Raw genomic sequence first — 72,089 nt, 5'->3', positions numbered from 1 at the left:
GTGTGGACCGAGGTAAGTTCGAACTAAGGTACTTTGAACTTCAGCTACGTTATTCACGTAGCTGAAGTTGTGTATCTTAGTTCGAATTAGGGGGTTAGTGTAGACCTGGCCTGAGACTCACAACATTTCAGTGGTAGTGCCCCTAGGTTACAGAGGGAGTCTAAAGCAGAGTCAGGAATAGATCCTTGTATGCCTGGGTATCTTTTGTTCTGTCCACTTAAAACACAGCACTTGTTTTGAAGTCCCTTTGCCTATCAATGAATGTTATCCGTACTATGGAATAGTAATTTAGTTTGATGGAGTGACCTCTCTTTGAATTTTCTGCTGCTTTGTATAAATTTATTATCCATAGTAGCAATGACCAGTTAAATACATAGTTAACGTGTAAGATTTGGGATTTTAAAAACCAGCACAGATCTCTGTGGATTGTAGTATAATACATCAGTATTAACTCAATAATGCCCCCACTGGACTAGTTGCTGATTACTCCTGAATGTTTAGTGTACAATTTCCCCCCACTGTGCTTATGGAAATCCTACACTTCGCCTGGCCATAAGACTCATCTGGGGAGTATAGTTAGTTTTAAGGAGTTCATGCCCAATCCCCCGTGCTTTCAGGCCAGATCCCTGCTATAGAGGGTCAGTTAGCATTTCCCATTAGAAATTCTTTTCCTTCCATAAGAGTTTGATTCAGTTCCTAAATGGCTGGAATTTTTTTTTCCTCTCCTCCCTCAGACTAAATCATTCAATAGGCTCTAAAAATACAGCATAATCTCACTGATGTGACTGAGCCAAGCTTGTAGTGAAACTTGGATCTGTCTCAGGTTTTCATGCAATATTTTTCTCCCATAAAACTATTTTTATGCCTTCAAATTACAAAGCTGGTGTTCTTACAGAACAGACCTTGACCCTCATGAGACATTTTAAGTATTGGAGAACAGCACTTTTCAAAGAGCTTAAACCATAACAAGTTTATGATCATCATAGACTTCATGCTTGTTTCTGTGGTGCAAACCTTGGCCATTCAAAATTTTCCATGTGATTAGAAATAGAATCTGCTCCAAAGGGGCACAGGTCCCTAATGCTTCAGCTAAAGAAGAATCTCAAGTGCTATGCAGTTCTTGTTTGTGGGAAATGCTCTGATTTTGAAATTTGTTTCCATTCTGAATCAAAGCAAAAACAAAGAATTTCTAAGTTTCCTGTGAAACAAAATCTCAGGGGGCAAGGCGGGGGAGAATTATTTCAGGTAAATCAATGTTTTGTTTCAGCTTTGACTTTTTTAATTTTATATTATAAATTTCAACCTTATCAAGATATTTTTCAGTTTTTTTCTAAACAAAATTAGGAATGTGTCAATTTCAATGAATCCGCATTTCCCAATGGAAAAGCATTCCATTGGAAAATTTTCTCCCAGCTCTGAGCATCTTCATTAGCTGTTAGCAGTATACTGCCTCTGACATGTAGTTGTGCAGTTCTGACTCCATCTAGTTAAAGGTCAGTATTGCACATAGATATTGCAAGGACATTAGACTGTCTACTTTAAAGTAATTGAAATGTTTCATAAGCTTACATCATTACCACTGTGTTGTGATTCTACCTGAGATCGCATACTAAGATGGGTTGGGTATGTACGTGGCCTTCATTTGACCCTGTCTGCAGCTGTATCTCCCCTTCAACCTTTTCCCCCCAGGATTGCTCAATGTTGGATGCTCCTACACATTTCTAGCATCCTTTAGGGCTGCAATAACTTCTCCCATGAGCTGATTTAAAACATTCCTATAGAACCCACTACATTGTTTTCACTTTTTTTTCTCCCCCAGTAGCCCAGGAATAAATTTCACACATATTTATATTATATCAGTGCTAGCAATGCTATACAAGGAGACATAGGATAGAAAAGGAAGACAAATACGTCATTGATTTGAAGCACAAGAGGCATTTAGGCCAACAGAATAAGGTTTTCCCCAGGCTGTTATCTGGCCAAGATAAGAGTCAAGATACCTACACTTTTTGGAAAAAAGTACTATAGGACTTTGAATGCGCAAGTGTGAGGTGAGTTCCTCCTCACATAAAATAGTGGAGAAGACTTGACAGAGCTGCCTATAATGAGACGGGCAGAATTTCTGAGATGACTGAGTGCAAAGTGTAGCTCTGGTCTCACTCCTGTCTACATCACAGTTAGAACAATGCTAGGAATAAAACACCTGTATTTAAACAGAATTATGTCTTGTAAGATTTTCGCTCACTTTCTCTTACAGTATGGAACTGGTCTATGGAAAAGGGCTATAGAATTGATCTACTGTACAGACAAACCTTATATATAACCAGGCTTTGCTACATTCATCTGATGTGGATACAGCTGGCATGGTTCATGTCAATACAGCAGCATTTTTCCCTGCACTAACATGTATATCTTGTTGGTTTGTCAGTACAGCTGTGCATGAACCAGTGCATTCTGGGAAAATCTGGACAGGTATCCCATACTGCCTTGAGTACAAATCCGGGTTATAGAAGTCCTTTGTAAAAATCCCTGCACCTGCTTGAGTCCTATCTACACTAAAGCTTTGATCCTTGTTACCATGAATAGAGCTTCTTCCTTTGGAAATCGTGAGGCTTTTTGCCATTGTACATGCAGTCTTAGAGGTGGGACATGAATCCAAACTCTGATTTCAAATAACTTTTCTAGATTGCAAGGGGTAAGTCCACAGAATTTAATTCCTCCTGGGTTAGAATGTAACGAGCACACCAGGATTAAAATACTCAATCTGGCTAAAAAGTGCCATGGGATAGTTAATGTAACCTAAATCCAACCTTGAGGCAAGTAACACTCCACAACTTTGGAAAGGTCCAATTCATGGTTTGAACTCTGTGGCTCCCACTTCTCTCTGCTTTCAACTTTCCCTCTTCCCTAGAGACCTGTAGTCATAGATGCTGAAACTAGGAGGAGTGCAGCACCCCTTGACTTGAAGGGGTTTCCATTATATACAGGGTTTACAGTTTGGTTCAATGGTTCTCAGCACCTCCACTATAAAAATTGTTCCAGCTCCCCTCTAGTTCTAGGCACAAAAGCTGAAATAAAACATTGATTTACCTGAAATGTTCCTGTGCTGGCTGCTGAGTGATTTATTTGCTCCCCACCTTATCTCACCTGGATAGTTTTCACTTAGAATTTCACTACACAGCAAGGAAAACATATCTGGTCCTTTCCCTCCCACTCAAAGGAAACTTGTACATTTCCTGTAGAAGCTCTGTCCTTTCTTCCAGAAGAGTATTCCAAATTGCATAATCTTTTGGTACAGTGCATACCCCAACAGAAGAGAGAGCTACTCAGGAAGCTAAACTTCAGTGTAAGGATTAAAGGAAGAGCACTTTTGAAAATGCCAGACCTTCATGTCAGCACCTTCTGAGTGCCCGTGACAGATGTCAGCACTTTTGGGGGGCCTTAGAATATTTTCTGACTTCCAAAAAGAATCCAGTCTTTTTAGAAGCCAATAGAGAAGCTAATCCTGACAAGAACTGTTCCATGAAAGGAGCATGCTATGGCCATTATATTGCCAGCAAAGCTGATATTTATCACAGTCAAGTCAAATAAAAATTTCAGGACCAGTTGCTTAAGTATTTCAAAGTTACTTACTGTAATTTTTAACTGTAGAGGAACAGTTGCTTTTATCTCATGTTACCCTAAGGGAATTAAAAATAGATACACCAAAGGAGCACACTTCATTTAACTCTTCAACACATCAGAAGGAAGTTGTGGTCTTGACCCTCACCCCATCTCCTACATAAGCAGAAAAAAATCCAAACAGCTCATGAGTCCCAAAGGTGCAAACAAGACAACACCAAAAATATAGGGCTGGATTCATGCCTTGGTGCCGCCACCTGATTTGGGAGTAAGGTAGGCTACCCTGTTGCAATTCTGCCAACGGACCTGGAGCCAGCCCTCACAGTCCCCCACACTGTTTCTATACCTCTTCTGGCTAGTCTCCAGAGCAGGGGTCTCAAACACGCGGCCCAGGGGCCGCATGCGGCCCACGAAGCTCTTCCTTGCGGCCCACCAAGCTCCCTGTGCCCCCCCCCCCACAGTTACTTCCGGTCACAGCCAAACTCCCCTCACCTCCCCCCCCCCCCAAGGTATTTTATATGGCAGCTAAACTCCCTGCTCCCCAATGTTTGGGGCCGGGTCTCTGCCCGTGCCCTGCCTGCCGCCCCCACGCACTTCCCCCGAGTGTCCCCCGGCCTCACCTCTGCTAACCCCAAACTCCATCCCAGAGCCTGCACCCCCACCCCCTGCCCCAGCCCGGAGCCTGCACTCAGCACCCAAACTCCATCCCAGAGCCTGCATCCCAGACCCCCACCCCCACCCAAACTCCCTCCCAGAGCCTTAGGCAGGTGGGGGTGGAGTTTAGGGGGGCAGGTTCTGGGCACCACCAAAATTTCTACAAACCTGCCACCCCTGGAAGAGGCAGAGCAGTGGTGGAGTGGTGATGCAGCCCAGTGCAGTGGGGGGCTTTAACAGAAGTAAATCTAACTAAGTGCATGTTTTGTCCTTTGAGTGAGGTGCATTACTGAGTGTATATATTTTATTAAAACCGCTTGGAAATGACTTGTTGTAGGAGCAGCAGTGATCTGTATGCTCTGTATAATGCTTAGCACTTTCCAGGAGGGAGGGGGGAGGAGCACGCTTGGGGGAGGGGGAGAAGAGACGGGGCAGGGGCGGGACCTCATGGAAGGGGTGGAGTGGGGGCGGGGCCAGGGTCAGCGAGGAGGGGTGTCAGTGATGCGGCCCTCGGGCCAATGCACTAGTCCTCATGTGGCCATTGCGGTCATTTGAGTTTGAGACCCCTGCTCCAGAGCCAGCGTTCCTGTGAAGTACGGCTAACTTTCAAGCTGCCCTTCTCCAGCAAAAGGCCTGACGGGGGATGGTGGCTGTACAACTGTTTCTCTCCCATCATGAATCAATCATCCTCTGGCACAGCTATACACACAGTTCCAGGGCCTATCGAATCTGATCCAGTGTCAAGCTGAATATCACAACTGACCTTTCTTTATAAAGGACCAAACAAAATCTCAGATTCAAATATGCTCAAAGTTTTGAGAGTCCGAAACTCAGATCCAAAGTCTGCATCTTTTGCCCACCTCTCCTCCTTTCTAGACTGCTTCCCTTGGATGGGATGATAGATCCCCAGGGGGTCTATGACACTGAAAAATACATTCAGCATTATTTTAATTCTATAAGCACAAATAAATGGAGATATTTACAGTACATGGATGATACATGAAAGAACACACTTGTCCTGTAAGTTTTAAAACTTCATGAAAAAGATCTTATTTATATTATAGAAACCCATTTAGAATGCAAGATCAGTGTTTCAGACATTGTCACAATTTTGAACCATTCCATTAATTTCATTGGGGCAATTAAGTCTAAAACAACAGCAGCATTTACACCCTGAAGTAAACTGCCTGGCTAGGCTGATGACAAAAAAAAATTACAGTTCATATTGTTTGCATGAACTGCCATCTGATTGTATATTGGATATATTTTTCATACAAACCGTGTCCCAAAACTAAATGTATGGGGTTAAAAATGTAATCTGAACATGAAATAATAAATCCTGGCTGATTGATTGGAAAGAGGAATTAGGAAATCTAAAATGAGACCAAAGATGCTTTCAGATTAAATGAAAGGAAACAGTATCTATCTAATCTAACTACTCGCCTAGATATGTATAATATTTTCATCCCTGTGGTAGTTCATTCCCTGGCTATTTACTATCATGTGTTTGCTCAGTCATGATTAGTAGAAGGACAGAGCCTCAGATGGTGAAAATTGGCATAGCTGTTTTAAAATGAATAGAGCAACAATCTCAAAGGCTGATATTTCTGTCATTGGCCCAGAATCTCTCCTGAGGCAAATCATTACTCATCCTCAAGGACTCCAGTATAACGAAAAAAAATTGTCTAAGTATAATGAAAATAATTTGTCTAGCAAGTTAATAGAAATAATGAGTCTGGGAGGCAGAATTTTGTCTCCATTTTTCACAGGCTTTAGTAAAATGCATCCAGAGCTAAAGAGCATTATAGTGTCTTTGGCTATAATTCTAGCGGTTGCTCCATACCGGCTGCACCTGCACAGACATCCAGTGGGAACTGCTTGCAAGATAAAGGCCTTTTCCATGTACGTTTCCCTCTAGTATCTGGTTTGCAGGTACAAAGCCTCCTATTACAGTTAGCTACAGATATTCTCTGTTAGCTCAAGTGGTAGAGATCTGTGTTTACATCTAAAGAAACAGTATTCAAATCCCACTTCCCCTGTATAAGTGATCTATATAGTAATAATGTCTGATGACTACAGCATATGGCTGTGTTACACTGCCCTACTTTCAGCACCAGAGCTAGTTTTTTAAAAAACTATTCTACAAACAAATCACAGAAAAATAATTTTCAGGTTTTATCATAAAATAATAGCAACAAGCTTTTCCCACTAATTGAGAAACTTTTTCACATTTTTTGAAAAAATGTTGACACTTTTGACTGGAATATTTTTTAGACTAAAATTTGCCTACTCACTCTACTAGCATCTTTCTTTCTCTTTCCTTTATCTGTCAGAGATGCTTTCCTAAAAAGAACTTTGCCTGGAACTGCACATTGCACCATCTAGTGGCAGTCTCTTATATAACAAATTTAAAAAAAGTTCACACAACCCTAACACTTACTATGTACTTCAGGATGAAGGGTGTGATGATAACTTGCTGGGTATAGCTGTGAAAACAAGCATTTCCCTTAGTAATAAACTTACAATATTTACCTACCTGCCAGGGGTATTGTTTAAGGCTTATAGAGTGCTTTGAGACATCTCTCAAGTGACTCAGCCTCTCATTATGAGAAACATTGCTCATTTTTATTGCAAAATGCACCAGAGAAATTTGGTGTCCCTTCACTTTTATTGTTGACAATTTATTTACATCACAAGGAAATAACCATGAAATTGAGGAGAGAAAGAGAGTTATTTATGCTAAAGGATTTGATCCCACAGTATTTTAATTATCTTGCATGGATATTTTTTGTGCCTCTCACTTTGGGTCTGTGTTTCACCTTGTGTATCACACTTGGGGTGTGACAAATTGAGAGGAATGTGCTTTTGAGACCCTCCTACAATAATGTCCTACATAATAATTAATAATAATACCTTAGGTGCACTAGGCACCAAAACATAAGCAGACAGTATTAAAAGGAATAATTGAGGAAACTTGTGGCCTTACTAGAATAAGGTAAAGGAACTTCTCTTGTCTGGAACATGCTTACTGGAAACAATTTTGTAATGTAAGTATTTCAGCTTCATTTCTCTCTTCTGCTGAATCTCTTGCAGTTGGCGATTCTTGCTGGACATCTATTCACCCGGAATACTGGAGTAAACACAATGTCTGTGAGTGGCTGCAGTTTTGCTGTGACCAATACAAGCTAGACGCCAACTGCATCTCCTTTTCCCACTTTAATATTAATGGCTTGCAGCTATGTAGCATGACCCAGGAGGAGTTCACAGATGCTGCCGGCGTTTGTGGCGAATACCTTTATTTCATCTTACAGAACATCAAGATACATGGTTAGTGTTTCAGAGATTGAATGCAAAACAAAAAAGCCTTAAACTTTTGTGTGAACTTCATGCTAGTGGAAGGTGCTGGACTGATAGCCCTGGGACTAAAGGCCCTTGTTTATTCACAGAAGAGGTGAAGCACCTCTGGTGTCTAGATCCTACAATGATCAGCAGATTAGCAATGCAACAGATAGAGGATAGCATGGGCAACGAGGTTACTGGCTTCCCAACTGTGCCCACTCAATGTCACTCAAGCCTGACGTGACAGGTTCAGCTGTAGGAGTAAGATCATAGTTCAGACTCTATGGCCCCTTCAGTCCTTGGCTTCTCCACTGAGACTGTCCTGGATGCAAAGTGTGGTGTTTTAGCTCAGATAGAACTGGACTGAGACCACCAAACTCATTTCACATAGACCAGCACAATATACTGCTACTATGTTCCTCTCAAAACATCAGAGGTTGCACTGTTTATCTGATGGTGGACATGATGTTTTGTTTGGCACATGCTATCGGTATAATGTGTAATACAAATATGAGAGCCTCATTAATACCCTTGACGTTATTCTCAAATACAATCAATTTTCTTTACTTATTTTCCACCTTATTTTTGCTTCTTAAAAGATTTATTGCTGCTTAAGTGAATTTAGGCTCATAAACTTCTAAACTACTGCCTGTCTGGCCTAACTGAAGGAAAGTGAAATTTCTTCTACAGCTAGCCTTTAGTTTAGATTCCAGGAGATTAATAGGATGGTTCCATAGGGTTCAGTTCGGATGATAACTTAGATGGCTGACTTTTCATTGCCCAGGACAGGGAGACTTAGCAGGTCTACTCCAGTGCCATGCTATTTTTCCCATCTCCAGATGGATTATAAATTGTTGGGTAATTATTTATAGAGTTAGACCCAATCCTGCAATGCATTCCAGCTGCTTTGTGCCTCTCAGTGATTCAAGACTTTCCTAAAACTGGCTTACGTGGCTACTTCAGGATTCTCCTGGTCTAAGAGAATTGTTGAGTGGGATAGAGTTGTCATAGGACTGCTGGCAACTGATGCAGTAGGTATGTCCATGGCAAAAAGGGGCATGGCCTAAGCATCCCTTCACTCTAGCAATACTTGGCTGCTAGAACAGCCCCTGGAGAGCCATGGGTGGCTGACAGTGTAGGCCTTACCCTGCAATTGCTCCTTACTGCTGGGAGCCACTGTGGCTCCAGGCCCAGGAATTGAGAGCAGATAGACTCTCTCTCCTGTGCTTTCCATGTTCCTCACATTCACTTCCCAGAGGAGAAGGGAAAACAGCTTGACTCCAACATGATAGATGATGAGCAGATGGAGGATAGGGCAGACAAGGAATGGGCGAGGAGCAGAGAAGAACAGGGATAGGTTGGAGGCAACAGACATGAGGGGGACAGGGACAGGCTGAGTGGGAGAGGAACAATTGGGGATGAGTTGATGATGGGACATGCTAGGAGTTGATGCTCTGGGGATGAATCAGGGTTGTGCAGTAAATGAGGCTGCTGTCCATAGGAACCCTGTCATACTGGTTGCAGAAGTCAGAATGTGGGTGGTGAATGAGACGGGACTGCAGGGGAAAAAATGGTCTTGTGTTTTTAGGCAGTCAACTGCTGCTCTGGAGTACTGGCTTTTATCCCTGCCTCTGCCACAGAATTCCTATGTGCTGCTGGGCAAGTCACCTGGGAGGAGACTTTCAAAAGCACCTAAAGGATTTAGGAATACGCATCCCATTGAGCACCACAGAAAAGCCCGTGAGGAAATTAACAATTCTGTATTAAGTGCCGGTGTTAAACTAAGCTCCCCGTAAGCTGTGCGGCTGCACAGCAGTCTATTAAGCACCACGCAGGTGCTCAGGGCTGCAGCAGGGAGGGATTCCTCTCCCCCAGCCCCAGACCTAACCCAAACCAGCCCCAGACCTGCCACTGCCGGGGGAGAGACATCTCTCCCACAGTCCCAACCCAGTCTGGCCTGGAGTTGCTACGGAGCGCCTCGTTCAGCCAAAATGCATGTTTCCAAGCTCCGCTCTTGCCAAGGCTTTGGCACAGTGGCAGCAACATGATTCAAACACTCTTTGAAAGCAGCTCTTTGCCATCATGCCCTGCGCGTCAGCTCAGCATGCTCCCCCGGCTCACCCAGACAATAGCCAGAGAGTCACCTAATGAAGAGCGAGCGCTGGGCGCAATCCAGGCCACAGCTGTTTGAGGCCGAGGGAGGGGCACCTCTCCCACAGCCACAGAAGGTCCGGGCCAGGCTGGGCTGGGGCCATGGGAGAGGCTCCCCTCCCACCCAGCCCAGGTGCTGCTGTGGGGAGAGAGAGCTGGAGTTAGTCCTCTCTCCCTGTCACAGCACCAGGGAAGCGTGCACCCCAAGCCCCCTCAGCCCTGGCCCTACCCTAGAACCCACACCCCCAGCCAGAGCCCTCACTCCCCCACACCCTAACCCTCTGCCCCAGCCCTGAGCCCCCTCCCACACTCCAAACCCCTTGGCCCCACCCCCACCTCATGAATTTTGTTATGTGCACCAATATGGAGGTGATGTGTCCATATTGGTGCACGTAACAAAATTCATTCCGCAGGTGGGTGGGAAAAATTAAAGGGAACATTGGTGTTGAATGGTGTGCAGTAAATAAGGCCCATGATGAGAAATACTAAATAGCTCCTTATTCAATGTGCACCATCCATCCTGTGCAGGTTGGGGTCCTGTAGAAGAAAATCATATATGATTATGCAATTAAAGGCCTTATCATAATGCATATGCACAAAGAGGCCAAATTAAGGTTATACAGGCAACCTTAACTTTGGCATTTCCTAAACTGAGTGCCGGATTTTGCAACCTGAAATTTCTTTCACTGTAGGGGTCTTTGGCATAGGCGCCGATTCCATGGGTGCTCCATAGGAGCACCCACAGGGAAAAATTATTGGGTGCTCTGCACCCACTGGCAGCAAAGCTCCCTTCACCCCCACCCGACGTCTTCCACCTCCCCTGAGCGCGCCACATCCCCACTCCTCCACCTACCTCCCAGCACTTCCTGCCTGGCTGCCTCCAAATAGCTGTTTGCAGCATTAGCACACTCCGGGAGGGAGAGGGAGGAGCGGGAACGTGGCGCGCTCAGAGGAGGAGGCGGGGAAGAGTCGGGGCTGGAGCGGGGATTTGGGGAAGGGGTTGGAATGGGGGCAGGGCAGGGGTGGGAAGAGGTGGGGCAGGCCTCATGGACGGTGTGGAGTGGGGGTGGGGCTGGGGATAGAGGGGCACGTTGAGCACCCAGGGGACAGAGGGGAAGTCGGCACCTATTGTCTTTGGTATGTAATACATTTATTAAATGGTGTGAGCTCTCTTGCTGCTGTACAGACATGCCACTGTGCTATGGAGTTTGCTACAAGAGAGAATCTCTGCTTGAAGTAGTCGAGGGAGAAGTGAAGAAATGGGCTTTTAAGGAGAGATCTGATGAAGGAAGAGGGACTAATCCAAGTGTATAGGACAATAAAGAAAATGGCAAAAGTGAGAGCTGGAGAAAGATCTAAAGGGATCAGGTAGACAGGAAGCATGGCACAAGCCAAAAGAGCACAGCAGGGCCATTAAGAGGTAATGAGAGCAGAGAAGCATGCTGAGGTAGGTGATATCTGTTTAGGGCCTTGAAGACAAAGATGAGGAGCTTGAACTTGATACAGGAAGTAAGAGGAAGCAAGTGAAGGAATCTGAAGATGGGAGTGACAAGGTCAGAGAAGTGGGCGGGAAAGCTGATCTTTAGCGGCAGCCTTTGCATAGACAGGAGACTCATCTTCCTTGTTGCAATGTGTATGTTTCTATATTCTCTAGTGTGAGTTTATATCCCTGCATTCTAATATAGTGGGGAAAGGGTCTAGCTGTGCCTTAAGATTCAATGGCAAGTCATTCTGCACAGTGTGTGACTAGAGAATTGAACCCTGGATTGCATGTTTTCCTCCCCATAGGCATTTCCTTTTTTACTGACACTGAAGAAACCAAGCCAACTATCAAAGATTGTAAGTAACCTTGTTTTGTACATGCAAAGCTCTATTCACTAGGAAAGGTGCGGCATGTTCTTTGACTAGCCACACTTCCCGAGGCAGCAGTTCAAGGGATTTTTACAAGTGAGAAAATACTTCAAAAATTGTCTCCACTTGAATGCTTTAAATTAAAGACTCTTGTGGTGGGTAGGGAAAGACTGGTGAGGTTCCCAACATAGGCTCCTTTTCCCCCTTTCCCCTAAGAATCTAGCACTATCACTGAGGTGGTAGCGCAGTGATAGCCTGTGGTTCTAGAACCATATTCAGCTCTTGCAGAGTCCCTGGGTATGACTGGGCTGACTCATGTTCTGCCTGGCTATAGGCAGCGTGGAAAACCCTCTGACACAGGATCACATGTTTCAAGGCAGCACAGAATGCACTGAACAAATGACCAGAGCTGCCAAAATGTCACTCCAGGAAGTGGATAGGGAAGCACACTGGTGCATTGTCCTGCCATCATGTGGTGATGGTGATGTGGCATTGTCTCGTATGTAATTCTAGTAAATGCCATTTGGGCTGGCAGCAGGGTCTGAATCCCAGAGTTTCAGCACTAAAAGAATGAGTCTCTTCTTCAACTAAAGGACTAAAAACTCTCACAAGAGGCTGCAGCAAACTCAGAAACTCCTGGGGATCAGCCTTTCAAAGGGACATCTAATACACACTGAAGAGTGGGTTGCACAATAATGCAAAGTTCTGACCCCAGGCATCATAAAGTGTTTCCCACCTGATTATTTTGTAGCTCTCTGCTATTCCATTCAGTGAAGGGACTTTCCAGGTTTTCTTTGTTTTAGTACCATTGCTACAGAGAGAGCCCCAATACTCACCTTGAAGAACTTGCTATCTGTGTGCAAGGCAGGACAGATCTGCTGATTTGTAGAAGTTGCAGAACTAGTGGTGTTAACAGCCTTTGAGATCCCTCAGTGCCCTCTTCTGACCAGCTCTGTTTATGTCACGGCTATATCATGACAGGCCCCCTTTCTCAAATTGGGTGATATGGCTTGCGTCTCTGCAGTGTTATTGCCAAATCTCACATTCATCTATTGCTGTAGCACTTTGGTCATATGAACTGTCAACCATAGTGTAGTCTGAGTTCTGAGCCAGGAAAGTCCCAGGTTCCACATCACAGATGTATATGCAGTTGATGAAGACAGCCCTAAATTCCCTAAAACCAAATAATCCAGACATACTGTAGATGACATGTAAAATGGTTTCATTCTTTTTTTTTCTTTGTGGTGTTTGTCTCTGTCAAATTGTTCAACTTCAAGTTAATTATTCACTTTGGTTTATCTTTATGATAAAGCTGGGTTGTTGTTTTTTTAACAACAGATCACATCCCAGTTTGACTCAATGTGGCATGACATTTGACTAGGTGAACACATTGCCCTTTTGACCACATTATCACCAGACTCTAATTCCTCCTCCTTCACATGTCACGTTATTTTGTAATTCTGTTCCAGACAATGATAAGGCATGCCTGAGAAGAGGGGGCTCAAAGAGTCAAGAATGTCACAACCACGGGAGAACAAGTAGGTATATATTTGAAATGCAGAAATTGTGCTTGGAAGATTACGAGACGTATAAAACTGTGGTTTCAAATGCTTGTCACAAAGGGGTGAATCACTTAGTGATACCCCAGATGAGCTAAACATAAAGTGGTGGTTGGTGCAGTGTTGCCAACTCTCACAATTGTAGCATGAGTCTCATTACATGGGTGCTTTATTGGAATCAGAAGAATCTCAACTTTCATTTTATTAAAAAAGTAAGCTTCTAGCCTTCAGAGTTGTGGAGAAAAGCTGGAAAATGAAAACTGAGTGTAACCTAGAGGCTCAAAATCCAGAAGGCAAATAAACAAACCCAAATGAATTATTTTAAAAAAAAAACTCATGATTTTGGAAGGCCTGGCTGAAGATTTTTGAATGCTTGAGGTTGGTAATATTGGGTTTGTACTTGTAGCTTCACCATTTGCCTGATTCCTGGGACATTGCTTACTCAGAATCTCCTTAAGCATGACACATGCATGCACACCCGGTAACCAGGTTTGTACTCTTTCTTAGGAAGTTCTTGTCCCTTCCAGAGCATTTGGGGCTCAGGCAAGCCTCAGGCTTAAATTGTAGCACCACAGAGACATCTACCTGTGTGGGGAAGTTTGCTCACCAGCTGCCAATGCTGTAAATATTCCTGGATAAAAGGGAATTTGATTGCAGCTGTTAATCCAGAACCTTTTACCAGCACTAAATTCATGTCAAACCTTTTGAAATTAATCTAAAAATGGGCTTTAAAAATAATCCCCAAATCCAGCTGTCCTTTATTAGGGAGTTCCATTACTATTCTGTGGAAATCCGTACTGATTCCTGGAGGCTAAACCTGTCAAGGATGCAACTTCATCCCAATTTTTTGAAGGACAAAAAGTCAACATTTTACAGGAGTAAAAGGCAGATTCTAAAATTAGTTCCTTTTCAAGGTCAGCCTGCAGCAGGTAATTTGATTCCACTTACAGATAAGCAATGCACTTGATTTTGTAAGCAAAATGGATGCCAGATACAAGTGGTTAAAGATCTTGAGCACCGTCTCACAAACCTGCTGTAGTGATTATTTTTATTGTTATAGTACTGCATCTCTGAAAGTCTGTTAATCTTCTGTCCTTTTCCTGCTGAAGGCCTGCAGAGTTCTCACTTGTGGGAATTTGTAAGAGATCTCCTCCTGTCTCCAGAAGAAAACTGTGGCATTCTCGATTGGGAGGATAGAGAACAAGGCATCTTTCGGGTTGTTAAGTCAGAAGCCCTGGCAAAGATGTGGGGACAAAGAAAGCGAAATGACAGAATGACATATGAAAAGCTGAGCAGAGCTCTCCGGTACGTTAGTAGGTGAAAATGCCACCACATTACTAATGGTGTGTTATATGAGTCTATTTCACACAATTATATTGATTGCATAGCTTTTTAGTGTATTATCCAAAGGTCATGAGACAGAATCATGGCTCTTGGTGGTTACAGATAAGATTACAGGGCCAGATTTGCACCTGGTATAAATCAGTATAACTCCATGGAAGGCAATGGAGATATTCTGACTTACATGAGCTGAGAATTTGGCCCATGGCTTGCAATGTGACACTACCTGCCTTTCTGCTTTGGCAGTAATCCTAGCAATTCATTCTGAATTGTGGTCATCTTAGAAGCAAAAACACACATGCAATGTTTGTTTTAAAAGGAGCAAATTTCACCCTTCAAGACGTCTGGGAAAGCTTTAAACTCTATAATGCAAGTTGATCTGGGGGTGTGAAAATATCCATTTAACAGAAAGAAAGGGTTGCTGTTCGATGGAAAACATCAGATTGACTGCTCTGTTATGTTCCTATCGTGTACTACTTGGGAACAATTCCTTTAAAGTAAATACCACTTCTGTTTTGTTACTGCAGGTATTATTATAAAACTGGAATTTTGGAACGCATAGACAGAAGGCTAGTGTACAAGTTTGGAAAGAACGCCCATGGGTGGCAGGAGAACAAGCTATGAACTAACTGTCCCATGCCTCAGACTGATGAAGCACTCTGCAACAAGAAGTGTCTGACTGCAATAGACATTTGAGAGAAGGACTTTTTCTCCTGCTTCTCTCCTATACGGCAGTCTGGAGTTGACAACTGTTTCTGAGAGACTGGCCAGAGCAACACATTATGGCTCTTCCCCACTATATACTCTGTGACCAGCATTAGCTTGTGCTTAGCTCTTATGAAAATAACACCTGTGATGCAGCTCAAGGTTTTGTTAAGATGAATTGTCTTTATCTGTGGCACCTCTTCCTGTGCCAAGAAGGGCTATCTTTTGTCGTTGCCTATCAGCTCTCAGTATGAAATTCCTGCTGACATTTAAAAGAAGTTGGTGTGTGTGTGTGTGTGTGTGTGTGTGTGTGTGTGTGTGTGTGTGTGTGTGTGTGTGTGTGTGTGTGTGTGTGTGAGAGAGAGAGAGAGAGAGAGAGAGAGAGAGATAAGGTTGTTAAATATTTTGCAGCACATACAGTCTTTTTTTCCTTCCTTTGGCTAGAAGGTCAGTATTTTGGTTCATCTAGAGACAATACCATTGTGGTCAGCGTGTGTTCCAGGGGCCCTATTCTCAGGTCTGCTACACCCCTTTGTGGTGGAAGATCTGGCCAGCTGAGAGTCATCCTCCCCTCACACAAACATATATCCACAGAATTAATCTGTCCAATCAAGCCAGTCATCCATAAGAAAAACAGGGTTTTAAGCACTAATCTGATTTCCTCACTTAACTACTAATTTGACTTCTGCAAATGTATTTTGCAGGTTTTACTGTACATACTATGAACGGTTCACTGCAAGTATTGAATAACTATTTTTATTTGTGTTATGTTAGTTAGTTGTGATTGATCACATGATATTAATTCTGTTCCTTGATTGGGTTGGCATAACTCTTACTGCAAGCACTTTTGGTGCAACTATTTATCTATGAACTAAAAATTGACTTTCCACAAACACTCACATGGGAGTTTGAACTTTTCTTTCTACGAACCTCCAGGAAAGTGAAACTCCAGTGTTTGGGGAAAGCAAGCCTGAAAGGGAGCAAGCATCATTAGAACAGATGCAAATGAATATTTGTTGAAAACTGTATAAAGAATTCACCCAATCTCTACAGAGAATGGCTGAGAACTTCAAAGCAGTCTACAGCATAGAGCCACACATTTCATTTAAGTTAATGTGTAGCTAAATGCCCTTGATTGCTCAGATTTCAACCAATGAGTACATTTGTTAGAGTAGAAGGTGGTATCTGAACAATTCAATGATATTTTTGAAAGCTTCATAGATGTACTATATTTTAACAAAAATATTGCCCTTTCCACCTCAAGGGCTCAGGTATCGCCTCTTAGTACTACCTCAGATGGCACTTTGAGGGTATAAATGAGGTTCTTTTGTTTTCAAATGAGTCGCTCTTCTGCGTGTTTCTCTGTGGAACCTGAATGTAGTAGTGTGTGTTATCATTACTTTCCCCTTCACATGAGTCTATTTCTTTTAAACTCAAAATATAATTTTACTCTTAACAATTGTTTCTTTTTGTTCATAAAGACTTGGGTGGTGGGGCCTATTAGTCAGGATTGGCCAGTTAAGTAAGCAGCAAGCTAAATGCTGCAATGACACTTAGGCTGGTGCTGTGCTCAGGACCCTGGGAAGTCAATGGGGATGCAGAATGGCTTCAGCTGACTGTAGCAGGCATTGGAGATGCACTTCTTAGACTTGACCCCTGCTACAGAACGCAAGATCAAGGGTCACACGAGAAATTCCTCTCACTGCGTTTCCCAGCTTCATCCAGAAATTGTGTATCTCTGTGAATGGATTCCTGTAGTTGCAGCTATTCAAAGTAGCTTTTGTTTTTATTTGGTTAAATGCTATGTAGGTTTTGAGTAGGCAGAAGCCCATCAGAAAGACAGATAGGTATCAAAGTGGTATCAGAAAGTTTGAGTGCTGCCAGTTACTGCTGCTGCCCATCACTTGGCAAGTGAGAGCAACTCTGCAGAAATAGAATATCATCATTGTGTATCATGGCCATGACCAGGGCATTAAACCTAGATTCTAAAAAACCCTCATTTTAGGACCAAAAATATCCAGCTGAAGGTTGACCATTTTTAAAGTCAATCTAAATTTTACAAATATTTCACATAATGAAAATATTATGATCAGGCTTCCTGGCCAATGCTAATACAAGCAGTTTTCTACATCTTCACAAGTGGCATAAATAGCCCAGGCATTTTCTAGTCGGGCACTGTTAAGTCATCACTGGCAGAATCTATTCAGAAGTACTGTATGATCCTCATTTCCATGAGACTAGCACCAGCAAAGAAAAATCAGCAAGATAAGAAGCACTGAAGTGCAGTATGGAGTAAGAAACACAGATGTGAAATTTTACTGTAAATGTGTTTTTAAAATGTGAATTACTGTAAAATATCTATTTTTGGATTGTGTATCTTTTCCAACTATTATAGTTTGTAAACAATGAATGAAATATTTAATATGTATGATATGTGGCTTTGTTAGGGGGTTTTTTGTTGGTTTTTTTGGTAACTCATGTCAATGGTGCACAGAGTGCCCATAAACCTCTATCAACTGAAACAACTGTTTAACAAACCTAGGCAAGACATGCCCGCAATACCGCTGTAGACCAAGGTGCCCTTCAATTGCTTTTGCAATTCAATTTATGATTTGAAGACTATGGCTGAACTACAACCTTAGATTATACTTACAACATATGTAGCAAGAGTCTGAGACAGACATTTGAAATAGTCCATTTATGGTGCCCATTAGGGCACTATGCTTTGCCATTCCACTATAGCACAGACATGTAAGTAAAAGACAGAACAATGTTCTAAGACGGGATAGTCTATTATGTTTTTGTCAAGGTCCAAATTTTCTTGGTCAAGGTTCAGACTCTAGAGAAAATAATAAACAAAATAACAACAATAAGTAAATAAAAAGATTTCGGGGTCCATTCAAAAGCGCTTGGAGGTTGAGATTTGGCCCACAGTCCACCTATTGACTATCCCTGTTCTAAGATTTACCTTAATAATGTTTACTCAAGCTCCATATTCACTGGGGTTGGCTCTCCGTGCACCCCATATAGGCATATACAGTGGTCAGGACTGTTGCTCCATTGGGGATGGTAAGTCTATGTTCACATTCAATAGCAGTACCACGGTATTGCTACTATACAGGAGTGCTGCTTCATGAAATTACCTCACTTGCTGAACAAACGTATGAGCGAGTAAAACACTGTAAAGCTTGTCTACCCTCAAATAGTTTCTAAAATTTCAAGTGAATTAGATTTTTTTTTTTAAATCATACAGAATTGATTCATCAGTGAGTCAGGAACGTACTGCCATTTTAGACACACATTAAGATGATACAGTTAACTGGTATGCTGAATACACATTGTAAAACATTTTATAAGGGGAGTGGCTGTTTGGACAGAGGAGAAACTGCCTGCTAGAAATTTGAAGAGAGAGTCTTACAGAGCCTCAGCTAATATAAATTGTCATATCTCCACTGACATCAATGGGACTATAAAAATTTACAACTGCTGAGGTTCTGCCCCTTAGAGAGCTGCAAGTTAATATTGCTAGTAGTGCTCTCACCTCAAATGTGTTTGACAGAGCTACAGCTCTTCAAACAACTCATGACTGGTACATTCTTTATTATTCACAGTTTTCAGACACACCCAAGGCAACTTTGAACCACAGAGGTGTATTGGGAATAACTCCATTGAATCCAGTGGCATTATACCAATTTGACCAAAATCAGAATCAGGCCCACAGACTACACAACTAAAAATGCAAGTAATTTTGTACTAACATACATACATTGTACATTCATTTCCAGAAGGAATCATTTTCATTACTTTCAAATACATTACACTGTGAAAACTAGTGTTAAACCATAACGTTTTAAGCAGCAGGTTATTGCATAGGTATTTCCTTCCTTTGTACCTCACAATTTACTTTTGTTTTAAAACTGCACACATTGCTAATATTTATTTTTGACAATACTGATTGATATTTAATTACATAGAGAATTATAATAATACAGAAGATTCTTTTAGTAATTTCATCTGCAGAATCAGACCAATGAATAAAGAGGAATTAAAACAAATTCTTATGATAATTAAATGCACTGAATTTAATTTACAAAAGTAAATAAAAATCATTTGGGCCCTAAATTGAGATTGCCCAAATAGATTCATTATGAATAGCCTGTTGCACTAGGTTATTAGATTCAATCACCTTCTATAGCAAATGTAAGCATAATTTTGTATTACCACATCAATCCTGCAGACGTGCCACATTTGGTAATGTCTTGGATGGCTTAATCTCCAGTTGGGTGAATGTAAAATCCATGCACTAATCTTGGTTACAGTTTACAAAGTAGAACTTTCCTTTGTGGACATGTGAGATATAGTTTGCGTGTGTGTGTGTGTTCTAATCACATCCTTTAAAAAAAAAGTGAAATTGTTCCCAAATTAAGTTATGTAAAAAGAACAATTAATACAAATTCTATTAAAGGTTCTTAAACTTGAGTGCAATCAAGTCAATGATACTTGAAAGAAATAACCAGTGCTCATTTAGAGCACAGCACAAATGAAACATTTTATTTGATAACTGCAATCTTGTCCCCTTGCCTTTATGGAATTTTAGGAGGTAAGGTTATCATGTGCTAAGCAAACTATAACTTAGGATAGGCATGAACATCATCTGGAATATAAAAGTGCTAAAATTAAGTCCTTGTAATGAACAATCTAATTTGCACTGCGTCCTGCAGTTCGTGACATTCTCTCGTATGACTATCCAAACCATGACCTGGGTTCTTTTTTTTTTTTTAATGGATCTTAAATTTAAATTCTGCTAAGATGGATAGTTCTAAAACAAGCTAAGATATTCAGCCAAAGCCTGGTTAATCAGAAAAAAACCATCCCTAACATGCAATGCTGAAGCAGACAAAAACGTATTTGTCCAACAGAGCTTGAATACAGGCTCCAAAATCAGGAAGAATATCAGTGAAGTTTTTCACCTGAAATGGCAAGGCAAAGCAGGACAAGAATTTCATTTCTCCATTTCAGATTCTTAGTTCTCATCTCCACTACAAGGCCTGCAATCAATCCGCTGTTTCTACTAAATCAGAAGTGTGATCAACACTTCCCCCGACGAAGCACTGATTCTCAATCTCCGGTTTCTATTAAATCACCTACGCTGATATCCTGAGCCCTAGAAAATTAAACAGGCTCCCCAAATGTGTTTTCCATGGAAGAAGAGGAAGCAGGCAAAGGACAGAGCCATTACTACTATTAGTACTGAATACTGGAGCCTCAGAGATACAGTAGCATCCAGAATCTCTGTAACCCCATCCATGAGAGATTTTGGCCAGTGGACTGCTGTAGGCACAGATTCTGTGCCCACACATTCATGCTGTCCTCTGTGGTGAAGCAGCCACACTGTAGAACATTGGTCAATAGCGTGCAGATGAAGCACACTCCCCCACAGTTCCTTCATAACAAGGACTTAAAAGAGTGCTGTGAAGAAAAAAAAAAGCCACATCTGAGGCCTTCGACAGGTCACAGTAGTTGATGCTAATGCATTAGTGAATGCATCAAAAGACTATTTCCCTCCACATACAAAAAAAAAAAAAAAAAAACTAAGTGTTTTACATCTGTAACTATGGTATGCCACAACCCAGGAAGCACAAGTTCTCTGCTACATTTCTGAGCTAGGGCCTGTCGCACGTGTTAGCATGACATTAGACCAATGTGGAATTCTTCTTTATACACAGGGGGTTAAACCTGTAGAATAGTCACATCATGATTTTCTTTCCATTGTGCTGATCACACTCTGTATAAAAATAAAGAAACAGAGCATCACCTTGTTCTCCAAAAATACAATTTTTGACCTTCACTATTTGTGCAAAAACTGTTGATTGCCTGCAATTCTGTAATACACCAGCAGAGGCTAGCCTTAAGCTAACAGAGTAAGATGCTATTTACAGCTTCTGAATGAAAATGGCTAGCAGTTGTCTCACACAGTCTTTGGTGAAAGAAAACAAATGCCACCTTGGTATAAAACACATGTATCTTATTATTAAAATGGTAACAAAAATGGGACTTACCTTACTTGTTAAGTCCAGTTTTTAGTCTGAGTCTATTAGCATCTCCTCAGTAGTAGTAAAAAGAACAGGAGTACTTGTGGCACCTTAGAGACTAACAAATTTATTAGAGCATAAACTTTCGTGGACTACAGCCCAAAGCTTATGCTCTAATAAATTTGTTAGTCTCTAAGGTGCCACAAGTACTCCTGTTCTTTTTGCGGATACAGACTAACACGGCTGCTACTCTGAAATCGGTAGTAGTAGTTAAATTGCTAGAGCTCATTGTTTAAAAAATTACAGGGAAGCATAAAATACTGGTTGGTATTTTTTCCAGCACATTCAAACTGCTTCCCATGTGATATACAACTCTGCAAAGCTTTGACATGTGGGAAGGGATCAGAAAAGCCAGGCTGCTGGTGAAAGCAACTCTTCCAAGTCAACATTAGCTCAAAGATGCAGCCATTCTGCTTTCTAGCACCATTAACACTATTCTCCTGAATTGTTTGGTAAAGTGAAATTTCATGTCAGCTTTACAAGATGAGTGATTTTATGCAAATCAATTTCCAACAACTCTTTCATTTTCTAAAACTAATAGACTTTCAGGAGGTAACTGATACATTTACATCTGAAAAGCTTAGTATTGTTTTCTCTTTTGGAACAGTGTTTAAAAAAAGACAAGCTACTTAGTTTACAAATAAGACTCTTTGCTAAAATATTGGTTAAATTGTTCATTTCTACCCCAACAGAATTATTTCAGCAATTCTGTGTTCATTGCATTATGTCAAATTATCCAGACAGTGCTGCAAGTTGTGACAGATATGGAAAGTTCCTGTCATATCTAAGAAAAAAAACCATTGAATGCAAAAATTGTGTATTATGAGCCTGGATGATCAAAGGATTATATTGAACAAGATGGTAGACAAAGACTTGTTTTCAGACAATACATATGAAGTGGACTTCCTGGGAAAATACTTAGGGGGAGATAAAGACAAACTCCCCACCCATGGTTATCCAAGCCTAGCTTTTTGAAGCTACATCCTGAGGAGTGGGCCTCTGTCTACTGATCACCTGAGCTGCTCATGGGTGTGCTTATTCTGAACTATTATTGTTATGAATTTGTAACCACAGGAAAACCCGTTCTGGGATTCGAAGGACTGACTCCTACCACAGTCCTTGTTGGAGCTGGGGGGGGTTTATCGCTTGTAAGCTTATTAGCATGTGTGTTAAGATTATTGTTTTTAATATGTTCTCAACTTCAAAATAAATGTGCTTGCTTATAAAGGATTGTGTGGTAATTTATTACTGCTGGCAATTACTGCTATTCATAGCCTTCAAAGAAAAAGCAAAGTGCAGACGCTAGCCTGTTTAGGGAATATCACAGTGTAGCAGTGCTTAATTTGTGCCGGGGCTTGCCCAGGCTGAGCCCTGGACCTCTGGCTTGGCAGTTCATAGCCCTGGCACCTCTGGGCTTGCTGCGTCAGTTGTGAAAGTAAAAAGAACTTGTTTTCTTGTTTCTTAAACATGTGCATAAGAGATACAAGCAGCAGCGGTACAATGCTCCGCTTCCACTCACAGGTCATTCAGCTGCCAGAGGAACCTCTCTGGAGCGTTATGTTGCTGTCACCTCTTTCATTACAAATTACACTGCAGTGTGGTCAGGGAACTGTGCAGCCTGGATAAACCCCTTGTCAGGAGGGAGGGAGAGACATGGATCTCTCTGCCCAGGAGAGGTGAGGAGCCAGGAGCCAACAGTGGGTATCCTCGAGGGACCACAGAGGGGGAATACAGGTGCAGTTGCCCCAAAGAAAGACACAAGTATTGGACACTTTTGTAATCTAGGGATTCAAGATCATTGCTGCTTTAGTGATGCTGCACCAGTTTAACATTTAGTCTGATATGACTGAAATTGATGGACATTATGTGAATAAAATGCTGTATAGTTTACATGCCTGAAGCAGTTAATCAAATCACACTTACATGCCAACGGCCTCAGACCAGGAATTGACTCTACAATATACCTGCTCTACTAACTCCAAAAGAAGTATGTAAAGTTCCAGTGGAATGATAGTGTGCTAAGGCAAGCCACAGATACAGAAATTATCTACCAACTGAAGGACTGAATAGTAGGGGATAGTATTAACAAAAATACCTGGAGGAAAGTAATCAAATGTGGAAATATATGGAAATATGTTCAAGGTAAAATAATGGCGTTTTTATACTCTTAGTATCACACTGCCATAGGACAGATGTTCCTTGCAGAAATCATAACACAGCGGTTTTACAAAACTGGGGGGGAGGGGGAGATAAACTATAGATGGGTGAATTAATTTTGCCTAACTTCAAAAGCAATTGACCATTATGGGTTTGAAAGTGTGACACTGTTGGCAACATGGGCCAGATGTGAGTTTGGGCCTAGTTAACTTTGTTTGGTCAAAAGTTAAATGAAGTGCAATATTAATAATGAATGCTAAAGAAGCTTTGATTTTAAGTGAAAGGGCACCGTAATAGGCTGTGCACACAACCTGCGCTTGGGCCCCTCTCTCAAGTGACATGCTTAGTACTTTTCCCAGGCCTGAAAAAGAGCTCTCTTTATAGTTCAAAAGCTTGTCTCTCTCACCAACAGTAGTTGGTCTTTCATAGGAATAGCTCATCAGTTTGAATCTATTCTTACAATATGTATCTATGTATGTATGGCAGCCTCAAATCCTAAATCTTTCTGAATTTTAATCTACTTATGTCTTAGAGTTTTTTACATTTTTCAAGTATTTAAAAACAAAAGGCCAGATCCTATCCCCATGGGTGACAGGTATAAGAGGCCAGAGGATGTTAAGCCTCCCCAAACAACCAGCCCACCGCCTTTGGAGCATGCCACCACCGAAAGGGCACCCAGGCCGTTGCCCTGCTGGCTGGCTGGTGGGGGGGGCACCTCAGGAGAGGGGGTGAAAAGGTGCTAGCGGTGGGCAGGCGTGGCCTCAGGGGAGGGGGCAAAGGGGCATGAGAGGAGGACAGAGGGATCTGAAGGAGGGGACAAAGAGGCATAAGTGGTGGGCGGGGGGCCTCAGGGGAAGAAGCCAAGCAGGGCTGGGGGTGGAGCATGGGTGGGTCTGTTCGTTTTAGTTCCATAACATAGAATTCTTAGTAAACATCCTTATTAAACTGCAGCTATTTCATATGACTTTTATATTAGAAAAAATACAAAAGGTCATTATTTACAAGAAAAGTTAAATGGAGTAGAATATTGGTTAATCCTGGCCTGATTTTATTCTGCAGTTAATTAAATTGATCTGCAAGTGTAGAAAAGAAATCCTTGCATTTGCATTATGTGCATAGGCATTAGCATTATATTACAAAGCATTATCAGGGATTCTTTGGGTCAGACACGGTCATAGGTCCATCTCTGTTAGATGGCCATGAGTTCTGTAGGGACAATTCACAGGTATTTGCAGGCAGTTGGTAGTAGGGTCAGTGAGCATTAGGATCTGAGAAAAAGGCAACACTGACATTATGTATATTCAACGTTTTTGTATTTTCCTATAGCTTATATTTCTAAATGGTTACCCTTTAAGTCAGTCACCAGACTAAACACAGTTGTGTGAAAAAGTGCACCATTTCCAGCATGATATTTAATATTCTTTAATCCCCACATAGATACAAACAGTCATTCAAACAGATACAAAATGCCCATATATCCTGAACTTCATGTTCTCAGTCTTTACAATACATATATCCTTTTTTTAATTCACATTTCCACATTGATGTTTTCATATGAGGGTGCTCAAAGTTAGGCTCCTAAATCCATATTTAGGCTCTTAAACAAAAACAACTTCCACTGAATTTAACAGTATTTGTGGGTGTCCAGCACTTCTGATCCCTTTTATTTCAATACCTAATTAAGTATTATGGGGCTGAACTTTAGGTTAAACATTTTAGCCTATATTTGTAAAGGGGGTTTTGGAGTGGACACAGTAGCACCAAATGCATCTTGCACAGTACAAGAAACTGAGTTTGCTTCCTTGTGGGACTGAAGTTGACGTGAAGAAGTTAACAAATCAAGGATCTATCAATAAAGAAAAAGATATAAAAAAATCTTGGTTTTAAAATGAAAAGACTTTTTGTAGACTATGCAATGGTCATCTGAACTATACACTATAGACTGAGCTAATCTCAAAACTCACTGTCACTTAAAACCTTCCCTGCAATATGTTTCAACAGAGCATATCACAGCTCTGTACTTAATTGGACCAATTTTCTACCACTGAAACTTAGAGAGCAATATGAGTCTCAAAATCCTGTCATTATAGTTTTAAGGATGTGGAGTACAGACTGATTGGTGTAAGTTATAAAATGGAAGTATCAGCAAAAAGTAGAAGAAGCTCAGAATGATGGTTTAGGAGAAAGGAAGTCATACTTGTGTACTTAGTACAAGAAGTGTACAATGTGAAGCTGTACTCATATGTGAGAGCGTGTATAACCATTTACGAAGGATTGAAAGAATCTCATATTTCTATCTGAAATAGCCTACTATATAAATATTACCCCATGCACATTATTGTTAGTAAGTCTGGTAGTGTCTTAAAATAACTTTTACTGGATCTATTTCGAGTCCTAAAAGATTTGGGGCCCAATTAGGAAGAATGGCATTTGATTTTGCACACATGCCATCAATTAAAGCTTTGCCACTAACATCATAGTGAAGGGTTGGGCTCTACAACATCTAATAATTGATCTGTGGTTGCAATGAGGTATGTGATAGCGAGAGTGTCATAAAATGCATATGTAATTATTTACCCCAGTAGAGGATCTGCCCCTACAGTGGTCTATACAGTTCTGTAAAGAGAAAGGCCATGAAGGAGTGATGAGCAAGACCAGAGTGATATGAACAGCCACCTTTATATATAAAATAAGGCAGACTGATATGGATCTGTGTCTGAGCAATATGAAGAGTCCCCAGACTTACCTATGGTATTTTATCAGAGAGAGGTTCAATACCTGATGGCACGATGCTTGGTCAAAGGCCAGCTGTTCTACCTTAGCAAAATAATCGGCAGCATTCCTGTTTAAGATGAGTTTGTCCATAGCAATTAGAGAATAATCTTTGTGAGGTTAAACCTAGAAAACATAACATAAATTGCAATTACTGTATGTTATGTGACCCAGCAAGAAAAGTATAAAAAGACTCAACTACCTAAAAAAAAAAACAATTATGCCTGGCTACATTTTGGAAGTAAGCTTTATCATGGTAACAAAAATTACATTCTAAAAATGGCATCTTTGCAGAATGATAAAGAAATATACATATAGAATGTTAAGAGAAACTATATTATTAGAGGAAGGCTCTATTGCTTGTAATGAAACAGCTACAGTTATTTGAAGAATTGTGTTAAAATGCAATATGCTATATACATTTGTGTCAGCGTTACCTTTGTTAAATCAAAGGGATTAAACAGAAATTTTTCTGCTGTCTCAGATATCGTGACCTGAAGTAGAAACTCCAAAGATGGATAGTTTTCATTGGCGATAACATTGTAAAGGTCACACACTGTGTAATAAGGATTATAAAGGACTGATATTCCTTCTTCTTTGACACAGAGAATGTCCTCATCAGTCTGAAAGCAATATAACAAAGACATGATGCTAGTTAAAATTTATAATAAAGCAAAATTAGCTAGAAAGTATCATACAAATCAGAACAGCAAACTTTTAGGAACTATCTTATATATGCCACTTTGAAAATCTGAATACTGATAGGGAAATAAATGCATTCTGAGCAGCATAACAGAAACCCAGCCCTTTAAATGAAAAAAACCAATATATACTACAATTCGACAAAAATATTGGCTGATGCTTTTTAAAGATATTTACATTTGCATTTTCATTCATGAAATTTCTAGGGCTTCTTTTCATTTTGTAATCTCTAAATATATGTCTCCATACCCCATTACATGCATACACCCTGTAAGAAAATGTAAGCTACACCCTTTTGTATTGTAACTTCTTGTTAGAGGGAGAGCAGCCATGGAGAACAGGAAGGAAGGGATTTGCTGGAATCAGCTGTGTTTCTATATATATGCAGAAAGTAAAGCAGGGGAAACAGCTATAAGTACCTCCTCCCAAAAAAACAAACAAACAAAAGATCTAGAGGAGAGGGTGTGTCATAACTATAAAGGGAAGGGTAACAGCTGTCCTGTGTACAGTACTATAAAATCCCTCCTGGCCAGAGACTCCAAAATCCTTTTCCCTGTAAAGGGTTAAGAAGCTCAGGTAACCTGGCTGGCATCTGACCCAAAGGACCAATAAGGGGACAAGATACTTTCAAATCTTGGTGGGGGGAAGGCTTTTGTTTGTGCTCTTTGTTTTGGGAGGTTGTTCGCTCTTGGGACTGAGAGGGACCAGACATCAATCCAGGTTCTCCAAATCTTTCTGAACAAGTCTCTCATATTTCAAACTTGTAAGTAAACAGCCAGGCAAGGCGTGTTAGTTTATCTTTGTTTTCTCAACTTGTAAATGTACCTTTTACTAGAGTGTTTATCTCTGTTTGCTGTACTTTGAACCTAAGGCTAGAGGGGGGTCCTCTGAGCTCTTTAAGTTTGATTACCCTGTAAAGTTATTTTCCATCCTGATTTTACAGAGACGATTTTTACCTTTTTCTTTAATTAAAAGCCTTCTTTTTAAGAACCTGATTGATTTTTCCTTGTTTTTAGATCCAAGTGGGTTGGATCTTGATCCACCAGGAGTTGGTGGGAGGAAGGAGGGGGATGGTTAATTTCTCCTTGTTTTAAGATCCAAGGGGTTTGGATCTGTATTCACCAGGGAATTGGTGACGGTCTCTCAAGGCTACCCAGGGAAGGGAATTAGCTTTGGGATGGTGGCAGCGGACCAGAGCTAAGCTGGTAGTTAAGCTTAGAAGTTTTCATGCAGGCCCCCACATTTGTACTCTAAAGTTGAAAGTGGGGAAGCAGCCTTGACAGGGTGTTGATAAGTACTTGAAGCCAACATGGAAGCTGTCATGACAGCCATGTCTCAACTATCAAAGCACAGGGGTAAGTGAGCTGGGATTATATGGGACAGAGCCCTCCATTTTGTGTAAATTGGCTTAGGCCCATTGAAGTTAAGTAAGTCAATGTCTAAGACCATCAATAATGCCACATCTGAAAGCCATGTTGCAGACACTGTGAAGACTGTGTATTGAGGCACTTCAGGGTGCATTACTATTTGCTACCAATAGGAGGGGTTGGAGCTTGCACTAGTTTGGGGAGTTTCTACCTGGGGAACTTGTAGCTCTCACTAAGGCTAGGTCTACACTACGGGGTGGGAGGGTCGACCTAAGATACGCAACTTCAGCTACGTGAATAGCGTAGCTGAAGTGGCGTATTTTAGGTCGACTTACCTGGCTGTGAGGACGGCGGCGAGTCGACCGCTGCCGCACTGCTGTCGACTCCACTTCTGCCTCTTGCCGCAGTGGATTTCCGGAGTCGACGGAAGAGCCATCGGGGATCGATTTTATCGCGTCTTCACTAGACGCGATAAGTCGATCCCCAATAGATCGATTGCTACCCACCGATTCGGCGGGTAGTGAAGATGTGTCCTAAGGGAGAGGCTATTCTGGATTTGTTTCTGACAAACAGGGAGGAACTAGTTGAGAACATGAAGGTGGAAGGCAGTTTGGCTGAAAGTGATCATGAAATGGTAAGGAATGGTAGGAGGGAAAACAACAGAATAAAGACAGTTGACTACAAGAAGGCAGATTTTAGCAAACCAGAAGTTCTTTCTTCAGCTATAGACTGCAGGCAGTGGAGGAAGGAGCAGAGCATAGCAGATTTCAATGAGTTAATTCAAATTAGCTCCCTAGAGACAAACTGTGGTGGTTTCTGCATGTTTGTTAACTGCCTCCAGTAAAAGTTTCTCCCTATTGCCCTGCTCTGGGAATACCAGGCCCAGCAATAGGTAAATTTTTTTCTCACTTTGTGTGAGAGGAAGAGCTTTCTGAGCTGTGGGGGATCCTGAGCCTGGAAGGGGTGTCAGGTAGAAGGGGGAAGGATTCTGAACCAGCAGATGGATTTTCTGAGCTAGAGAGAGTTGGGGAGTTTTTCTTGGGAGGGAGGAATATGAGGTGGTCTGAGCTGGGGTTCTCAGGCGGGAGAGAGTTCAGAGCTGAATGTTTGCCTTCTAGCTGTGGAAAATTTAAAAAAGCAAGAGGAGGGGTTCTCAGTCTGGGAAAATGGGTTGGGAGAGATTGTTACTGAGATGGTGAGAACTGCAGTGTTAAGGAGGATCTGAGCAAAGGGTGGGATGGGTTGGATTGGCAGAAATGAGTGCAGGGTTGAATGGAGCCAATTTGTGAATAGGGATATGGGTGAATTGGTGAGCCAGCTGGATGGGAGGGGAATGGCTGGGAAAGAGCTAGATTGGATGATGAGAGGTTGGGACTAAGAGAGAAATGCAAGAAGTGTCATAGAGAAATAAATACTGTTTTATGTCCCCTTACTCTTTACCCACTTCCCCACAAACATGCTTCTCATGACACCTCCAACCTATGTTTGAAAGGATGGTAAACCTACAGGGGAGGGAAGGGAGCCATAGCCCTCTAATATGCCTGGTTGGTTCTGTCAGTGGGCTTCTACAAGGTGGTAAGCTCTCCCTTCTTAATCCAGCAAAATATTTAAGTGACTAGGGGAGAGGCTATTCTGGATTTGTTTATGACAAACAGGGAGGAACTAGTTGAGAACTTGAAGGTGGAAGGCAGCGTGGGTGAAAGTGATCATGAAATGGTAAGGAATGGTAGGAGGGAAAACAGCAGAATAAAGACAGTGAATAAAGACAGTGGATGACAAGAAAGAAGACTTTAGCAGGGGCGGCTCCAGGCATCAGCGCAGCAAGCGCGTGCATGGGGCGGCAAGCCGTGGGGGGCGGCCTAGGGGTCACTGTGAGGGTAGCAGTCAGCCACCCTTCAGATTCAGCGGCATGTCTGTGGGAGGTCCACTGGTCCCACGGCTTTGGCGGTGGGCACGACAAAGGCGCGGGACCAGCAGATCACCCGCAGACACGCCGCCAAATCTGTCATGCCGTCGAAGGCCACCTGACTGCCATGTTTGGGGCGGCAAAAAACATAGAGCCGCCCCTGGACTTTAGCAAACTCAGAGAATTGGTAGGTAAAATATTGTAATCCCTGAATGGATAGTCCTGTCATTGCCACTCAGCAAATTTGTAGAAAATAAAAATAAGGTGGACCTAAGTTGCCTGTATATGAAAATAGGCACAAGCAGCTCCTAAGGCTAATGCTGAATCAATCTGCAGAGAAAAAAATGTTCTTTTGGAAAAGCTTTCAATCCCATGACATAGCCCTGAGACATTTATCTGAAAGGCTGATTTGTTTTATATATATATAAATCTGATTAAACTGAGTTTTGAAATATTAGAATAAATCCAGGGGAAAGGAGTGGGCAGAAGGCAGGTATGGCAGTCAATGGGTGCATAATAAATGTATATTATAACTTAGCAATTTATCACATAAATATCTATCTCTATCTAAAATGCCCTCAGATACCCCTACGCTAATTACACAGCCTTACCAATAATGGTATATCAAATAGCAATTGGGGTTCTTTTTCCAATGTACTCAAATACCTTTACATTACAATATTTGCTGATATGAACCATTTCAAAATTGCCAAAGGCTCCTGAAAAGGAGAACCCAAAATCACATTTATATGTCATTAGATTCCAGGGATGATCTAAAATGACCAATGCCACACCTTTTATAATAATGTAAAGGGTTATCATAACCAAAGTCAGATGGATATTAACTAAGTACCAAGATACTGTGTATTAGCTGATCTAAGGAATGCTTATGTACAATTTCACAGGTCAAGCTATGTCTGTTAATTCTTTTCTCTCAAGGTAGAGAGCGAAGTTGTACCTACTAGTGAAATGGATCATGCTGTAATTTATGGATTGATAAATCATCTCCTTTATTGCGTAGCAGGCCTCCTTGAGCCAATTGCCACTAGAGTCTTCTATGATCTCCAATGTATATTAGTATTTTTTATTATTGTTGTTGTTTTGCACTAGAAAACTAACTGCATGGGTATCAGTGCAGAGTTTCAGCAAAATAATTTTCAACATACATCCTAAGGGCCTATCTACATTTCACATACACCCACATTATGTTACCCAGTTACAATATGGTTGAAACTTGTCATGTAGCTGAGATCTGTGTTGTAACTGGGATAAAGCTCAAGGCTTTAACTCAGCTTTACAACACTGCCAAATCACGCGCACTGTACAGACTTAGCCATGTTGCTACAGATTCCCCTAAATGTTGCTATTACAAATGGGTTGGGTCTTTACATTGTATATTTTTTATTCTTACCCTTTACTATCATTTTTTACAACGTTGCCTCATTGCTTATTACACAGACTTGATTGCTCTTGATTCTTTGGCTTTCCTGAGCGGCTTTTTATAAATATAAATATCCTTCCTTTGAAACCCACAAGTTCCTTTGGCATGCACAACTCTCTTGGGAATCCTCTCTTGGTCCAAGTGAACCATATCATCAGTGAAAACTACATCTTAAATAAGAAAAGGGCCCCATGGCCCTACTGTCATGATGTTAAGCTTATCTCCTACTGAGTTCCCAGTCCCAGGGTCAAGGCTACCAGCTTCTACTTTAAAACAAAAAAACAAGAGTTGCACCAGTGGAAGTAACAATGTAACTCCTATATGATGAAGATTAGCTAAGCAATATAGTACAGTGAAAGTTACCCTGAATATACAGAATAGTTCTTGAAGCTATAGGAAAAATTGCTTCTAGAATCAAGGCTAATCTCTGCTAACATTCAAGACAGATTCCTATCTGAAATAGGAAGATCACTACAAGACACATTCCAATTACAGAGGGGTATCTGTGTTAGTCTGGATCTGTAAAAAGCAACAAAGAGTCCTGTAGCACCTTAAAGACTAACAGATGTATTGGAGCATAAGCTTTGGTGGGTGAATGCCCACTTCATCAGTCGCACCCACGGAAGCTTATGCTCCAATACATGTTAGTCTTTAAAGTGCCACACGACTCTTTGTTGCTTATTCCAATTACATATTTTTTTGGACTTCAATAGAGAGAATCAACATGCAATAACAGAGCCAACAAGTTATCATTCAAGTGTTCTGTACCATGAGACTTAGAAATGATAAACAGTTGTTGCTGAAAGGTGCTTCTTATCTTTGAACTGCCAAATGAGCCTAAGTAAAATGGTTGGTGGTTTTTTTCAAACTATATATATATGAAAAGTTAATCAAAAAACCAAAGTCAATCTTCTGCTTGAGCTAAAGAAGCAATTGATAGAAGGTGGCTGTCTTATGTCCTATGTGGGTCTGCCACTAGAAGGGGACATGACACACAGTTTGCCACTGGGTTACACAGCTATTTTGAGAATGTTGGTTAGAAGGGTGTCTGGATTCTGCTCCTCAGTTAGGGAGCAGAGTGCGATAGCCAGAGATTTGGCAGTCACTCTGAAAAGCATTGTAGTTCATATTTCAATCTGCCACATTAAAGACCAGAGTCTATTTCCAGCTCTTGAAGTGACCTTGTGCAGCCTCTTAGTTACCTTCTTTGGAAAATAGGGGGATGAGAGTTGCTTCTGGGATAGAGATAACTATGAAGTGTACAGAAATATTAAAAGTACTCAGTAGAAGAGGTGAGATCAGACCCATAATACCTGGGCTTTGTGCCTAGAGCACCTTCACCTAGACCAAAGTGTACTTTGTGGGGGAAGGTGTTTACTTTGTGCATTTGACAGAGTGTGTTGTCAATTTCACCATGACCATCATGTAGTCAGTCAGTCTTTTCTCTGGATGAAAAGGCCTTTATTCATATACATACTTACACAAGGGAACAAAAAACCTCTTAAATTAAAATGCATAAGTAAATAAATAAATTGGAAGATGCTATTTCAAAGGAGCATGTATACTGGAATGTCTTTGAAATCAGTCAATTAAAAAATCAATTTGACAATGTTTAAGATTTTTAGATTTCTATACAAAAGGATGGGGCAATGCACCCCCAGCTTTTACTGATCCGAATGAGTTAAGGGTTGCAGCATATTGTTAGGTTGAGCCATGAATCTGCAATTTTGGCTACTTAAATTGGTGATTCTCTGCAGTAAACGAAAATTGTAGTCCAGGAGGACTTCAGCCTTTAGACTAGAGATTACGCTTACCTTACGTAAACTGCAGGGTGAAGGTACATAGGTCAAATGAATGCATTCTTATGAGTTTTACTGTGTAACAGGGCACTGGAGTATGCAGCGTATGTGTGTGTCCACTGCTCTTGTTAAGGCTTTTGGGTCCTTGAAGCCTGAAAGCTGTAGTTGCAAGTCACATATTGGCTTCCTATCACTTATGCATGAAGTGGAAGATACCATATCACCGACCAACTCTTCTCCCGCCACTAACATGCCACTGTGGTGCTCTGTTCCTCGGGGGAACACCCTACACCCCCATGTTCATCTTTATAGAATGACTGTGTGGTATCCAATGCAAAGTTTGTCATGTTGGGTGTCTTTGGAAGGCTCATGATGCTCTGAGCATGATTGTTATAGTAATTGTTACAGTAATGTTATGGGTTATAATTTCATGTATATAGTTATGAGGCTGAAAATGTATCCTCATGGCTTAAAATAAGCCCAGGCAAAAACTCTTCAAGAGCAGAGAGGCAATTCATACCTCCTCAGGGCAGGTATGGGACAAACCTAGCCCAGCTTCACAGGAACAAAGGACGCCGGCCTAGGCGGCAACAAAAGAATCTGTTAGACTCTCGAGGGAGTCACCCCTCTTCCTTTGGTCAGTTTGGAACTGTGATGAGGTAATGCTCACCTGACTCTGAAGTGGTGGGGGCAAAGCCAAGAGGGAAGAAAGGACATGACAAAAGGGAGAGACGTTTGCCATACTCTCTCTCTCTTCCACCTACATCTACAGACATCACCACCAAGTGACTGAAGCGCTGATCAAAGGAGAGAGCCTTGCTGAAGAGCAACCAGCCAGCCTGTTGTGAGAAGCATCTAAGTTTGTAAGGGCATTGAAAGTGTTAAGATCAGCTTAAAATGCATTTTGCTTTTATTTCATTTGACCAAATCTGACTTTTTATGCTTTGACTTATAATCACTTAAAAATCTATCTTTATAGTTAATGTTTGTTTATTCTATCTGAAGCAGTGAGTTTGGTTTGAAGCATGACAGAAACTCAACTTGGGATAACAAGCCTGGTGCATATCAATTTCTTTGTTAAATTGACGAACTCATAAGCTTGCAGCGTCCAGTGGACATAACTGGGCACTGCAAGACGGAGGTTCCTAGGGTTGTGTCTAGGCCCGGAGATATTGGCCAGTGGCATTCGGTTGCACAATCCAAGGAGCATCTTACATGCCAGAGGCTGTGCGTGAACAGCCCAGGAGTTGGTGTTCTCACAGCAGAGCAGGGTAAGGCTGGCTCCCAGAGTCAAGGATTGGCGTGATCTAGCAGATCACCAGTCCAGATAACACCAGAGGGGAACATCACACCCACCCATTAGAACACTGGGGTCTATGTACTGGGGCTGTTTGGCCGAAAGATTTGGGAGTGGGGTTTATGGAGAAAAACTATCTCACAGAAGGATTGGTGCCATCCTTGGCACAGGACAGCAACAGGCACTGTGCAAGCCTTATTGGCAGAGAGTGGGGACCAGCCCACCAGAAGGGTTAAACTCCACATCCTCACAGAGACTCCCACTAGCTCACAGTAGCACTTCAAGCTGATTAGTGGCTTTGTCCTCTGTTCATTAGGCTAGAGAGCATGACGATGATTACAGCCCAGTGGTAAGGATATTCTGCTGTGAGGAGGCACTCCCAGGTGCCAGTCCTCCTGCTCTACTGAATATTTAATTATTTTTAAAAAGTGGAAGAGCTTCAAAAAGACAGACCCAAATTCAAACCTTTCCTCCACATCAGGCAGAGGATACTGAACCCAGCATTCTCATTTCCTGAGTGAATGCTCTAACCGCTGCACTAAAAATTCCAGAAGGGCACCACCTCCTCTGGTTGTTTTGTGTGGGTTTAGATGTGCTCAGAACACATCTCCTGGATTAGGTTCCAAAGACAAGAGAGGCAGGGGAATGTCTTGTTTGTGAATCCTGCTAGGGCATAGGCAGCTGCATGCATACCTGCCACTGAACTTTAGGAGCCATGGGGACTTTAATGGCAGAAAATTATGTATCTATAGACTTTAGGCACTTAGGGGGTTATGCAGCAGCTGAGTGTGGTTTTTGTGAAGGCCATAGGTGCCTCAAGGTTGAGTTTTGTGGCTTAAGTCCCATTGTGAACTCTACTCCTACGCTCTAGCACAATGCCAAAGTTTGTTTGTTGTAGCCACTATTCTTCCTGGACTTCTTGGGGTATGTCTATGCGGGGGGGGGGGGGGGGGGGGAGGGAAGGAGTAATAAACTCTGAGGCATCAAGTCTCTACAGACTCGGGCTTGCGCTGTGGTGCTGAAAACAGCAGCATAGAGGTTCCCATTCGGGCTGGGGATTAGGCTCTGAAACCTGGCAAGAGGGCTGGGATTCAGAGCCCAGGCAGGATTATCTACATTGCTATTTTTAGTGCTGTAGTATGAGCCCCACAAGCCTCAGACTCTAGACCTGGGCTCTCAGACTTGCTGCCATGGGTTTTGTTTTGGGCAGTGATGTCAGTTGGCGTGCATGCGCTCTCTCCATATACTGCACCGGCTGTGAAGATAGCTGCCTCAGCAGACCTCAGTAGTTCTGCTCAGAAAGACCAGACTCTGTTTGATGGCGAAGGCACTCGGCCAGGCTGATTGCTGACGAAGCACAGTATCAGTGCCTAATAACCTCTACAGGTATACTAATGCATGTATGCCCATAACAATGGACTCAACTCAGTCAGCAGTAGGACTTTCTACTTCCCCCTAGGCTGGACCAAGGTATCCTTCCTATGATTTCTCTTTTATACATTGATACAAACAAGTTATGTATTACACTCCTGATATGGTTAGTTACCAACCCTACACCTTGTACCTGCTGGTTCAAACAAAACATTTTCATCTAACATCCTGTCCTGTCCTCCAATCCTTGTTTTACACGGGGGTTGGTGTGTTCCTGAACTTTCTCCTATGTTTGTGTTTATGTGGGGGTGTACCTGTACTAACCTTCTCGAATGTATACATTAATACCCTATACCTAGTACTTCTTAGGAGTGCTTGTGTTTTTGCAATGCTCAGTGTTTTTGCCAAGTTCATGTACCAGACTGAACTTGTAAGCAAGCATTTGCTTTATGATTGGGCCTGACTTTTGCTGACTTTGGTTCAAGCCTCAGACCTTGCACAGGCCCCGTACTCCAGGCTCTCTCTCTCTCTAGTACTACAGACATTGCCTTAGTGGTTCATTCTGGTCAAGATATGAGACAAGTGAATTGTCTAGATGCACCACAACTAGAAACTTTGATTTCCTGTGGAGATTTAATTGCAAGCTTTCCCTCCTATGCAACCAGAGTGCAACAGACTCCCTTCTACTATGCCCTTCCCAAGCCAGGGTCTCTATCCTTATCTATCTACTATTTACGCAGGTTGCTTTTCTGTGCACAAAAGGAGCATAGAGTTTTGTTTGTATAGGAAGCAGAAAATAATGATTGAGAGAGTAAATAACTACCAGATAAATAGAAAAACAATTATAGGAAGAGTAAACAGGCAAAGAATGAAATGAGTAGTTGTGTAACTACAAAATAGCAATGGAAGAATAGTCAATGGAATTAACCTTTTGAGAGGTCACATGGTATCTGTAGGACACGGAATCCAGGTTTTTCTTAGAAAATGAGCTGCTATTGAAACAAAGGAGATTAAAAGTGAATCTTCCCTGAAATAAAATTGAAAAAAGTATGAGGAAAAACTGAGGGAATCTGGAAAACATGTCAAGAACAATAATTCTCATATTCCAGGCATTAGAAAGGTAGAAGGTAAAAATATTTCTTTTCTTCAGCAAGCGCTCCCACAGGCCACCTCAGGTTAGAATCAAACCTTCCTCCATTTATTATGGAGATATTCACTGCACTATGTAAAAATGGTAGGAAAATGCTAAAGCCAGGGCTATGATATTTAAACTACTAAAATTCAATAATAAACTCTTAATAATGGATTAAGTCTTTTCTTTTGATATATTATTGCAATATAAATGTTAAATAATATAACCTAGAACCGGAGACTCCACTTCTCCCTCACTCCCTTAGAAACAGATCGAGTATGAAATTATAAATTTAATCTCAAAGAGCGAACTTGAACAAGTGGTTCTGGTGAAACTTTATTACATTATCCTTATCTTAATACTTTTGGAAAATCATCAATTTATGTAAAACAGTGAGCTGTATGAATTCAACCAGTGACAGTCAGAGAAAGGTGCAAGCAGAATACTGTGTCTATTAAAGAAAGATTGAGCATTTCTTCCAGCTCCTGTTTTCATCAATGGCAAAACTTCTATTGAGCTAAATAAGAGAAGGATTTCAACTACTTATAGCCTTATAAAAAAAAAAAAGAAAAAGAAAAAAAAAGAAAGCCACATTTGATTAACTGCAAGCAATTTTATTGTAAAATCTAAACTGTAAATGATTAGAAACAAAAATTACTATTTTCCATTAATACCTTCCTTGCATAAAATATACCCAACCCGATATTTTTATAAGTAAGCAAAACCAACTTTAGCCTTCAGTTGTTATTCCACCTGGATATGAATTAACTACTTTCAGATACATTGTACTGCAGGAAACTAGAGTTAAGAAAGAAAGTTACTGTATGTATATGGGTTCCTTTACTTTTAAACTATAATGCTCACATTACACATACTGGGTAATTTATTTTTGACAACATCAAGTGAAGTTCTATCAACTTGAACACCCTATTAGTTCACTTATATTGATAATCACAGTATTTATACAAGTTGTTTTCAGTAGTTTAGCCAGAAGTTAGGGTCCTTACCTCAAAAACCAATTGAAACAATCTTTTCATTTAAGTATTGAGTTTAATTTCCAAAACTAAACAAAAATAACTTTTAGCCTTAAAAAGAGATCTGCATAAAATCATTACCAGCCTAGAGCACTACTGTTAGAAAGTACTAAATTATTAGTCAATCACTTTCGATTGCAGACATAAAATTAGACACTTTATTACTGCATCAAGCCTGAAAGGCATTTATAGCTTGTGCGGACATCTGCTACATTTGTTAATGTCTTTGACAGCTTATTCTCCAGTTAGGGGGATGTAAAATCCATGGACGGACCAACTGTATGTAGCATACAGTTTACAGGTTAGATCGTTCCTTTGCAGACATGCGACGTGTAGATTGTGTATACGTTCTAATCACATCCTAAAAGCAACATGAAATTAATTAGGCTACGAAAAACACATTTAGGGCAAATTCTATTAAAAGAAGTTTCTTAAATTTGAATGCAGTCAAATCAACATTTTAAAGAAATTAACCAGTGCACATTTAGTAAACAGCACAAGTGAAACATTTTGTTTCGTAATTACCATTTTATCCCTTTTCCTTTAGTCAATTTTAGCAGGTAAGGTTATCATGTGCTAAGCTAACCAAAGTATCAAGTACATGCATGAACACCTTCTGAAACATAAAACCACTAAATTCAGTCCTTGTAATGCACCAACTAATTTGGACCAATTAGCATTGCAATTATCTCATTATAGGACTATCAAAACACTGAATTATCTCCAAGTTTAAAAAAGAAACCTCTATTATATTCCATCAAGGTAGAGATTTATGAAACAAGCTAAGGTATTCAGTCAATCAAAGCCTTGTTAACTAGAAAGAAACCATCCCTAACATACCTGTTTGCCAGCTTCAGCATTGTATTTGTCCAGCAGAGCTTGAATACGGGCACCATACTCAGGATGAACATCAGTGAAATTTTTCACCTGAAATAGTAAGGGAAGTCAGGGCATGGACAGACAATTTCATTTCTCAGTTTCACATTCATGCTTGGTTCTTGTCAATTCCTAAGCCTGCAATCAATATGCAATATCTAATAAGAATTATCAACAATTCCCCAAATCAAGCACCAGTTCATATCAATAGACCAGGTAGCAAGGAGTGAATCATAGGTATTAAGTCACCTAGGACAACATCCTGATTTGTTTAATTTGCAGTAAGCATTGCACAGGTGTTTTCCATTGGGGATGAAGAAGCCATTCTTCTTCCTAGCACCATTAATGCTATTCTCCTGGATATTTCAGCAAAGTTAAATTTTGGGGAACTTTTCATCCTCCAAATAAAACCTTTATGGCCTTGATCAAATGAGGGTGGTCGGTTTTTGTTTTTGTTTTGAGTAAGATATCCGTATTTTAAACACCCAGTGCAAAGCACTTATGCAGTCCGTTAGCCCACCCCACAATACAAGAAGCACAAATCACTATACTTCCACATTTGTGTGTTCAAAGTATCAGCTCATCATGCTGCCAGCTTTAGCATTCTCCTTGTTACTTATGTACAAAATCTGGTCATTCTTCGCATAAAATAAAGAACAGATCAACCTTATTCTCCAAAAATACAATTTCTGACCTTCTCTTTTCATCTCCAAACTGTTATATTTGCAAAATTTGTTGATCAACTGCAATACTGTAACACACCAGCAGAAGCTAGACTTAAGCTAACACAGTAAGATGCTACAGTAAAAGTTGTATCATCTGGCACTTTACTAACCAGAAAGCTCTAAAACCAGCACTTCTGGTATCCATTAAAAGTCTGGTTGGCATGGGGCCAGCAGGCTCCCTACCTGGCTCTGTGAAGCTCCCTCAAAGCGGCGACATGTCCCTGCTGCTCGTAGGCAGAGGAATAGCCACTGGGGCTCCGTGTGCTGCCCGCGCCCTGAGCGCTGCCTCCACAGCTCCCATCAGCTGGGAACTGCGGACAATGGGAGCTGCGGGGGCAGCGCCTGCAGGCAGAGGCAGTGCGCACAGCCGCCTGGCCGCTCCTCTGCCTAGGAGCGGAAGGACATGTTGCAGTTGTGGGGAACTTCCCCAGGTGAGCACCGCCCAGATCCAGCACGCCGAAACCCCTCCCATGTCCCTACCTCAAGTCCCCTCCCACAACAAAACTCCCTCCCAGAGCCTGCACCCCACACCTCTTCCCGTGCCCCAATCCTAAGCCCCCTCCTGCACCCAAACTCCCTCCCTCCATAGATAAGTATAACTCTTAGTTAACCAAAATTTTTGACGAATTGGCACCCATTATTCCCCCAACATGACAGATAAAGCTTTTACTGTACTTACAGCTTTCTTCTGGATGAAATGTTGAGCGTCTTTAAGATGGCTAGCAATGTTCTCACACAGTCTTTGGCGTTCATCTTCTTTCAGCACTTTGGTATAGAACACTCTCACCTTAAGATCAAATTCTGTAGTTTAGTTTATTTAAGGCAAGGCCAGTTTTTAAATTGACTATCAAAAGCTATCATTAATAATAGTTAAACAGTTAAAGCTCTGGTCTTTAAACTATTACAAGAAAGCATGAAATACTGGTTGGTATTTTCCCAGCACATTCAAACTGCTTCCCGCCATGATGTACAACTCTTAAGTTTTTAGACGAGGGAAGGAATAAGAAAGAGGCAAAGAGAATGACATACTGCTGATGAAAGTAGCACTTCCAAATCAACATTAGAGTAAAGATGCAGCCATTCTACTTCCTAGAACCATTAACACTATTCTGCTGGACAGTTTAGCAAAATTAAATTTTGAAATTTTACATCTGCTTTACAAGACAAGTCAATATTTACAAATCAATTTTAACTACTCTTCTAGTTTCTAAAATTAATATTGGACTATTTCAGGAAGTAACTGTTACAACTGTATCTTTCAATTACATATTTCTCCTTTATGACACTATATGTAAAAAAAAAATGTACGAATGAGACTTGCAAATGTACTGGCAACAGTGTTTCTAGTGGTATGTCACAAATTCTGTGTTCACTGCTGTTTGTCTAATTACTTTATCTTATATAGCAATGTGATCCAGTTCTGTTGGAACTGATTAACACAATGTGATACAAATGTTATAGTTTAGATATCTGCAGCAACTAATTACATCAAGCTTGGAAAAAAATCAGGGCTAAATTTTGCATCTGGGTATTAGTGTTCAGGTTGGCCCCAAAAATTTACTATTTGCATTACGTAGTGTAAAGAAACATTTTTTTAAGGTTCACTGAAATGACAGTATTCTAAGGAAAATGTGGTACTTAAGAGTTGGGGTGGTGTTACCAAGATACCTAGAGAAAAATGATGAAATATGGAGAAATATGTTCCTGGTAAAATATTGGACTTCATATTCTCTTGGTATCACACTGCAATAAAACAGGTGATCTCACTTTTGCAGGTGCAATTTTGCATGCTTCAGTCTCAAAGGCATGTACATGAAAATTTGAACATGTCATGTCTGGTGAGTTGAACAAAGTGCTGTGGAAGAAGAATTTGAGAGGAACCACAGAACTGTATGTCTCCTGCTCTGTGCGTTACCCGCATTCTGCCATATATTTGTAAGTTGCACTTTCACAATAGAGATCACACTATAGTACTTGTATGAGGTGAATTGAAAAATACAAATTAAAAAATAATATGAAGTGAGCACTGTACACTTCGTATTCTGTGTTGTAATTGAAATCCATATATTTGAAAATGTAGAAAAACATCCAAAAATATTTATAAATTTCAATTGGTATTCTATTATTAACAGTGTGATTAATCACAATTAATTTTTTTTTGTAGTTAATGGCGTGAGTTAACTGCAATTAATTTGCAGCCCTACTTGAAATGAATTGGCAAAGATCTTTCAAGACCTCCTCAGAACTGTACTTGTAAGTTTAGGCTAGATGCTTCAAGGGAAAACCCACATCCAGATGATACAATCAAGTTCCAGGACAGACAATATAATAAGTCCTTTTCACATAGTTTACCTGAGACACATTATCCTCATTTGCACTATTGAAGCGCTGCACATCACAACATGTGACAGACATGTGGCTCTCCTTCAAATTGGGCTGATCTTCAGGACCAGTAAAACTGTTTGGATAATAATTTGGGGCACCACCTTTAAAATCAAAATATCAGTCCTTTTAGTTTAGATTAGGAGTCAGTGAAATTATAAAGCACACTTGAAGGAATATATTCAAACTGATTTAGATAACCCTTTTACCCTGTTATCATGGCTATATTTCCTTCGCTTTCTTTGTAAAACAACTGCCAACACTTTGCCTCACACTCTTCAAAAGTGATAGCTCAGCAGTTACAATATCCTGCAGCCTCAAACGCATATCTGATATAGCTGGTTGAAACTTGGAATTTTGAACATTTGTTTTTGTTCTAAATTGGAACAAAAGCAAAATTTCCTGTGAAATGGAAATTCTGAAAAAAATAAAATAGAGTATTTCAAATGTCAATCACATTAAGCACTATTAGTACAGGTGTCATGAAATAATGCACCCAAAAATATAAAAAAAGTTAGTTTTGAAACAATATTTCCATTTTTCTGAAATGACTTTCGCAAACAAAAACATTTCCAAATATTTTGGAAAATTTGTTTTTGTGGAAATTTCTTTAAAAAAAAAAAAAAAAAAAGAAAAACCACAACCCCAGTTTTGTCCAAATGATGTTTTTTGAAGGGAAACTGTCAACAAAATTTTCCAACCACCTCCAATATCTGAATTTGAATCTACCTATTTCTCATTTCTTGAGTTTTCTTAAAAATTTCTGGCATTAAAAATTAAGGCAGGATCTAAACCCCACTCCCTGTGTGGAGGGAACCTGTTCTGTGCAAAAAGGAGGCTCGGTCACCTGCACATACAGGCTCCCATCCCATCTTTTTAATGGCTCAATTATGCAAGATGCTGAATGCTCTGACCACAGTCACAAAACACTTGAACACATGCTTAGCTTTCAGCCTATGGAGTAGTCCCATTTACTTTATATACCACTGACTTCAATGGGACCACTCACATACCTAACAGTTAATCATGTGTTTGACTGCTTTGCTGGATCAGAGGCCAGAATGGTCAGCACCTTGTAGGATCAAGGCCTGTGGGAGATAAAAAGGGTATTTTAAATTGTTGAGCACCAACTAACTTTATCCCAAAACATACTTAAATATCTTAAATTTACAGTCTAGCAAAACAAGAAATGGCAGGCCATATCTTAATTCTCTCTCAATGCCAATTCAGGGATGCTGCTCCCACAATTTTAGTCAAATGGGGTTCATCATTCGTAGGGAACACCACAATTAAAGAAACAAAAAATCTATTAATAATGACTACCAACAAAAGCACTGGTATGGACAGTGCTGTCGATGGGAGACACTCTCCCACTGACATAGCTTCCATCGCTCACTGGGGGTCATTTAATCATGCTAACGGGAGAGAGCTCTCCCGTTGGCATAGAGCGGCTACACAGGAGACCTTACAGCGGTGCAGCTGCAGTGGTACAGCTCTGCTGCGGTAAGGGCCGTAGTGCGGACATAGCCTTATTGTCTCATGGATAACCATAAGCAAAGGAATTTTGTTTAAGGGTTGATGAATCCTGTTTGGTTTATCACGGACAACCTAAATAGTTTATAAATGGGCAGAGTTAAGTAATCTTAACTAAGGTCCTATGAAATCCAAGTATTTGACTTGGTTAATTAAAAGAAGCCAGTCAAAGTAGAGTCTTCTTGCAGGAAAATGAATGAAAACTAAGAATCTTACATTCAAATTAAATCCCATTATTTCTTGCAGTTTACCAAGATTGGCTCATGTTTCCTTTCTAGCAATATATAGTCTAAATATTCTGGCATTTAACAGGAGAAGCTGTTAATACCTTAAATTACAATACCATTTCACTATTCCATTAAAATTATTACAGGAAATTTTTAAAGCAAATCCTTTGGCACTGCTTTTGTTAACTCCATCTCACCAATGATGCTGAAGTCTAGGTGATATGTGGCAGAAGCAGTGCTGCATTGGGAGGCTGTTTCTCCTTGATGCGGTGTTGTGGCTTCTTTGCCTTCTCAGCTATCTTGTTGCTGCTGCTGTTTGCTTGTAAAGTGGTGAACTGTGCTGAACTGAGTGCTGCTTTTACTCCCTCAGTTCAGAGAGGTTTATTTATACCTCTCTTCTCTTTCCATTATCTTTCTGTAGAGGGAAGAAACCTCTCTTTCAGGGGCTTGGTTGCTTCAGATATCAGTCTATCATAGTTCAGTGCCTTAACACCTTTGTCTGATCTTAGTGTATATCTTCAGCTTATGAATATGCCATATGCTACTGAACATGCAGCAGGATTGTAATTCTTCAACTTCATGGTTATTTTGCATTCGTCTTCATGGTGGTAAATTAGCAGAACATCTTTAAGGATAGAATTTTAACTTTTTATTCAGTACATTTTTTGAGACCAATCCTCTGAACTCCACCAGGGCTTACAAGAAATTGAAATTCCCTTTCAAATGAATCCAAACACTATTTCCTCTGAGCTCTGAAAGTAATTTTTGTAAAATTAAATAGTTCTTAAGAGTAGGGATGTAAAATGTTAACCAGTTAAGCATTAGTCTTACCGGTTAACCCGCCTTAACTGTTTACCCCCGCACCAGCCGGATCGGCCCTAGCCGCAAGCCAGCCAGCCCTTTAATCAGTTAGCAGTTTAAACTAAACAAAATATTTTTTTTAATAAACGGTTAACTTTTGAAATGGTATTTACATCCCTACTTAAGAGTGTCTTTGAACTTAAATGGTCATCACAGATGGTATTGTCTTTTTTTCTTACCATTCTTGGAGAGAAGGTTCTGGTCTTTGAGTTTGGTAACTAGTTGCTTAAGCAATGCCAGATATTAATTGGAGAATTTGTTATCAATATTTTATATTAAAATGGCTTCTTAGTAACCAGTTATAGCATCAAATTATCTTGTTATATTTGTACATAAAATATCTCACTATTCACTCAACCATGAAATCAGGCAGTTGTTATATGATGGCTTGCATTTAGATGCAAAACTGCAAATATCTCAAAAACAATTTTATGCCATTTTAAGAATTTGAGAAGCAAAGGTCTTCTTTCACCTTAAAAATGGAAAGGATGGAAGTAACTAATATCTTCTGTAAAATATTTCCCAATCATAAATATTCTCCTTCAAATTTAAAGCATGAAAACTTCAGTGTTTACATAGGAAGTCAACTTCAAGAAGGATATTTCTAGAATTCTGTGTGTGGGTTTAAACTAAGGTTTTTCTTTGCAAAGAGGAGGAATAAGAGACCCACTTTTCCCCCTTGGTTTACAGTTCTGGTAACACATCCTAAGTATTACTACTTTTTGGAATTTTCTGAATTAGAACATCCTCACATTCTTTTACACAATTAGTACTCTTTTTCAAACAAACATCTTATAACAGCTGTTGTCTTGAGATAAAGATCATATCTATAACAAACTGGTATCTTATACATGAGGGATGTGTCCTACTCTTTGATAAGGCGTATTTGTTGGTTTGTTTGCCTTTTTGACCGCATGGTTCCTAGATTTACAGCCAGCCATTTGTAGTACATTTACAACTTCCTATCAAATATTCTTACAAGGCAAAAATCACTAACACTGATGTATATCTTTCAAAAAATAGAGTTTTAACGCAAAAAAAGGTATAAATTTGCATTCCAGCAACTGTGTAAACACAACTGGAAGTTTTAGGGATGTGTCCCTCTGACACACAGGGGCCTTTCACATTGATAGAAAAGAATTTTTTTAGCTTGAACATTTCATATACAGTAACTCCTCACTTAAAGTCGTCCTGGTTAATGTTGTTTTGTTGTTATGTTGCTGATCAATTAGGGAACATGCTCATTTAAAGTTGTGCATTGTCCCTTCTAACGTTGTTTGGCAGCGGCCTGTTTTGTCTACCGCTTGCAGGAAGAGCAGCCCGTTGCAGCTAGCTGGTGGGGGCTTGGAACCAGGGTGGACTGGCAGCCCCCTCCCCCCCCCCCCCCCCCATCAGCTCCCCACTCCCTTAAGTTCCCTGTGCAGCAGCTGCCTGCAGTTCAGCTGTCCCTCCCCCCACTGCCATGTGCTGCTCCTGCCCTCTGCCTTGGAGCTGCTCCCCAAGACTCCTGCTTGCTGTGCGGGGGGAAGGGGAGAAAGAGGGGGGCTAATGCCAGGGTGTCCCCCTTCCCCTTGCTCCTGCACTCTGCTTACCCCATCTTCCATAGAGCAGGGGGGACACACCAGGGCTCAGGACGGAGGGAGTTTGCAGCAGCTGCAGTCTCAGCAAGCTGATCTAATTAATAAGGCAGTGTTCTTAAAGGGGAAATGTGCATCTCTATCACACACATGGTGGGTGTGTCTCTGTCTGCGATGTCTCCCCTCCCTCCATTCCTGCTGCCTTGTAGAGAGAGTTAACCCTTGAGGGCTCAGCCAATTGCTAGTTCATCATTTAGCAGTAAGGGAAATATCCCACCCTCTGATTCCTCCACCTCAACCAAGCTTCACAATCATCATTACTGTGTACCAGTATTAAACTGTTTGTTTAAAACTTATAGAGAGTGTGTGTGTGGATATAGAGACTTTTGTCTGGTGAAAAAAATTTGCCTGGAACCTAACCCCCTCATTTACATTAATTTTTATGGGGAAATTGGATTCACTTAACACCGTTTTGCTTAAAGTCGCATTTTTCAGGAACATAACTACAACGTTAAGTGAGGAGTTATTGTAATTAAATAAGCAACTAAATATAAGCATGTAAGCTATTATATTCTCCAAGCATTGTAAGCATCTCTTTGGAATTCAATAAAGGTGCAAGTAACAAGAATAAATTATAACCATTTTTGTATCAATACTGAGGTCTCTATACCTACATCTCTGTGCATAAGTGATAAGAACTGATCAATGTCATGCACTTAAATATTATGGATCCATGACTGTGAAAATTCAGTAAAATCCTTATTAAGGAGCAGCTTCTGCATACCTCTACCACACTTTAATTAGAAAAAAGGTAAAGCTCGTTATTTAGGAAACAGTCTAAATGGAGCAGAATATGGTCAGTCTGTTTACTGCTAGAAAGACACTGAAAAGAGTATTTTAGCATTTCACTGCTCAGAGCAGTTTGTTTTCAACCACTCCTGCTAAGTGATGGGCTGATTTTGTTCTGAAATGAACCATCTTCAAGATTAAACAAATCATTTTTAGTGCCTATATACATAATGCAAATATATTACATTCTAAAGTATTTTTCAGGATACCTTGGTTGTCAGACAAACACATAGGTCCATCTCTCTGATAGTTGGCCACACGGGTCCTGTAGGGACAATTCACAGGTATTTGTAGGTAGTTGGGTCCTAAACGGTGTCGGTGAGTATCGGGATATGAAAAAAGACGACCCTAAAATCACAATGACATATTGTATATTCAACTTTTTTTATTTTTAGTCAGAGTTTAAAGGCCAGAAGGGACCACTAGATGATCTAGTCTGAACTCCTGTATATCACAGGCCACCACGCAGCACCCTCATGCTAAACCCAACAACCTAAATTAGACCAAAGTATTACAGATCACAGGAGACTAGACTATTGTGTGTCACGGGCAGAGAATAGGAGGACTGAGGTGTACCAATGCCTGAAGTCCCCACAATGGCAGGGAAATTAAGTGACTAGCATCCCACCCCGCAGAAGATAATCAAAACCTCCCACTGTCACTGCCAACCTGACTTGGGGGGAAAAGATTCCTTCCCTGCCCCACATATGGCAATCAGTTTGACCCTGGGCATATTTTTCATGACTACCTTTTGAAACTAACCACTGAAATATGCAGTTGTATGATGAAATGCACATTTTACAACATGGAAAATCATTTCATAATCCTTAATCCTCATATAGATAAAAAGTCAAAATGACAAGCTGTCCCGAACTTTCGAGGATTCTTTCTGAAATTCTGTTTGTGTGTCTAACTCCCATCCCCCTTATTTTTCTTTCATATTTCCATGACAATATTGCAGTGACAGTATTTTTAAAAGAGGCTTTGGAGTAGGTAATGTGGCATAAGCATAAGTGATTCCTTACGTAATACTAGAAACTAATTGTTTACTACTTTAGGGAAACAGAAATTAAAATCCCCACTGTAAACCAAACCATGAAGGGGCTGACAGAAGGAGTGATCAAAAGAATGTCTAATCTGAAGATGAGAAGACTTGATATTAGCTCCACAACAATCATGTGCACTATTTACTATGGACTGCACCTAGCTCAAAAACTTACTAGTCAGTTAAAGCCTTTAATCTCTTATTGTTTAACTAATCACTTCAATTTTGTAAAAAGAACAGGAGTACTTGTGGCACCTTAGAGACTAATAAATTTATTTGAGCATAAGCTTTCGTGGGCTACAACCCATTTCATTGGATGCATAGAATGGAACATATAGTAAGGAGATACATATACACACATTCAGAGAACATGAAAAGGTGGGAGTTGTCCTACCAACTCTAAGAGGCTAATTAATTAAGAGAAAAAACTTTTGTAGTGATAATCAAGATAGCCCATTACAGACAGTTTGACAAGAGGTGTGAGAATACTTAACATGGGGAAATAGATTCAATGTGTGTAATGGCTCAGTCATTCCCAGTCTCTATTCAAGCCTAACTTGATGGTGTCTAATTTGCATATTAATTCAATTTTAGCAGTTTCTCATTGGAGTCTGTTTTTGAAGCTTTTCTGTTGCAAAATTGCCACCTTTAAGTCTGTTTAAGTCAATTTTGTAATTGATTAAACTAGTTTCCTTCCATTAAATCATGGAAACAGGTGAGTCTTAGAATCCCTGTAGTTCTAGGAGTAAGTGTGTCTACTGAATGAAGTATCTGCAGAAAGTAGAAGCCTCCTAGAATTATGGTTTGGGAGAAAAAAGTTGACTTGCAAACCAGGTGAGAGAAGTGTACAAAAAACCTGTGCTCAGAAATATCAGACCTTTTAAATTATTCATAAATTAATTATAAATATTTATAAGTGAAAAAAGCATAAAAAGCATAAATATATGCACACACATTAACAGAAGTACTATCAGCAGTTACTTAAAATGGACTTCCATTAATTCTAAAAATTTGGGGGCTTGTTTTTGAGAAATGGCCTCTGATTTTGTGACTGGTAATAAATGCAGGTGTATTTTACACCACTTGAAGTGCAGTTGTACACCACTGATATCAATGTAAGTGGCTGCAGACTGTAGCCATTCTAAGCTACACACTAATACAGTAATTAAATTATTTATTTCCAAATGCTTGAGACATATTGACTTGGTTGTTCAACATTTAATTATAAAGCCTGACTAAAGAGAGAGAAGGAGTTAAGAGGTGAATAAGACGATTAGAGGAAAATGAAAAGCTCAGCATGACTGTGTAGAAATTAGGTTATCAAAGCGGATATGGAATTCACCAGTCCAAATGAAGAGCTCAGTACAGGGTAAAATCATAAACATGGGATAATCAAAAGATGCTATATCGCCTATCAAGATGTTTTATTACAATATCACCCTCACTAATATGTAAGCTTTAGGCATAAACACTAAAAAGTTAGGCTGACCCAACTACATTGCTCAGGGGTGTGAAAAATCCACATCTCTAAGTGATGTTGTTAAACCAACCTAATCCCTAGTTTAGACAGCACTAGGTCAATGGAAGAATTTTCCCTGGACCTAGCTACCACCTCTCGCGGGGGTGGGTTAAATACAGTGACAGAAGAACCCCTTTGGTCGCTGTAATGAATATCTACACTGAAGTGCTGCAGCTGTGCCACTGCAGTGGTTTAAAGCGTAGACATAGACTTACAAAGAGGAAATGCCATGTAGGATATTTACTCTGTCAGAGTAATATACCGAGCTGCTCTGTTTACCTGTAACATTTTATCAGGGCTAGGTTCAATGCCTGGTGGCATGTTGCTTGGATCAAAGGCTATTTGTTCTACCTCTGCAAAATAATTGACAGGGTTCCTGTTCAAGACAAGTTTTCCCACAGGAATTAGAGGATAGCATTTGTGAGGCCAAACCTAGAAAACATAATACATACACTGTGATTACTACATGTTACAAAACACAGCAAGAAAACAGATTCAACTACCTAATGCAGTCATTGTGGCTAGGATTTAATCTTGGTAATGAATGATACTTTGCCCGGGGGACGGGACTGGGGGGAAGGGTGTATACACTTTAAGAAATAGTAGTACTTTCCAATATAAGCTTTTGCTTTCAGCAGCTTATAAATTTGCCAAATAGTAACAATTCAGGTGGAAATTTTCCATGCTGTTCCAGGCTGATTTATTAAAAACAAACTATTTTTGCTCAAATTCGATAGATAGATATAAATAAACAACTTTCAAGAGGAACGTTAGATAAAAACATGCAGGGCTTGCCAATGTTAACATTTTCCCCTACAGTTCTTTTTTAAGCACTCTAGCATTGCCATGCTTTGAAGCAAGAACTTGATGATTGGGAGAGGATTAGACCGGATATCAGAGAGGTACATTTTACTGTTCCCCAGGAAAATCCACCCAAATTTAGCTAAATTATGAGGCTCTGAAAAAAACCCTGCCATCTGAACATGCTCAGAAGAGCTTGTCAGAAGCTTGCTGATACAATCATAGAACATGGTCCATCTATAAGAAGCATGCTCCCAGACCCCTACACAGCTTCCTATGTGGTAGGTACAGAGCTTATGCTTGAGTTGGGCCCCAGAAGCAGCAGTCATCCCATCCTTTTGTCCTCAGGGAAGTTGTGCTGAGCAAGGAAGAGACCATAAGTTCCAGTCTCAACTACTCTTCCACTGACTGGTGTTAATGCTTCATTCTGCAAAGTCATCATTATTGATGAAGGCTTCCTGCCACTATTTTACATGACAGGGTAACTGAGAGGCTGTTCAAGGTAGTTTCTATCAGAGCTGGGGAAAGAACTCAGGTTTCTAACATTGCATAGCCAAGCCTGATCCAAACAGCAATACAGCCTTTCAAAAAGAACCTTCCCAATCTATCTACTAGATCACAGCCCTCCAGAGCCCAAGATCAGAAACCAAGATTCCCAACTCCAAATATCTATTACCTACCTAGTTGCATAATCCACTGGCAACCTGTGTCATATCACCCTATGCTGTTAATAGTCTTTTCCTGATACCAGTTACTCCTTCATCTCCAATGGTAATAGAGGTCTCTGGTATGGATCTAGAAATCCTGGGCTCAAATCCTGCTCATTACCCCATTTCCCCCCCTCCCCCTGCTTTTTTTTTTTTTTTTTTTCCTTGGAGCGGGGGTGGAAGAAGGGACAGGAATAGTTCCACAGGATGGAATTTTTCTCTTTATGAAAAAAAAAACTGGAAACAAACACCTAGGAAATTACATGTTAAGGTTGCAAAGTCAAGCACTCAAATGTTAGACAATTCCAGAATTAAGGTTCCCATGCGGCCCTGTTTTGGCCCCATTGTGTGTACGCATTATGATATGCGCTTTATTCACATCATCACATTATTTGACTTTCAGATTCCATCCTCATTCACAGCACATAATGAATAGTGAATGAAGAGGGAGGTAGTAAAAAAAAAAAAAAAAAAAAAAAAAAAGATTTTTTGGTGTGTTTAATGCATTAGACTGGGACCCAGGAGAGGAAGGTCTATTGTTGGCTCTGCCACGCACTTATGATGTGATGTTAGGACATAATGCATATGTGAAAAGGGAGAATTAAGTTTGCACAAACAACCTAATACTGGCATTTCCTATCTGACTGCTTGACTTTGTAACTTTAATATTATTTTTGTATACACGCGCATACACACACACACCACCATAGTTAGTTACCTTAGTTAGATCAAAAGGATTAAATGGGAACTTCTCTGCTTCTTCAAATGTCATAACCTGAATGTAGAAAGTCCAGGATGGGCAGTTTCCATTGGCAATGGCATTGTAAAGGTCACGCAATCCATAGTCAGGATCAGTGGAAGCCAATCTTCCTGCTTCTTCGACAGAAAGGTTTTTGATGCCCTGATCAGTCTAACAGTAATTAAATGAAGAAGTGACACATTACCATTTGTAATTAAACAAAACTGGCTATGAAATACCACAGGAATAAAAAGAGCAAACTGAAGAACTATTAGACTGTTTGCATATTCCACTTTACATCTGAATTTCAGCAGGTAAATTAAATGCCACTCCACAGTACAATCTGAACATTGTCCTCTTTATTAATTTGAGCTCAGCAAGATAACAGAATATTTTTAAAATAATAAAATTAGGTAACTGCTTAATGTACTCTTTGTTTGGTACTAGAGGTCAGATTCTGAATTCCCCTTTATGTCACTCAAGAGGCATAGAAGAGGCATGAATGGAACAAAAACATCCCCTAGGGTATATCCTCTGAAAAAGAGGGCTTCCTACCCAGCTAGAGCTGTTCTACACAAATCCACCCTCCCCTGTAAAGGGTGTTTTGGGGGTGAACAGAGGGCAAGAGGGAAGCAGTCTCTGGTGTTGAAAGACTGATTCAAAGTATGTTGTTGAGAATGGTGCTTTTTATTTCTGGAATATTTTTCAGTGCTTAGAAACTGCATTCTCATTTCGTTGCGTTTTGGAGTGAAGAATAAAGGCTCAGAGTTGCCTCAACAAAGCTAGGAAGGGCTCAAGGATTCAAAGGCCTACACTAGCAGTAGAAAAAGCAAGTTCTCAGGGAACCTCTTCTGGTTTTATACTAGGAATCAATGCATCAGCAATAGTTTCTGTAGCCTTAATTAGCGTAAGATCCTAAGGACATTTCAGCACCATCTTGGACGGGCTAGGCCCTAAAGCTCCCTTCTAGCCTGGGGACAGGGATCTGAGGGCTTTGGTTCCAAAGAGCTACCAAAACCAGAGCCCTTGAACTTGAGGTCTTCAGCTTGACTCCAACTGGAGCTACAACCACATTAGACTTAGTCTTATCTTTGGCAAGTGATGGTAAGAATTCAGATTGGTTCAGGGGAATCCTGAGGTGGAAACTTTAGGTGCTAACAACAGCCAGTCCAGACCTTGCATGTAACCCAGACCATGGATCTCAGACGGTTCTGCAGATTTTGCCTGCTGAAATGTCAGCATTAGGAAGACCTAGAGCCTTGCTTGACTGTTTTCATGGACTTCAGATGTGAAAGCCCAACACGCTTAACACCCATAAGATGTGATTCCCCTAAGCAAAAAGGGAACTAGAAGTAAGCACTGGACTCCAGAAAAATCCTGAATAAGAAGTGCATCTACTGAATCCCTCTCTGGACTATACCCTAGGCTGTATAAACCAAGTAACCAAGTGCATCACATGCACAAAATAGACTAAGATGCCATAAAAGTTTCTGAAATACACACAACCCCCCCCCACCAAATCCTTACTGTACTAAAAATTATTCTTAGTACTTAAATAAATGTATACAAAGAACTTTAAGGAAAATAAAGTGTGATAGGGTTGGGCAGGGGCATAGGTAGGATTCCTACATCTGCACTGAATGGCAGCAAGAAAGATGTTCAGGATTGTTCCTCCCTTATAAAACCTCAGACCCAAAACCTATGGTGTCATGAGAGAGCTGCAGCAGACACAACCAGCATGGTTTTCCAGAAGGTTCTGGAAGCTCACTGTGTAAACACCCTGAATACCGTAACTGGTAACATTCCAAGGCCTTTGAGGAAGAAGAATCTCTGCTAATCACATATGGAAAGCAGAGACAACCTGGCCCTTTATATATGTTTAATGATGGATTGAAAAAGATTCTTGTAATAACAGCCAGTAAAGCATATGGAAAAACCTTTTATAGAGCTCTTAAATTCGACTATTACTCTAATGCCTGTAAAGAGCTTTCCTGAATGAGACCTGCAAGATTATAGAATATTGCCAGGACTTGCATAAACATTTGCAGAACCAACTATTGCAAAACATTTTGCCCTATCGTACTTCCAATTTATAATGGTGGATTCGTATTTAGCACAAAGTATTTCCAAGTAGGTAAACTTAAAACCAATACCTTAGCATGAAACTTGCAGTAAACAGCTTTGCCATGAGCATTAATCAGTTTAAAGGTATGGGATCCATATCCATTCATATGACGGTGTCCATCTGGAATACCACGATCACTGAACAAGAAAGATACCTGAATAAAAGGCATAGTCAATTCTAGTAATTAGTAAACTGATCCAATATAAAGTCATTAATCCATAAACAGCACACAGGCTCCTCTAATCAAAGGTATAAATGGAAATGGTCTTATACTGCAGACTATAATGACTGTTCATGTGCCAAGACCTGTTTAACTAATTTCTTGTTTGAAAACTTCTGAAACATAATCACAACAGCTCTAATAACTGGATCACTGAAGATGCTGAACATGCAATAAAGTTAACTCTATATGAAATATTTAACAAGGAAGTGAAAGATGGGCACCAACCTAATGTATGATTACAATGATTTTTTTCAAGAGGAAAAAGTTAGCTACTGTAGTTTTAGAGCTAACTGTGACAACTTTTCCAGCAAGCACCATATTTTGAACTTAAAATCCTGAACAAACCAGTTTTAGCAAAACCCTTCAAGGCAGAGTAATTCCATGCATAGCATTCAATAGCCACAGAAAATGCTGTTTGTTCTTGAATTTGGGATTGCACAAAACCCTTTAATATCAAGCACTTTTTCAAAATGACTGAGCTTTTCAACCTTTTAGAAATGTTTACTTTTACACTAACATTCCAAATGTATACCACACTCTTTATATACTGTTTTCTGACCATCACTGTTTCAGAAGAATTAAAAATTTATGATGTGTGCTGGTATCAACCCCTAAACATTTAGGTAGAGGAAAAAATTACAGCTTTATACAGATTTAAAAGTATATCAGCATTATCTTCTCAGAAATATTTTTAATTTTTTAATGTTAATTTTCTTATACTTGGTTGACTAAATAGCAAGTTTCAGAATGGTTCAGCTGCTTTAATTCAATATTAACATACTGATGGTCTTAAATTCTTTACTTGTGTTGGTCCGAGTAAAATACAGCCAAGAAAAACAGGGACACTAGATAATAATTTTCATCATTAGCTAACTTTACAGAAAAATTTAAAAAGACCCAAAACCTAGTAGTTACAGTTTAACAGGTGGCTAAAAGTATATAATTTGAGTTTCACTGTATTTCAGTTAACTGTTAATAATTTAAGATTATTATATAGCCTTATTGGTCCAAAATGATATTACAAATTTCCAGACCGTCCAAGAAACGGAAATGTTAAAAAAAAAAAAAAAAAAAACAGAACAAGACATGACTTAATATACGAGTTCCCTGTTCATGGAAGAATAAGTTGAGTTCAAAACACAATAAGCTCCCACCTGGTGCAGAGATTCAGGGCGAAGGCTCCAGAAGTCCCATACCATATCTGGATCCTTCAGATGAGTCTGAGGGTTCCTCTTTTGGCTATGTATAAAGGATGGAAACTAATTTCAAAAAAACAAACAAAATTGAGATGAATTTACTGGAATTAAAAGTTTGAAGATATTGCAAGAACTGACAAAGTTCTCTACTATTATGCTCAGGGTCCCTTTACATACAACTAGCATTTCAAGAAAACAGATCACATAGTATCTTGATATATAGAACTGATTTCAGCCACAATAAATGGTACATGGTTCTTGACTTAAAGTACATTTTAAGCTACTGTGGGGCAAGTATGAAATCATCAGCATTTCAAGATGGTGTTAGGAGTGACAGGTCAGAGTTAGAGGTGGGAGAAGCTGTAACAAAAGGAAAACAGAGCATTGAGGAGTTTTCAGCTTTGTCCAGATACTACCAACAAAACGATTATGTTAATTTCATCCTCAAGCCTGAACTGGTGAAATATTTATATAAACAAGAATCAGCAGCATAATGAGCCAGCTGGTCAAGGAGTCTGGAAGTTCTAGGGTCCTTAGCCTGGAAAAGTCTGTACTGTGGGGCTGCCCTAGAGCTGCAATCCCTGGGAGCCGATCCCAGGACTACCTGGCTCTCAGCTCTGCAGCAGGGAACCTGGAAGCCCTGACAGCCCCAGTTCAAGTTCCAGGTGCCCTCCTGAGGAAACCCCAGCTAGAGCTAGGGCTTCCAGGGTTCTCATCATCACAGCTCCATGGCAGGGAGCCTGGAAACCCTGGCATAGCAAGGTTTTCCTGGAGTTACAGACCCTGGAAACCCTGGGGCAGTCCAGAGGGTTGAACTGCTCTGGAGCCATGGACCTTGGAAGCTCAGTTTCTCAAGCAGCTTGGCAGGGAAGCTGGCAGGGAACCAGGCAGGTTTCCAACAGACATTTAGAGTTTGATTGCAGGCTAAAACAGATGCCAGTTAAAGCCATCATTTTACTGTGCCTTTGAGTTCATCTGTGTTGTCACGAGGGAGCTTGGCAAGGAAGCATGTCACCCTGTCTGTCCCACGTCAGAAAGTCATACTTAGCCAGCAGGGCCGGACATAAGCCACTCGCAGCTATAGCAATGCTGATGAGTAGGATTTCCACCCAGACAAGTTTAAGCATTTGAAGTCTTTGTTCTTCAGCATACTCTTGTTTGACTTTGACTTTTCAATTATAGTTGAAATAACTAAAGGAGCCTGTGTTCTGGTGTAGAAGTACTCACACCCCACAGAGGATACCTGGTACCTCTTCTCAACACGTTTTGCTGGTGGTGCTATAACGGCCGGCATCTGCCACAGAGATTTCACTCTCATTAATGGGGAGGATGATTCTGCAAGGACCAGAAGCTGACAGGATGTTGAATAGCTTGTGGGGCTTTTCTGAGATGACTGAAGTCTCGCTCTCTAGAGTCTCAGCAATCCACATAAGAAGCTTTTGGACAACTCTGAAGTCTTCCAGTACCAGTGCCAAGCATATCACTTCATCTGGCAATGATGTGGAAATATCCCTAGGAGGCAAGACAGGGTGTTGATTTTGTGCCCGTGGATGCCATTCTTCTTGATATTTCAGTGTTGGCAATCCAACCAGGGAAGCTGCTGGAGCAAACCTCTCCCTCAATGGTGGATACTGATTTCTCAGTGCCTGTGAAGGTAGACCCAGGACCCAAATAGGCCCATGGTGGCATCCCATATGGGTACAGGTGACTGGACCAATTCCAATCTTGGGTGCTGCTGGTGGTTGGAGTCTGTAGAAGTCCATAGATCTCTTGGTGATGACACACCTGCAGACTTCAAAAGAGATGGTTCCCTGTATGATGACTGGGAAAAGTATGCCCCAGCGATGGTAAGGAGTAAGTAGACCTCGGGGAGTGGCACTAATGAATAAGGTGCTTTTGGTACCTGTGGCAGTGGATATCTTGGCACCGGCATGGACCTGGTTCAACCCAAGCCTCCTCCCCCATGGCTGGGGTCAATGCCACTGGGAGCACCTTTGTCACTGAGGTCAATGCTGGTAATCTGCTGCTGTCAAGGCTGTATCCCCACTTTGAACTTTAGGGTACAAATGTAGGAGCCTGCATGAAAACTTCTAAGCTTAACTACCAGCTTAGCCCTGGTCCGCTGCCACCATTTCCAATGGATTACCCCCCTGGGAAGCCTTGAAAAACCTTCACCAATTCCCTGGTGAATACAGATCCAAACCCCTTGGATCTTAAACAAGGAAAAATCAATCAGGTTCTTAAAAAGAAGGCTTTTAATTAAAGAAAAAGGTAAAAATCATCTCTGTAAATCAGTATGGAAATTAACCTTACAGGGTAATCAAACTTAAAGAGCTCAGAGGACTCCCCTCTAGTCTTAGGTTCAAAGTACAGCAAACAAAGATAAACACTGTAGTAAAAGGTACATTTACAAGTTGAGAAAACAAAGGAAAACTAACACGCCTTGCCTGGCTATTTACTTACAAGTTTGAAATAGGAGATACTTGTTTAGAAAGATGTGGAGAACCTGGATTGATGTCTGGTCCCTCTCAGTCCCGAGAACGAACACCCACACAAACAAAGAACACAAACAAAAGCCTCCCGCCCCCAAGATTTGAAAGTATCTTGTCCCCTTATTGGTCCTTTAGGTCAGATGCCAGCCAGGTTACCTGAGCTTCTTAACCCTTTACAGGGAAAAGGATTTTGGAGTCTCTGGCCAGGAGGGATTTTATAGTACTGTACACAGGACAGCTGTTACCCTTCCCTTTATAGTTATGACAGCTGCATTGCAGTCTTCTCCCAAGCCCTGGATGCTGTGGGTTTCGAGAACTTATCAAGAAATTTTTTGCTTTACCAGTCCTTGCTGGAGGACACTGACCTTCTTCGGTTGCTCCAACCACCAAGGCAGGGGACACCTTTCAGTGCACAACTTCTATGCCTGACGTGTAGGTGTTTGCTTTGGTCCTGGTGCCAATGATGTCACCAGGTCTCTCTTCGGTGCTGATGTCTCCATAGTATTCTTAAGAGTCACTTGTCTGTTCAATGGGATGCTAGATGATGCAGGATTGTCTTTTAAGGAGGATTTTGGAGCTCCTTTCCTCTGGATCTGATGAGACCTTCATGGACTGCTCTAGAAGGTGGTGATACAGCTTCACAACTTAAAAGTCCTTGAGGAGCAGGATAAGTATACCAAGCATCTTCTCAGAATATGAGATTTTCCTAGATGGAAGAGGCACCTATTGTGCCTGTCCTTAAAGATAATTATCCCATCGCAGTATAGACAGGACTTGAAGCCTGCAGGTTTCGGGTCTGCCATTACAGAAATACTGTATAGGGTGGGAGCACAGAGAGGGGTGTCTGACCAAACAAGTCAAAACAGAAGATCATCCATAATTACGAAGATTTTTCAAAATATTAAGGAGTTTAGCCTGAGCAAAGAACGAGGGGGTTGGTCATCAGGTCTTTTTATGCCTTTATATGGGCACATAAGGCGACACAGGGCACATACATGTCCCCTAGTCTCACATGCATGAGGTGCATGCAACCCTATATTGGGATGCATACTGGCACATACAAAAAAGCACTTAAGACAGAAAGGGACAAAACTTAATTTAGAACCATAGAATTTGGTCTAGTATAAGCAAGACTTCCGTTGAACTCAATGGGAGTTTTGCACAATTAAAGACTGCCAAATTTGGCCCTGATCGAGTGAACTATAGTGATATATTAGGCAACTATCTCCAAATCTTAACTGAATTTGAAAGAGATAATCCTGTCCTCTCATTCAAAATAGGCCTGCATTTTATGCTACTCCAATTTTAATGTCAATGTAACTACTTTACATATTTAAAAGACTATCCCCTTACCAAATAACATAAAAATGGATAATGAGTAATGAGCAAGATCTAAATTTCTGTTTCAGCATTTAAACAGGTTACAGGAACTTTTTAAAAGTGAAAACATTTTAAAATGATCCAAATTCAAATGACAGCTGGAAAATATCTTAGCCATTTTGACTCATATACTAGTGATATTGATCACACAAAAGGTAAAAATACAAACGTATTAAATACTAAACCTATTTACTAGCCATTCTGAAGTTATACAGATTGTTTCTTTAAATGCGAATAAGCATAATTATTTCTCAAAGTAGCATCATTTTCAGTCAAAAAATTTCAAATCTATACTGAACAATCAGGGTAAAATAAGTTTTCAGTGCCAATCTGTATTTTATGCTTCTCTGTACACTCTCTTCACTACTTGTACAAATCCTTGGACTTCTTTATCTCACCTGCTGAAACCACCTACACACATGGTCTCACTCACCAGCATGGCATCACGGATAAAGAAGATGGGAGTGTTGTTGCCTACAAGATCCCAGATACCCTCTTCTGTGTAGAATTTCATTGCAAAGCCTCGAGGGTCGCGAACTGTGTCAGCTGAACCAGACTCTCCAGCTAGAAGAAACACATATATGTAAAAGTGTCAAGATGGGGGGGAGAGGGCGGGAAGGGACGGCGTTCTTTTTAAACCTTATCCACACTGGAGAATTTTAGTATATTTGCCTCACTATTTCAGGCACCTGAATGCTTGTAACACATTTGGACCTAAACTGTAGACATAAAGTGAGCAATGCATCTGCATATCCATGAACAACTCTTGTGCAACTAAGTTATACCAACCTGACCTATTAGAAGTTTTTACACCTGAATTCCTTACATATAGACAGGAATTCCTATTTAACCCACTTTACTTCTGAAAAAGTATGTCTACACAGCAATTTAATACGCTTTAACTAATACGCTTTACCTTCACACCACTAGTTAAATTGTCAAATATCCTGCGTGTCCATGGATAGACAAGCCCTATGATTGCTATACAGACAGGAGAAAACCCACGTAAGCAGTGCTGAAAAAGCTCAGCAGCCTACTTTAGTACATGCTCTGTTCTGTCAGTAACTCCAATTGCCTCTCCAGATCCTAAGCACAAATAAGTGTTGCTCGGCTGCCAGAGTTTTGAACCACACAAGGAAATCCCCAGGGTTACTAAGATCTATAGACTCTTTACATGGTTACAGAAGACTCAAGAATCCTCATGATTTCACCATCTTCAAGATTTTAGAACTATCACAAAAGATCCAAAAAGTTGTAAGTAACTATAGAAGTATTGCAAAATATGAACAGCTATGATAATTTTAGAACCTCCCACTTTCTAATGACAAAAAAAAAAAAAAGATCAAATTTTCACATATAATGTGCAAGACATTGGCCTTTGAAGTCATTTGTAAAAAGCTGTAACTTATCCCTCTTAGGATTTGGGAAAGGATAGTTTATTTTATTTTACAGGAAGCTTTTTTTTTTTTAAATGGTCCTCATTCCAATAATATTTACGTTAATGAATTTATCCTCAACATTGCTGCCAGGTAAGAATGAAAAATAGCGATAATTATTCTAATGGAGGACCAAAGCAGAAAGGCGTTAATCATGGCCTGCCCACATTCATAAAGAAAGCCTATGGCAGAGCAAAGAATAGAATCAAAGCCTCCTGAAAATATCATACTTCCTCTTACACTTGGGAGGAAAAACGTCTACGGTAGCCTGATGTTACACGAAATGGCAGCTGCTTAACACTACTCAAGATTTTAGAATAAATCTAAGGGAGAGGAGTAAGTTGGCAGAGGGCAGGTGAAGTGGTCAAAAGTACATGGAATTATAGACAGTTCCACAATGTATTACACTAGCAATTCTATACATGTGTTATATAAGAGGCCACACATACTAATTACACCACCTTACCGACAGTGGAGAATCGAATGGCTATTGGTGTTCTTTTTCCAATGTGCTCAAATACCTTCGCCTTACAATATTTGGTGATATCATGCGTCACTTCAAAATAGCCAAATGCTCCTGAAAAAAAATCAAAACAAAATTACTTTTATACATGATTGGATGAACAACTGAACAACAAAGAGGCCAGATGACTTCGGCTAATATCAGGGGGCACAACCAAAGTACTAGATGTTGGAGAAGGGCAACTGTGGAGAAATAATTATGGTAGTTGGAGAAAACTCGTAACAACATTCTCTTTCACCTCAAGCCACCACTCTGAAGACTTCTTTACTCTACCCCTCTCTGCCTCTAGATACTCTATCTTTGTAGCTTTCCCTCTTTCAATATTATGAAATGAACTTGTTGCTCGCTGTAGCTGTGTTTCCTGGGCTCTGACACTACACCTTCCAATTAGATTGCTCAACATTCTCTTATGCAGGAAACTGAGGTTCCTGATCCTAGGATGCAACAGAGATATGGAGCACGCCAAACTTCACAAATCTTAATATACAGCATTTCAGTAGAGAACATCAGTGCCCAGTACAAATACACCTAGGCTGGCATGTTGCTGTAAACAACAGAGGTTTCTGTGCACCATCCATCCCAGAACCACAAGAGAGCATCACATGGCTATCAAGACTTCCTTAGCATAAAATAGATCATAGCCTAGAAGGCTAAGTTTGACTTAGTATTCAATGTGAGTGGTATTTTAAAGGTATTTCCCCATTTATGTATATACAGGACACTGGATAGGTTTTTATAGTTGCAGGTCGCACATGATCTCAGATAATAAAGACAGGTAACTAAGGTATTTGTTTAGTGTTCCGCAGCCTTGATAACTTGAGATACCTCAGAAGAGTCTGATAGGAAACGGAGGAGAAAAAGCTGATGGAAGTTGTTGCTAAGTTATCAGCAGATGAGTAAGAGTACCTACCTACGAGGACATCCGTTCCACCAAAGACCTCATGTAAAGGCAAAAAGATGTAATCATCTCATTTAGGAAGTGGGAGATCCCACAGAGTAAGTTTTATTTTCCCCTCTCTAAAATTCTTAACTGTAATTTGACTGGTAAAATCCTCTACTCAAGAGCAAAATTCCTGACATGGGAAAGGCAAAGTCTCATTTTATGAAGAAGCACAGCCTGTAGCTTTCTACAGTTTCTGTAATACCACTTAACTAAACAAATGTGGAAACTTCATATTACCTATGAAGCAATGATAAAGGGTAACTAACAGTTAGCATGAAGGGAAAAAAGTCTGCAGAGGGAATTTTCTGTCAAACTTTTAATTATACACTCATAATTGACCTGGCTTAGTGGGAATTTGGGTCTATGCGAGTCTTTTTCTTTGGGGTTGATGACTTTTCTCCTCCTTTTCTGTTGCTGTATAATTTTTCTCATATTCTAATAGTGCCAATACTGTGGCTTTTACCACAAAATTACACAAAATCAGGGATTATTAATTAGAGGGGGCTAATTTCTAATGCCCACCAGCTAATAATTTGCAGTTGTAGGTAGTATAGCATAGCTAGCAGCTATGATCCTAAGGATTCAGACAGCCATGTGAGTAAAATGTATAAATACTTATGACTATATTTGTGCTGAATGAACAGATAACCACAGTGAACCAGAACCTCAAAAGGTATTGAAATCAATGGAAGTTCGGAGCCTAAATACCTATGAAGATCTAGGTCAATATGCTTATTGTCATTAACATACAGAGTGTTGCCAGTGTTGTTAACAAACTCTTACCTATTGATTTGAGGGAGGCACTTGTAGTTGATGGGGAAGGGATGTGGGGAAGAGGGGCATCATTTCTGATCTCCAATTAGCAAAACAAGTTAAGAGTTAATTTTATGAGAGTTAACTTGGGGGTGAATAAACCTCAGCTTGAGACACAAGCATCACTCCTGGACAGGGGTTGGGAGAGAGATCTTAGACATATGTGAGTACTCCTTTATATGTTTTCATTTGCATGCACTGAAACTTAGAGTTTTACTTAATGAAACTTTATATGTAGTTCACTAAAACTAGATACTTATTTTTACGAACCTTGAAAATCCACTAATCCTTCATGTTAATGCCATAAACCCATATGAGACTAACAAAAATAGCATGTTACATCATGTAAATTGAAAACAATCCAAATTGTCAAATTGACACTAGAAATAAGTAATCAATGCTATTCTGACCATGAACGTTTGTTCAAAAACAAGCTATGGAAGAGTCTAACTACAGTTTTTGCTAGTCTCTCCCCTTTTATATGAGGCAACTTGATTACTCATTTTAAATATAAAAGTCTTATTAAAGCACAGATGATAGAGAGAGAAATCGTTCCTCTAAAAAGGAGTACAGAAGCGAATAAGAACATTTTTACTGTTGCTAGTAAAAGTTTATTCAGATATGAAGTTACAGATTTTTTTTTTTTTTTTTAATAGGTTGTCCTAAAGGGTAATTGTACTGGCGTTTATCTGCTTAGGAAACTATATAAGTACTGACATCTAATCATTCCCTAGGTAAACACTAGATCTGGTAATTAAGGCTTTATTCCAGAACAGAATTTTGAGCAATTGTAAAACAAATGCCTCTACTCCTCTTACTTTAAATAACTAAGTATAGACACTGAATTGGTGTCAGATTCTTAAGTCCTCTGAAAAGAGAAAATACAACACCAAAGTGTCTTGCAGGGCTTTTCTTACGAGGTAAGCTACTTTGTCTCCCCAGTTATTTCTCTCTCTGTCAAATGTGGGGGGTGGGAGGAGATGGGGACAACATCACTTTTCTTTGTTTTCTCTGGCTGGAGTTCCATGCACACACCCCTGATAACAGGATTTGGCCTAAAATTAATTTAATACATCATGCCTTTTTTGCCTCATTACACAATCTTGATTGCAATATTAATTCACTGGCATTCTCTAGCAGACTTTTATGCAGCTAAGGAACACATGCTTTTTAAACCCACCTGCTCCTTTGGCATGCACAACTCTCTCAGGAATCCTCTCTCTGTCAAAATGAGCCATCTCATCAGTGAAAACAACATCCTGAACAAGAAGAGGGCCCCGTGGCCCTATTGTCATGACGTTAAGTTTATCGCCTACTGGGATCCCAGCTCCAGTGGTCAAGGCATCTGGTTTCTAAATGCAAAAATGATTTTTAAGAAATCAAGTTACTACAATGGAAAAACTAAAATAAACTTCCATACCTTTTTAAGTGGTTAATCAAATAGAACTCCGTGAAAATAACTCTAATCATATAGATTTATGGAATACTATGACTCCTGAAGCTACAGGAAAAACTGCTTCCTGCATCAAGGCTGATTATTTAATCATAACAGTTACTGTGGGAGTATGAATAATTTTAAATGTAAAAAACAAAACCCTGCGTTAACATTAAAGTTCGACTGATAGTTGTGTAAAGCTGGAAAAATACTACAAGGCATACTACTCATTGAATGTAGTTTTTGTACTGCAATAACTAAAAGAACAAGCATTTAGAAGCAGATAAGACATGCTAACTTTCAAGAGTTTAATGTCACTGGACTTAGAAATAACTCATGTAACTTTTAAACGTCACTTTTTTTACATTGGAACTTGCAAAATAAGCAAGTGGTTTGGTTTTCAAACTTATGTTTAAGAACTTAATCACTAAAATACTTGTAACATTAGGAGTAATGGTAAATGTTCTGCACCCCTCCTGCTCTCCTAATATGCTTTGTTTTGAAGAATGTTAATAATCTTAACAGATTTTTCCATGTCTTCAAAATCCAGGAACTCAGCAAGCAACTCTGAAGTAAAATTTCAGCGAAGCTCTCATGTCTCACTCTAGAAGCCAAAAATACATTTGTACTATATTGGAAGGATAACCCTCCTAATAGTTAAGTCTACTCTTCCCCTCTTCTAGCCTCAATACTGAACAAGTAGTTCAGAACGCACTGAAATGCCATCAGCATTGACAATGTAAGCAGTGTCTGATAGTGTCCAACAGCCTCTCTGTGCCCTCAAAGTGATATGGCTTGTCCACTCCAGTGGACAGTCAATTAAGTTAAACACCCATTGCTACAAAGTGTGATCATGACTGCTGTAGCAAAAGCAATCAAGCTTATTTTGCTAGTTTAGGCAGCCTGAGAGAAGTGGAAGTGTCTAAAGATTTGGTTTCTGCACTACGATTATGTAGGAAGCCAGGCAGAAGAGAGGCAGCAATATCAGAACAATCTTGAAATCCTTAATTGAGTCTCCCTGTACACAACACCAGCCAGAATGTTATTTTAATAGCTTCCACAAATCCACTACTTTGAGGACATGCGCCTTTTGTATAACTGCATATGAATGTTTTTCTTCTCCATCACTCTGCAGATCACGCTAAACTGTATTAATGCTTACAGCATCTGCTGCAACTTTTTAAACTGAGTGACTTTTCTACACTCACAGCTTCATTGACTGGTCTAACCATGGAAAACATTTGAAAGCTAAACCTTAAATGAGTTATTTAATCCTTCTTCATCCCACAAATACAGTCATTTCATGTATGATAGAGTCGGGCAGTCTGAATATTTTCTTGACAGGATTTTGGGGCATATTTTAGAGCGACACACTCATAAATTAACTCTACATGGATTAACTTTAAGAAGTTATGTTTGATACACTACATGCTGTTTGAAGGGCCTTTATTACTTATTTAAAGGCATTTGTTTGCTTCTGTAAGAGATTGTGCTGCTCTTCTGATAACTATTCTAAAGCTACATGCCATTTTAAGTTCTGAAAGTTGGCCCCCACATGACTAAGATTTTAAACACCTAGTTTATCTTGAAAAACATAATACTTGTGCATGCACAGAAACAAGTTTTTCATTATTCATTCCATAGATCAGAGGGTGGGGTTTGTTCTTTAGTTTTAAGTGGGACGTGTTCTGTACAACAGGAACATTTATCCATGCTTCCCTGAACGGGTCATTACTTCTAGTAGCAAGGTCCACAGATCTTTGATGTCTTCAGCCTACTTGCAACTGAAGAGGTACAGTCAGACTTGTCAGTTACTGGAATAATGTAAATAATCCAAACTCTGAAGAGCATCCAAGTGTTCAGAGTCTGGGGGGGTGAGGGGCTAAATATATTTATCTAAAAACTCCAAGTAAAAGAGTACCTATCCAAAATTCTGAATTCCCTTGACATACATTTTAAAGACAATACTTTGACTTTACAAAACAACGTGGCCAAGGCAATAGTAGTCTTCTACCATGACCAGCATCACACAATGTATTCAGGTCAAGTCACTTGTGTATTAGCATAGATCAAAGTGAGGGATAAATGTGCAAGTTGTGTTCAGATGTTTTAACTTCATGAAAACTAGTGGAATGTTACTTGTATTATTCTCACTTATCTATTCCTGTTATAATGTAACAGAAAACATTTACATTGAGTATTGTAACTAAATAATCCATCAAACAGGAATGAAACCTTGGAGAATGCAAATGAAGAGTAGTAGTATCTTAAAAGCAAGTGATCATTGTGTGTAATGATTGGAGGTCAAAAATTCAAAATGCATTCCTCACTCTATCATCAAAGGAAAAGCTTGTATGGTAAAGACACAGTCAGCTTGCTTTTTGTGTAAAGGGGCTAGAAATATGGATTCCAGAAATGATCCATCATCTCTGACAGTTTGGACTCCTACAGGGAAGCCTAGCAGATGCAAAGCGGAGATCCCCAAAGACCATCTGGGTACCCTGAAAAGACTTCTTTGGAAAACTGACAGATTATTATATCACTGCCATCATTTGATTTACAAACTATGACCCACTTATTAATATATTTTATCTGCTTTAACCTCTAACTCATCTCTTTTTCTTAGCTAATACACCTATAGTTAGTATACTATAGAAATGACTGCCAGTCTTGTCTTTGGTGAAAGGTCTGGGGTACCAATTGATCTGGGGTAAGTGGCTAGTCCCTTGGGATTGGGGGCAACCTGATATGTATTGATTTTTGGGGGGTGAGAGTGGGAGGGGAGGTTCTCTCTAAAGCAAGTTTATCTGGGTGGCAAGATAGGCTGGAGAGCCTAAGGGACTGTGTAAGACTCCATAGTAAGACTGGTATAGTGATGAAAGAGTTCACATTTGTTACTTACTGGCTTGGTGAAATCCAATTATAGAATATACCACCAGTCTGAGGTGTCTGCCCTGTTTTCTGACAGTCCGATCTGAGACTGGCACTCACAGTTGTGAGGCACTCCAGACAGCATGATAAATTCCTCCTCATCCAAACCCTACCACATTTTATCTAATTATCAGGCAGCAGACATGTACAAGTAAAACCCACAGCATCTCGCTGGGTGGGTGTGACCCCATCAGCTCTGAGTTTAAATTATCTATAGTAGCAGCTGTGAAAATTCTGCAACATTAAACTTTCATATATTTTGAACAAATCAGAATATATTCTCATTCCTTCAAAACAACCACATGGCAGAGAGTATTAGTTTGTATTGGAATAAACCTACAGGCCCCATTTAGAATTAGAGCCCATTTTGCCACACAGCGTACAAAACACATAGCAAGATAAGGTTCTCTGCCCCAAAGAGTTTACAATCTAAACAAACAGGCAAAAGAGTGAGAAAGGAATATAACCATCCCAACCAGCATTTTGAATATGTTGCTTATGTGTTAATTCCACAGGGATTTTTTTTTATTGTAGGCCATTTATGGATTATGGGGGCCAGGATTATGTGAGGCTGGGATGAGATAATAGAAGCAAGTAAGTGAGGAAAAATACTCAGGGAGAGTAGGCTGGAAGCAGAAGGCTTGCAAGAAGGTCAGAATAAATAACTCAGAAAAGTCCAGTGGGACATGAAGGGATGGTATTCTAGAGTTCCAAAAGCTCTTTGGGCTTCTTCCACTTTCGGTGTTCCTGATTCTCCTCTCTCCTGAGCACACACATTTGGGAGTGAGTGCCACAGGAAAACTGGTGCTCCCTGATCAAATCCATGTAAATGGAAGGAAATGGGGAGTCCTTACTTGTGCCTCATCATTTGCTACTCCAGCTGCTTCTACGATAGTCATCCTTGGCTCCCAGGCAAGATAGCATGGATGTTTCTATGGCAGATAATTGGACACATGTACCTGTGTGGTCTGCTACTTCACTTGCTATTTAACATGAGAATGTTCTCTTTGCTGGATTGAAGGCCTCCATCAGAAAAGATGAGTGGGCACAGCCATGTTTGTTCTTGTAGAACACTGCTATCATGTTGTCTGTGAGCACTAAAAATCCTAAGCATATTCAACTATTTAAAAATGCTCAAGCAAAAATAGACAAGAAGTCAGAACCTGGGCACTCTAAGGCTCCTCTCCTCAAATCTGACTGGAAAGGGAAACGAGGCTCAGTTTATGTAACCTCCGCTACCTCACGCACATTGCTGAGAAGAGAGGCTTGTGCAGCACCCAAAAAGTAGAGGTTTTTTCCCTAGAAAAATACAAAGATAAATGCCACATCTCAAAACAGGCAACACAGTGACAATTTCAAAGAACCACCTGTAAATAGAGAGCATCACTACTAAAAAGAGTAAGTTCAATTCTTATGGTTACTGAGGAAACTTGAAAACATCTGAAGAAGTGGTCTTTTACCCATGAAAGCTTATCTGTTAGCCTTTAAGGTGCCACCAGACTCCTCGTTGTTTTTGTGGATACAGACTAACATGGCTACCCCCTGATACTTGAGGAAACTTGTATCATTGGGCCTGAGAATCTGGAGTTATCCTGCCATTTTATGCAACAAAATTCACATTTTAAAGTTCATAAAGTTTATATTGTGTAGTACTGGGCTCCAAGGCTTTTACAAAAAGCAAATCATAAGACTTGAGAAGAACAATCAGCATTCGGAATGAAGCAGAGCACACTGGAAAGAGTTGCATGTGACTTTTCATATTAACTCTCAAGTGCATTAGTAAGGAAACGAAGGGTGCTATTGGATAGGATAATCACTTCTAAAACAAATCTAACTTCTTTACAATTATTATTATTCTACAGAGTCGAGGATTAATGTTGTTTTCAAACTTCTAGTCCCACTCACTTAAAAAAATACTTTCAATGACAACCAAATGGCACTCAAACCCGCAACCTTCCCATGAGTTTCTGAAATCTATGGGAAATTTGAAGGTTTTAACTTCTTGGTTTTTTATTTTTATTAAAGTGAGATGAATATTAGCTTGAATCCAATCCTTAATCTGCAAGTTTAGTTTAATATAACATTAATCCTTTCACAGTAAAAGGACTTTAGCCTTTAGATTAGACTATGATTGCTGTGTGGTTGTGGTTAATGGCAAACTTAAGGTACATATTTTGAGTGTAACTAGTTGCTGTCTACAAGTTTACTTTAAAATTCTACACTCTGAAAGCATCTTTAGTTTCTATTCCAAGGTCCCGTTTTTACTAAATGGCGTAGACCCACTCTTTCATCAGTATGAATTTTGCCCTAAATGTAAATATTGCTTTTATCAGAGATGTCCCCCTGCTCAACCGTGAATATTAAAGTACACAAATACACATTTTTGTGAAGTGTACTAGTGATATCAACCAGTGTGTTCATTTGTAATGATCTCCTCTGGTTTTTATGAAATATCTTTTTATAACATTGGATCAACTGCATATTAACTCAACTGAGCAAAGTGGGAGCTAAGCTACTTTTCAAATTAGTACTCTGTAAAAATGAGTATTAAAATACTTATACTCATTAGTATTGGGATATGTCTGAACACTTTTTTCCAATCCTCATTCTGTAAAGACAGAACAAGGAGGAATCTGAAACCTATATTTTGGTTTGGTTAAAGAGTGGGAGGTAAGTGACTAAAACCACCATAACTATTGCAGTACTCATTGACTTACATAAATATTTTAATACTATGCATTTATAGGATTAAAAGCACTATATAATGTGTGGCCACATAATCTACTTTTAAGACTGATAAATGCTAGAGCTTCCCTGTTGCATCCACCTGACGTAGCATCTATTTTATTGCCTGTATATGACTCTCAATCATACTTTTGCTTAAACTGAGGTATAAACCAATATGTCTAAGGCCAGACAAAACAAAGTCTTACTATACAAAGTGGTAACAGCAGAATCTTAGGTCCTGATTTTTCAGAAATACAAAGTATCTGTAGCTACAGTGCACTTCAATAGGAGTTTGGGGGTATTAGCAGTTTGGAAAATCAGGTCTCTAATCCCTTTCTATCCAAGCGGGAATACAAACTACCATTGAGAGCAAGGGACTAGGAGGCTGCAATCTGGGGTTCTACTCCCAGCTCAGCCGCTCTGTACCTGTTTTGTCATCTGTAAAATGGAGATACCTCCTTACAGGTGACCTGTGAGACTGAGGGGTCCGTCTACACTACAGTAGCATAGGTACAGTGCTGCACCACCCCAGGGTAGACATTTCAGTCAATGTAGTTAAGCCATTTCTCTGGCAGTACAGCTTCTTCTGCCGACCTAGCCACATTACAGCAGTTGGGGGTGCAAAACTGCCACAGGCCTGATAAGCAACGTGTCTCGCTCAATCTAATTTTTAAGCGTAAACTAGACCCAGGCCCTGCTGACGCTGAAATGAAGTGCTCCGCTAAAGGGCAAAGTATCATCCTCTCCCGCGCCCATGCGCGGCTCTCCATGGCTGCAGCCCAGCGAGCCCGAAGGGAGCCCCCGTCCCGCAGACACTCGCCATCGAATCAGCCAAGCCTAGCCCCGCCGGTACCATCTCACCCGGCCCCCTAAAGTGGAAGGTACCATCCGCCACATAGTGGGAGCTACCATCTCACCCACCCGTCTCCTCAGGACGCAGCCACGGGCGCGCGCCCTGTGACCGTTAGCCTGCAAAGCGCACAGGCTGGGGCAGGGGACGCTCTGGGCTGTTCCGAGGCGGGACGGGATAGCGCCAGGCGCGGAGCGAGGCCCCTCGGAAAGCGAAGACCCAGCCACACGGGTCCCTCGTTGGCCCGCTTAAGGGGCTCCCTGAGCCGCGGGGACCCGAGGCACGGAACCCCTGGGGTACCTGAAAGCCTCGCTGATCCTGCCATTGCTTCAGCTGGTCCTCGGCGTGATTCCGCCTGCCGGCCATTTCGTAACTAGGCGACCTCTGCGGTGGAAGCGGTTCGTTAATAAAGGGCTAATGCCGCCCGGCTCCCCTCTGCCTGCGCTGAGCTTCGACTCTGATACGCAGCCGGAGAGCTATGCGCTGCTGTAGCAGCCAGCTCCACCTTTCAGCTATGCCCGCCCCTCACTGCCTCATTGGTCAGCAGCCCTCCGACAAGCTCCATTTCGAGTTCTGATTGGGTTCAGAATACGCCAATCACCAAAAGGAGGGGGGGATGAAGTAAGGGGCAACTCGCGAAGCAGAGGGGGATGGGTACTGTGGTCTGCTGTTTACTCCCAAGAATTTTCTTGGTATAGCGGCCTTTTGTATTTCATTCCCCCCACGCCCGACGTCTGAAGTGTGCCAAAGGTCAGAGAAGGAAAAACAATGATGGGATGACTCTAATCCTCAATTTTGTTGGACTTCAGAATAGTTTCTTGCTTCTCCGTTGTTTTGTTTTATTCTTAGTCTTCAAAACCTTCCAGAGCTGAAAAATAAAGGG

General features: G+C 40.5%; 2 protein-coding genes across 9 annotated transcripts in view; one reads left to right on the top strand and one right to left on the bottom strand.

The window, feature by feature from the left end:
* The window catches only part of ELF5 (E74 like ETS transcription factor 5), a 22,722-nt gene extending 5,073 nt beyond the window's left edge, over window positions 1–17,649 (top strand). The window contains exons 3-7 of one of the 2 annotated variants that reach the window (XM_054028365.1): window positions 7,369–7,602; window positions 11,554–11,604; window positions 13,086–13,154; window positions 14,285–14,480; window positions 15,044–17,649. In XM_054028365.1, the coding sequence (XP_053884340.1) occupies window positions 7,369–7,602; window positions 11,554–11,604; window positions 13,086–13,154; window positions 14,285–14,480; window positions 15,044–15,140 (647 nt within the window). In that variant the 3' untranslated portion in view covers window positions 15,141–17,649. The remainder of the gene's footprint in view (window positions 1–7,368; window positions 7,603–11,553; window positions 11,605–13,085; window positions 13,155–14,284; window positions 14,481–15,043) is intronic. The other variant, XM_054028366.1, reaches the window with a different exon arrangement.
* A 7,227-nt stretch (window positions 17,650–24,876) lies between these two features.
* CAT (catalase) lies at window positions 24,877–71,698 on the bottom strand. 7 transcript variants are annotated; one of them, XM_054025489.1, is made up of 17 exons: window positions 71,507–71,698; window positions 64,444–64,615; window positions 61,451–61,561; window positions 59,982–60,112; window positions 55,635–55,739; window positions 54,286–54,411; window positions 52,112–52,303; window positions 50,165–50,317; window positions 47,531–47,669; window positions 42,245–42,378; window positions 40,572–40,679; window positions 39,132–39,218; window positions 37,054–38,652; window positions 26,680–26,865; window positions 26,217–26,368; window positions 26,048–26,086; window positions 24,877–25,316 (listed from the first exon to the last, which is right to left on the bottom strand). In XM_054025489.1, the coding sequence occupies exons 1-13, from the start codon at window positions 71,570–71,572 to the stop codon at window positions 38,587–38,589; spliced, it is 1,590 nt and encodes a 529-aa protein (XP_053881464.1). In that variant the 5' UTR covers window positions 71,573–71,698; the 3' UTR covers window positions 24,877–25,316; window positions 26,048–26,086; window positions 26,217–26,368; window positions 26,680–26,865; window positions 37,054–38,586. The 7 variants fall into 7 exon arrangements, with proteins under 7 accessions (XP_053881464.1, XP_053881462.1, XP_053881461.1 ...); XM_054025487.1 differs by adding an exon at window positions 34,128–34,296 and having other exon boundaries at window positions 24,877–26,368; XM_054025486.1 differs by having other exon boundaries at window positions 26,048–26,368.
* Between the last annotated feature and the right edge of the window lie 391 nt (window positions 71,699–72,089).

Source organism: Malaclemys terrapin, chromosome 4, assembly GCF_027887155.1.
Source record: "Malaclemys terrapin pileata isolate rMalTer1 chromosome 4, rMalTer1.hap1, whole genome shotgun sequence".
Classification (NCBI taxonomy): Eukaryota; Metazoa; Chordata; order Testudines; family Emydidae; genus Malaclemys; species Malaclemys terrapin.
The sequence above is the reverse complement of the archived record's forward strand: the minus strand, read 5'-3'. Positions and strand labels throughout refer to the sequence as shown.

Bases quoted from the DNA above. Each gene is read 5' to 3' on its own strand.
- CAT (XM_054025487.1), bottom strand. From the start codon at position 71,572: ATGGCCGGCAGGCGGAATCACGCCGAGGACCAGCTGAAGCAATGGCAG. The intron at 64,616-71,506 runs GTACCCCAGGGG...TTTTGCATTTAG, and splicing joins AGGATCAGCGAGGCTTTCAG to AAACCAGATGCCTTGACCAC. The intron at 61,562-64,443 runs GTGGGTTTAAAA...ATTTTTTTTCAG, and splicing joins TGTGCATGCCAAAGGAGCAG to GAGCATTTGGCTATTTTGAA.